This window comes from Glycine soja, chromosome 15 (assembly GCF_004193775.1).
Source record: "Glycine soja cultivar W05 chromosome 15, ASM419377v2, whole genome shotgun sequence".
Taxonomy (NCBI): domain Eukaryota; kingdom Viridiplantae; phylum Streptophyta; class Magnoliopsida; order Fabales; family Fabaceae; genus Glycine; species Glycine soja.
The window spans coordinates 47,480,308-47,552,396 of NC_041016.1; the positions used below are offsets into that span (position 1 = coordinate 47,480,308).

Below are 72,089 nucleotides of genomic sequence, written 5' to 3' on the forward strand. Positions count from 1 at the left end.
AAACAATGATGTGTGGCGCTTAGCATCAATGCAAGACAGTTGGGTTTAGCGCGACAACATTCAACACAAAAACCCAAAAAAATTAAGCGTATGCATGTGAGTCAAGAACGTGCTTCACACACAGTGACGACTTAGTGCATTCATCCCAAAAATCCCATAATTGCAAACTCGCACTAAGCCACCATGGGTGCTTCACGCGGTCGTCAAAATCCAGAAAAATGCTTTATGCCCATATGGTCAAAACTCGCTAAGCCATGAGCGTGAGCTTAGCAAGCCTAACAAGGCAAGTATGAATGCAATAGAAAGCGAAATCATATGGTGACAAACCAAAAAGAACAAAAAATTTAACTTAGCTAATATAATGACAATGCAAAATAAAGAAAGAGGCAAAAGAAATGCTCAATGTGGATAGAAAGTGTAAAAATAAACAGACACTCGTGCATAAAAAAATGGAATGCGCGGAAAGTGGAGAGGAAGGAAGAAAATGAGAAGAAGTTTATAGTATCGGGCAATTTTTCAACTTCCAGCAGTTACAATTTGTTAGACAAGTGGCCTCAATAACTTAAGAGGAGAGGTGAATTAAGTCTTAATTATTTTCGACTAACAAGTTTTAATCCCCTTTTTAAATGATATATGATAGATTTAGAATGCAGAAGAAGAAGAAGAAGCAATCAATTTAATAATGTTCTTTTAAATGCGCAAGACAAAATAAATTGCAATTAAATAAACAAGATAAGGGAAGAGAGAATTACAAACTCGATTTATACTGGTTCAACCACTTCCCGCACACACACACACGCACACACACACACACACACACACACACACACACACACACACACACACACACACACACACACACACACACACACACACACACACACACACACACACACACACACACACATTTTGCGCTTAGCAAGTCTGGCACGCTTAGTGCCTGAAGGACGAAAGTCCCTTGGTCTTCCTTCTCAAACAGTAGTACTGGCGCTTAGCGAGATGATTGGGCTTAGCTCATCTGTCTCATGGTCGCGCTTAGCGCCTGAAGCTTCTTCTTGAAAATCATCAAACTTTCATGAACAAAATCATCACCCCACAACCCGCAAAATCACAGAGAACAATATTTTTTTTGAAATAGAAAATTAAAAATCAACAAAAACAAAATAAAAATAAAACAAAAACAAAAATAAAGAGAAGCAAGATGAAAATAGAATAAATCTTGGGTTGTCTCTCAGTAAGCGCTTCTCTAATGTCACTAGCTTGACGTAGGGGCATCATGGGTCTTGAAGAAGGATGATAGTGGTCAGTCTCTCAATGTAGCCACCATTATAGATCTTCAGTCGTTGACCATTGACAATTCAGCTTCTCTTAGGGTCACTTGAGGCAGGATCCACCAACTCCATTGCTTCAGATAGCCTCACTTCTTTGATTATGAAGGGCCTATACCATTTAGACTTGAATTTACCTGGGAAGAGCCTCAACCTTGAATTGAATAGCAACACTTGTTATCTGGGCTGAAAGGTCTTCTGTATTCGCTTCCGATCATGGTACACCTTCATCTTCTACTTATATATTTTGGAAGACTCATAGGCATTGAGTCTCATCTCTTCTAGCTCCAGCAACTACAACTTCCACTTCTCACTGGACAAGGATACATCAAAATTAAGGAATTTAAGGGCCTAGTAGGCCCTATGCTCCAGCTTCACCGACAAGTGGCAAGCTTTTCCATAGACCATTTGAAAGGGTGACAATCTAGTGGAAGTATTGAAAGCAATCCTGTAGGCCCATAATGCATCATTCAACTTAGCGGCCCAATCTTTTCTTGAGGAAGCCACGGTCTTCTCTAAAATCCTCTTCAGCTCTCTCTTAGAAACCTCTGCTTGGCCATTTGTTTGAGGATGATTAGGTGAAGCCACCTTATGTCTGACATGATAATACCCCAGGACCTTCTGCAACTGTGCATTGCAGAAATGTGAACCTCCATCACTAATGAGTACTCTAGGAACCCCAAGACAGGAGAAAATATTCTTCTTGAGAAACTTAATGATAGTCTTGGCATCATTCTTCGAAGCAAACACAACTTCTACCCACTTAGGCACATAATCAACAACAACTAAGATGTACTGATTCCCATAAGAGGATGGTAGATAGCCCATAAAATCAATCCCCCGGCAGTTAAAGACTTCAACTTCCATGATATTATGCAATGACATCTTATTTCTCCAGGAAATGCCTCTTGTCATCTGGCATTAATCACAATGAAGCACATAATCATAGGCACCCTTGAAGATAGAAGGCCAAAAGAATCCAACCTGTAGGACCCTAGTAGTAGTCTTATCCCTACTGTAATGTCTGCCACAAGGAGAATTATGGCAATGCCATAGTATGCTTCTGGCTTCTTCCATGGTGACACATCTTCTCAGTAGATTATTCGCTCCAATCTTGAATAAGTAGGGATCATCCCAAACATAGAAACGAGCATCATGGAGGAACTTCTTCCGTTGATTCCAATTAAAGTCACTTGGAATGACACCTCTAGCCTTATAATTGGCCATATCGACGAACCACGACCTCTCATGCACATGTAGTACAGATTCATCGGGAAATTCATCACGGATTTCCTACTCCTCTTGAGTGACCTCTTCATCGACTTTAATCCCTTTTTGTCTTAAATCAGAAGGACTCATCTAATCAGCCTTGGCTTCAAATCAACCTTCGTGAGAAGGTACTTAATAGCTACATGATCAGTAAAGATGATGACTCTAGAGCCCAACAAATAGGATCTGAACTTCTCTAAAGCATAGACAATGGCGAGCATCTCTTTCTCAGTGGTGGCATAATTCATTTGTGCATCATTCAGAACCTTGTTGGCATAATAAATGGCATAGAATACCTTATCTCGCCGCTATCCAAGAATTTTCCCCATTGCATAGTCATTTGCGTCGCACATGAGCTCAAACTCTTTACTCTAGTCGGGTGTCACTATTATGGGAACAGACACTAGACTGGTCTTCAAGGTCTGGAAGGCAGTCAAGCACTCTTCACCTAGCTTAAGCACAACATCTTTATTCAGCAGGTTGCTCAAGGGTCTAGTAATCTTGGAGAAATCCTTTATGAATCTTCTATAGAATCTTGCATGTCCAAGGAAACTCTAGATGCCTTTCACATTTACTGGAGGAGGTAGCTTTTCAATGACATCAATCTTTGCTTTGTCCACCTCTATCCCTCGAGCTAAGATGTTATGGCCCAACAATATTCCTTCTTGGATCATGAAGTGACACTTCTCCCAATTCAACATCAGATTTGCTTTAACACAATGTCTCAGCACAAGCTCCAAATTAGTCAGGCAGCAGTAAAAAATAAGGACCAAAAATGGATAAGTCGTCCATGAATACTTCAATGCACTTTTCCACCATATCAGCAAAGATAACTAGCATGCACCTCTGAAAAGTGGTCGGTGCATTACATAGGTCAAACGACATTCTTCTATATGCAAAGATTCCAAAGGGGCATGTAAATGCAGTCTTCTCTTGATCTTTGGGGTCCACTGCTATTTGATTGTACCCTGAACAACCATCCAAGAAATAATAGAAGGCTTGGCCTGCTAACTACTCCAGCATATGATCCATATATGACAAAGGAAAGTGGTCCTTCCTTGTAGCATCATTGATCTTGTGGTAGTTTATGCACATCCTCCATCTAGTGATCGTACGAGTCGAAATCGGTCCACTTCCTGACATTTGTTTTCCACTCTTCCCCTTTGGTTTTTCTTGAACTAGTTTGGGGGAAAAATCAATTCGATTTAGGTTCGATTACAATTCGATTCAATCTGAACTAGTGTTTTTGAACACCCCTAATCACAACAATAGGAATTGCAAGAAAAAAAACAAAATGGTTAATATTTCAAGTAATATTCTTGTTTTCTTACTTTTGAATATGATTAGTAAATAACTATTATTATATTAGATTCTGTTATTTTTTGCTCTTGTTATTTAGCACTATTAATTGTTACAGATCATGTATTTTTTTCATTATCACAACTAATTAATATTGCATTTATGTTTATGTAGGTCTATATGATGCAGAAGTATTTTCTTAGTTCATGGAAGATATGCAGTTTTTGTCTGGAGGCTATTTTAAGTTTTGTTAGAAAATATTATATGTACTGGAATTTGTTTAGGTTAGTCGTGTTGATTCTATAATTGTGCAGAGGTTGTTTTGTTGTGGTAGCGAATTTTTACTACCTTTTCTATTTAGCAGTAAATTGTGAGCCATCAATTTCTTACGCATTTAGTATGAAAGATTTTAGCATGTTTGTTCGAAGGCTTACCTTGATGATTGACTTAAATGACTTAAATTTAATATAATGAGTGTTGCACTTCTCTTATACTAATATCAAATTTGAAATTTTAGGATAATTGATTCAGTGCAAGCTTTGTGCATATAGGTTCTTTGTCAACTATTGACAGTAGTATATTCAATGTAATTTTGGCTGGGTGTTGTTTCTTTATAACAATACCTTTTATATATATACTGGATTGATATGGTCACTTCTTATGGCCATATTGGGTTGATGGTATTGGATAATTTTTTTATCATGGAATGCATATTCTAATAGTAATGATTTACACTTCTTAGTTAGTGATCTAAACATATGGCATTGCTTATTTTGTTGGAAGGAAATGTGTTAGGGGTAGTGTTAACTCATTGGCAAGTGCACCAATTTGTCTCAAGTAATAAAGTACTCCGGAAGTCCTAGTGTTGAATCCATAGGGAGTTTGTTTGTACTTAGATTAATACAAACCCAATTTACAAGTAAGAGATAAAGAATTTAAAATAGAAGATAAAGAGAAGTAAAAGATAAGATAAAGATTTAAAGTAAAAGATGATAAAGATAGAAGATAAAGATGATGATAATACGTTTGAATGCTTAAAGGTAAATTCATAATTTAAAATATGTTGGGATCTAGCATGCCTAACTACCCTTGATGCAATGTTAATGTGTTTATCTATTTAATACTATTCCAGTTTTCACATACATCTACTATGATACTCAACCCTGATCCCTCACACTATCCCTTTAAGCAATGATTTGTCTATTCTCTCCTAAATCCCTTTGCAGAGATAAAATAATAAATTGCATGAAGTTTAAAAATGTATGCATAGGGTAAACAATATCACACTATCCCTAGCAATGATTTTTTTAGATGCCCTTTCCCAGTATTTTAGAAATTAAATACTTCCCAATGTCTAATCCTTAAACAAGTGCATGGATGATCAGACCATACAATAACAATAAAGCACAGGAAAAAGCAATAAAAATTGGTATTGCATTAAATAGATAGTAAGAAAAGATTACATTAGAATGACATTTGGCTACTAGGCTCCCAACAATGGGGGTTTAGCCTCTCATTGCCATGAGAAGCTTTACACTTTAGGGGCTGAGATGGATAGAAGAAGAAGAAGGATGGATAAAGAAAGAGATGGGGAAGATGGCTATAGAAGGAGGGTTTCCCCTATTAGAGAAGCTTAGATCTCTGAGTCTCAGTATGTTTTTCCCTTATGCATCCTACTCTTTTTATAAGCCTAAGGTAGCTTAAATTCCACGCAACCTCGCATTGAGCGTGCACTTATGGGCTTAGCAGGGCGTTCACGTGCTTAGCATGGGCTTTTGCGCTAAGCACGCTTTTGGACTTCTTTGTGGACCTTCTTCGCGCTAAGCTTGAGATTGACCGCTGAGTGAGGAGGTGCGCTAAGTCTGGTTTGTGCGCTAAGCGAGTTGTCATTTCTTCAACTTTTTCTTCAAGTTTTTGCATCAATTTTCCTCCAAAACACTTGTAATTTACTTCTTTTGAATCCTACCGGTAAAAAATTAAAATGATATTAAATTCCTCATTATTTCATTAAAAACAATAGTAAAATAAAAGAATTTTAATCATTCCTAGCCAAAATTAACTATCAATTAAACCCAAATTTCATAGTTATCAAGTAGAAGTCCAACTTCAAGTCTCAACATTGTTGCTACATGAACTATAGAAGCGTTATAAATGTATTGAAGTATTATTTTGTAAGCAATTTCATGCATGTACTTTCCATTTTACTTCCTTTTGTATTTTTGAGAATTATTATTTTCATTTGAATGCATACAGTTAAGAGGAGCACAAGTTCTTAATTGATCAAAGAAAGAAAAGGAAACCTTACCCGTTGTGATAGAAAATAATTGGTGAAATGAATTATTATCATTATTAAATGATTAAATCAAATGAAAAGAATAATGTTAATAATCATGGAAGTGAATGTTGTTGTTGATGATGATTTTAGATCGATATTTTTTTCATTTAGTTAATGATTTTTAATTTTTTTTAATAAAAAGATATTGACAATTTTTAGTTGTTACTATGTTAACTTAACTATTCTAAAATTTAAAACACTAACGGACAGTATGTTTCTAATGAAAAATAGATACAAAGGACCAAAATTATATATTTTAAAACATAAAAAGTTATAATAAAATTTTTAAAACATAATATATCAAAGCGAAATAATTATGAAACATAATGAATAAAAAATAATATTAAATTATTTTAAAATTTAAAAGTAAACAGAACATTAATGAAGTCATTAGAACACTAATGTTTATAATAAAAAAAATAAAAAAGATCAAAATCATACATTTTGAAAATATAAAAAATTATAATGAAACTTTTAAAACTTAATATACCAAAATAAAATAATTAATAGACCAAAAGGAGTCATCCTCCTAAACAAGCACATGATGATACTATAAAAGAAAAAAAAATTAAGCCTTGGAAACTTTGTCTAGCAAAGCATTATTTGGAACATTAATCTCTAGGAGAGTTCCTTGAACACCACGTAGCACTGAATGATACTCTTCACCACGACGAACAAATTTCTTGTGAAGAACTTTTACAAATTTGGTCTCATCAAGTCCTTTTGCATTTCAGCAGCATGAGCCTAAGCCTGAGCCAAATTGGAATAATTCAAGGCATATTGTGAGAAGGCTATTTCACCTTCTGTAAGCTTTCTCAAGAACCTTGCTGGATTACTTCCCAAAACCTACAATTAAAATCAATCCTTCAATTTAAATCGTCAATAAATAGTTAAATTTAAAGACTCAAATGATATCAATTTGTTAAATTTAAAGACCAAATAAAAAAAGTTAATTTTTTTTATAAGTGATAATCACGTAAATAATACGTGATCATTACGTAAACACAATAATTTATGGAAAAAATTAATAGTGAGACTAATTTGTTTCATTTTATGTAAATTTAGTGAAAAAAAATTTAATTTTTTGTCTAGAAACTTTTGTCGGTACTTCTGATCAGTAAAATAACATAACACAGCGGGTGGAAAGACCCAACACTATTTACTACAGCAAACGGACTAGCTTCGTTCTGGCTCAGATGGCGGCGCCGGGCTCAGATGGCGGCGGCGGAGGGACGGCGGAGGCTACGGTGGCCAAGCAGATCTCGCAGGTGGTGCAGTCCACCTCCAACCTCCTCCAACTTATGCAGCATTCTTCTCTTGCCCAGGTACCGCATCAACAGTGCCAATCTTATTGGAATTTCATAATTAAAAATAATAAAAAAGAACTTTGATTTGAATGATGAAAATTTGATGTTTTATGAGATGACCCTTTTAATGGGAAATAAGTCTTGATTGTTGGAGATGTTGTTTTTTGATGTTAGGGTTTTGATTTTGAATTTAATTAGAAAAGAGTCAAAGTGAAAATGTTGTTTAGATTGTTAGTGTCAAATAATTGAAAATTGTTAACTTTTGAATAAGAATTTAACTTGAATGCACTAGTAGTGTAAATGTCTATTATATTATACTGTCATCTATTCACAAATTGTCAATTATATGTTGCTATATATGATAAATTTGTTGATTTTTATAAGTTTAGAAGTCATACTTGGGATGATTTCTGATGGATTGACAATCTTTACACTAACAGGCGCATGAAAATTGAACTTTATGAGTCATCTGTGGAGTAATTTCTAAGTGATAGACAGTAAAAATTTGTGTACTCTTAATGAAAATCTTTAATTAGTTGACCGTGTATCAAAATGAAACTCTTTGTTTTTTTACCTTTATTGTATCATTTGCAGGCTCAATTGGTTAAGCTTCCTAAGAACCTTTTGACGAAGGTTCCTACCATCAAGAACACTGAGCAGGTACTACATCTATCTGATGCTGGGTTGTAAATGAGATGTCTCATCACTGTGAACCAAGTGTGTGATAATGGTTGTTTTCTGTTTTTGATGCACAGGTTTTGGAGCAGTTGCCTGGGGTGATATCATCTCTGGATGCACATATGGAGAATGGGTTACAAAAGTCTGAACCTTCTCTTGTCTAATTGAATATGCTGTAACTGTTATGTTGTCATCTATTTTTGAATCTAGGGTGGTTTTGAAGCATTATGAGCTGAAACCTTTAGCTAAAATGCTAATTATTCATTGGAGGGAACCCATTCTTTTTAGTATATTAAGATTTTGTGTGAAATTCAGTGAATGATGCGGCATTTGTTTTGATTATTATGGCTGATGCGGGTTATGAATTTGCAGTGTTCCACATCTAAAGACTGTGGTTCAGGTACTTTCAAATATGGAAAGTACCCAGCTTATCTCGCAATCCTGACCCCATCCTCTCCAGAAGGTATAAATATAATAGCTTTGTCACTGATGCAGTTGTGAATATCACTATATAATTGAAAGTGAAGTTTAACATTTGGAGTGTATGTTCTGATGGCAGAAAGCTAGGAACAGGAAGGCTTGATGACCAAGTCTTTCTTGTTTGTCTAATGCTATATAAGATGAACTCTGCTCTACCTGGGAAAAAAAGAAAGGAAGAACGAATATAATAAGAAATATTTGTGAGTGAACTTTGTGAACGACTTTGGTGCTATGTGTGATTCATCATTTTCTATCATTTTTTTTACAGGAACTTGAACCAGGAAGCCAATCTCAAGGGACCAGTTAAAGAAACTTGTGTTGCTTAGGAGTTTCACCCGCGATCAATTCATGCAGAGTTTTCGGAAGGTTTGGAACTGAGACCTGCTGTATTTCCTTCTTGCAGTCTTCCTGCAAATCAAATAACAAAATGCTGTTCCATCTTCTGATAAAGTGCATGGTTAATTGGTTATTCAACCGAGAAACATGTTATATTGGTGACACTATGCCCAAGTTTCAGATTGAGAATCTTGTCCTAAGAATTCAAGGTTAGGCTATTAGTTGATTGATGATGATTGACTTTCCGTATTCTGTAATGTATGTCCATTCATTTTCTGCTTGTGCATTTTTGTTTTTAATCTTGCCAAATGTTATGTTCAAAGTGATGTATCTTTTATTTAAATCACTTTAGTTTTACTAGCTATGGAATGTACCATTTTCAAAGCAGAGTAAAAACCACTACTCCTATGATGGCACTTCTACTCCCCCCATTCCCCATGATAGCACAAGCGTTACATCCCAATGTTTATATTCTTACTCTCATCACTAGTAAATTCAACTACCACCTATTTTTCTTTTGATAAAAGATAATTTAATGTAGAAAAGACTGAAGGAATACAAAGTTCAACTCCAAACTTTCACCTTACAGGTATATAGTTAAGACTGAGACAGAAAGGTTAAATATCATATGCAGGCAATTAAGCCAGCAAAATTATTCGATAATGCAACAAAGCTACTTTGAAGAGTACAGGGCATATGAAAGCTAATCAAAATTATTTGGGCTTTAAATTCAGTAATTTACATTTTGTCATTTTGGTTGATCTAGAGCCAGAAGTAGTCAATCTACCAAGATCTTTTTCTTGTTCGCTATATTCTGATGAATTATTTACATATTCTAATAAGTTTCTTTTCTGATTTGTATGGTACTGAGATCCCTGATTAAAGTACATGAAATTAGGATACAAAATTGCAAAATCAGAAATAATGTGGATTTCTGATAGCAGCATTTAAGTAGAAATTTGTTTGGCTTTTGAGACTCATCAGTCTTTATCCTTTTGCTGAAAATCGTGGTGGGATCACCTACCAAAACAATGAACTCATGTAGATGTAGTGACTAAAGCATAAACAATGAATAAAAACATGCATGTAGATGTAGTGACTAAAAAGTTGGAGTCAGTGTGTCGAACTTTTTTCACGCCTGTCTAACTTTCCATGGCTCTCGTTGTAAATGTGACAAAAAGGGTATTAACCGCATACTAGAATTAACAGTTTTTGGTTGATCTAGATTCCGTAGTCCAAAGAGCTGAAAAAGCTGGATTGATTATAAGAAGGATGGATACAGGCTTCACTTTAAGCATCGAGCAAATAACCCAAATTTTATTTTTGCCAGGATGAAGATAGGTTTGTTTGGGTTTTAAAGAAGGAGTTACTATTGCTCCCATGATAATTGCTCTTGGTCCATATTAAGGGACTACGACTTTTTTTATTCCAAAAACACTCTCTCCATGGAATCACGATTCCATGTACAACATGCACAATGAAATAGTGATTCTGTTACGCATCAGTATTCATCCACCTTCCTTTATTCACAATGAAATCGTGATTTCGTTGTATTCATATATAATGAAATCGTGATTTCATTGTGCATAATATTTTTTATCACAGCAAAATCGTAGTTCCATTGTGATTAAAAATTTATCCACAATGGTATCTTGATTTCGTTGCGGTGTTTTTTCAAAAAAGAAGAAAAAACACATTTGTGTGAAGCTTAAATGTGTTTTTTTATTGAACACTGCAACATTGTATTTATTGTTCATTTATTGATTGACACTGCTTTTTTTTCTGAGATGTATTGATTGAACACCACTTTTTTCAAGACATATTTATTGAACAATCATTTTTCTTGATACACATACCAACCATATTAAATATAAACGCAGTCTAAGCCGTTTATGTTTTTAGTGTCATCTCAACCGTTGAAATGGCATAGGTAACGAGAAAACAGTAGATCGTCTAATATAAATACTAGTAGGGGTTTGATGTAACTTAATTCTTTTGTTTGATATTCACCATATTGCTTAAAACATGAGTGTATTTGTTCTTGTGTATTACGATGGTGACATAATTTCATCATTTAAAGGGATATTATTTGAAAGTCCTAGTGATCCTCAAGTCATCACAATAAGTGATCACATGTCGCCTGATGCCTTAAGGAAAACAATTGTTGATGCCATTGGAGGTTGCACAATTTTACTTGATATTTTTTACTGTCAACCAATTTATGTTGGTGATGGTTGTGTTGAATACGAGTGTATGAAGCTTAAACGTGACAATTGTGAATGAATGTATACAAGTTTTGATGATGCCAAAAGTATAAGATTGCTTCAAGTCTAAAGTTACTTCAAGTTGAAATTCAAGATTAAGAAAACAAGATCAAGAAAGATAAGACTTAGTTTTATTTGTTAAAAGAATCTCACATTGATTAATAAGGTTTGGCCTCAAAGCTTGATTTTCAAATGTTTATATAAAGCTTTAAAAGATGTTTTATCAGTACAAAAATATATGTTTTTGCACGGGTAATCGATTACCATATATTGTAATCGATTACCAGAGACAGATTACATAAAAGCTTTTTCAAAAAGAAGTTTTCTTTTGAAATTTGAATTTTAAATGTTGTAGTCGATTACCACTTGTCTGTAATTAATTACCAATGACAAAACTTCAGAAGTTAAATTTGAAAAGTCATGACCCTTCAAAAAATTAACTGTGCAATCGATTACCAAAAAGTTGTAATCAATTAATAGTGAGAGAATTTTTGAAAAATATTCTGAAAAGTCACATCTCTTCAAAAGTTTTTGAAAAGTCATCAAGGGCCTATAAATATGTGATTTATCTACAAAAATATTCAGAGTTTTCCATTAGAACCTAAGTGACATATTCTCTTAAGAAAAAATCATTGGTCAAACACTTGCAAATCAATTGAATATTCTTCTAAGATCTTCAACTTGTATCATCATCTCTAAAAAGAGAGAAAATCTTCTATACTTTCTAAAAAACATTGTTGTAATCAAGAGACTGTTTTTCTCTTGACTTGTGAGAATCCTAAACACAAGGGAGAGGAATCCCAAGGTTGTTCGTAAGTTGTAAAGAGTTTTACAAAGTTAATGAAAAATCTCAAGTGAATTGCTTGAGGACTGGACGTAGGCACGAGAAGTGGCCGAACCAGGATAATACATGTTTGCATTTCTCTCTTCCCTATCTTGATTATTTTATCTTGCATACTTGAAGAATATTATTGAAATAGTTTGCATCTTCATCTTCATTTTCAATATTCTAAACATATAGATTTAAAAAGGGAATTAGAACTTGATTAATCGAGAAAATTTTTAAACTTAATTCAACCCCCCCCCCCCCCCTTCTTAAGTTATTGAGGCCACTTGTCCAACAAGTGGTATCAGAGCAAAATTCTTGTATAAAATTTAAAAAAACTTAAAGAATAGTTATGACCTCATCAAACTTTCTATTTCTTGAAGGAAACTCCATTATTATTGGCCTCCTATCTTTAATGGTTTGGGTTATCATTACTTTAAAACCCGTATGTAAATTTTCATAGAGCCTATAGATTTAAACATCTGGGAAGCCATTGAAATTGGTCTCTTCATCCCTACAATGGTAGTAGGAAATGCAACTATAGAAAAACCTAGGAAACAATGGGATGAAGAGGAAAGAAGAATGGTGCAATATAACTTAAAGGCCAAAAATATAATTATTTCCGCATTAGGCATGGATGAATGCTTTAGAGTCTCAAATTGTAAGAATGCAAAAGAAATGTGGGATACATTACAAGTAATCCATGAAGGCACAACTAATGTAAAGAGATCTAGAATAAACACCCTTACACATGAATATGAACTTTTCATAATGAATCAAAATGAAACGAAACAAGATATGCAAAAGAGATTTACAAAATATAGTTAATCATCTTGCATCATCAGGAAAGATATTTCTTAATGAGGATCTCATTAACAAAGTGTTGAGATGTTTAAGCAGGCAATGACAACCAAAGGTAATTGCAATTGTAGAATCAAGGGATCTCACCAACATGCCTCTTGCAACTCTTTTTGGGAAGCTTCAAGAACATGAAATGGAACTTATGAGACTAAACCATCATGAAGAAAATGAAAAGAAAAAGAAAGGAATTGCACTTAAAGCATCATTTTCTATTCAGGAAGAAAGTGACAAAGAGGATTTGAATGAAATAAAAGATGGTGATTTTAGTCTCTTCGTAAAAAGATTCAATAAGTTTCTAAGAAACAAAGGAAATTAAAGAAGAACAAACTTCAATCCAAAGAAGAAAAGAGAAGATTCCTCTTCTGTTCCAAAGTGCTATGAATGTAATCAACCTAGACATTTAAGAGTTGCTTGTCCTAGTTTCAAAAGAAGAATGGAAAAATTTGACAAGAAAACCTTCAAAGACAAGAAAGGAAAGAAAACTTACATCACTTGGGAAGATAACGATATGGATTCATCAGGAGATTCAGAAAATGAAGTCATGAATCTAAGTCTCATGCCCAAAAATTATGAAAGTAAAGAAGAGGTAACATCTTCTAACAATAACTTATTTATTTCATTTGATGAATTTCAAGATGCATTCAATGACTTGTATAAAGAATTAGTCAAACTTGTCAAACTAGTTTCATTTTCTAAGAAAACTATTTCAAATTTAGAAAAGGAAGTTTTGAAATTAAATGAAGAATTAGAAAATCTTAAAACTGAAGTCAAAACTTTAAAACTAATTGATACAAATCAATCTTCTACTATAAAATTGATACAAGATAGTAATGAAACATGTCACTCATGTAAATGTTGTAACAAATTTAAAGAAGAAATTAAAGATCTAAAAATTCTCTTGCCAAATTTACTCTTGGCAAAAATAATTTAGATATTATACTAGGAAAGCAAAGATGTGTGTTTGATGAGGTTGGATTAGGATATGGACCTAAAAAACAACAAAAAATGTATAAAAACTTCTTTGCATCTACTCAAAAGAATAGTTCTCCTTTCTTGACATGTTTTTACTGTGGTAAGAAAGGACATAGTACATCAACATGCTATTTTAGAAAAAATAGTAATAATATTAAAATGATATGGGTTCCAAAAGGATCTTTAATCAAAACTAACATTCAAGAACCCATGAAAATTTGGGTACCTAAATAAAAAACATGATTATATGAATGAAGGATTCTTTGAAGAGAAGTTGGTACATTGATAGCGGATGCTCTAAACACATGATGAGAGATGCATCAAAGTTTACTCATATTTCTCCCAAGAATAGTGGACATGTGACTTATGGAGACAACAACAAAGGTAGAATTCTTGGAGTTGGAAAAATAGGTACGAATTCATCTACCTCCATTGAAAATGTTTTACTTGTTGATGGTCTCAAGCATAGTTTACTAAGTGTTAGCCAATTATGTGATAAAGGTTTTCTAGTATCATTTGATTCTCACAATTGTTTTATTGAAAATAAGCATGACAAGAATATAAAAACATAGGATATAGAACTAATAATGTATACATGATAAATTTAGATAAAACATCAAATCATGTTCAATGCTTTTTATGCAAAGATGATGAATCATGGTTATGGCATAGGAGAATTGCTTATATAAATATGAAACATTTAAATAAATTAATTTCTAAAGATTTAGTAATTGGGTTACCAAAACTCAGATTTGAAAAAGATAGATTATCTTATGCATGTCAAAAAGGAAAACAAGTAAGGGTCTCTTTCAAATAAAAAAAATATTGTTTCTACCACTCATGCCTTACAACTTTTGCACATGGATCTTTTTGGTCCTTCTAAAATCATGAGTTTTGGTGGAAATTATTATGTCCTTGTTACAGTTGATGATTACTCAAGATTCACATGGACATTATTTCTTACTCACAAAGATATGTTTTTCATGCTTTTAAGAAACTTGCTAAAATCATTCAAAACAAGAAAAATCTTAACATTGCATCTATTAGGAGTGATCATGGAAGAGAATTTGAAAATAAAGATTTTGAATTATTTTGTGATGAGACTAACCCTATAAGGCCAAGGAAGGAAACACTTTATGATATTACAGATTCTTTAGAAGACATGCACATTCATGAAAAAGGGCACAAAGGCAAAGGAGATGGAAATGATGAAAACTCTCAAATTAGTGAAACTAAAACAAATATAGATCTTCCAAGAGAGTGGAGAACTTCAAGATATCATCCTCTTGATAATATTATCGGTGACATCTCAAAAGGGCTAACAACTCAACATTCTCTCAAAAAGGCAAGCAATAATATGGCTTTTGTTTCTTTAATTGAACCTAAAAACTTAAATGAATTCATAATTGATGAACATTGGATTATTGCTATGCAAGAAGAGTTGAATCAATTTGAAAGAAATCAAGTCCGGGAATTAATTGATAAACCTAATGATCGTCCCGTTATAGGAACTAAATGGGTATTTAGAAACAAATTGGATGAACATGGAATAGTTATTAGAAATAAAGTTAGATTAGTGGCTAAAGGATATAATCAAGAAGAAGGAATAGATTATGAAGAAACATATGCTCTAGTAGACAGATTAGAAGCCATTAGAATGTTATTAGCCTTTGCATCTATAATGGATTTTAAACTTTATCATATGGATGTTAAAAGTGAATTTTTAAATGGTTTTATTCAAGACGAAGTGTATGTTGATCAACCTCCTGGTTTTGAAAATTCATATATGCCCAATCATGTCTTTAAATTTAAAAAGACTCTACATGGTTTAAAACAAGCCCCTAGGGCTTGGTATGAACGTTTGAGCAATTTTTTTTTTAGAAAAGAGCTTCACAAGAGGAAAGGTTGATACCACACTTTTTATCAAAAGAAAAATGAACGATATTCTTTTAGTACAAATTTATGTTGGTGATATAATCTTTGGGTCTACTAATGATTCTATATGCAAAGAATTTTCTCAAGATATGCAAAGTGAATTTGAATTTTCCTTGATGAGAGAGTTGAATTTCTTCCTTGGACTACAAATAAAACAAACAAAGAATGGAATATTTATTAGTTAGTCAAAATATTGCAAAGAACTGCTAAACAAGTTTTGGATGAAAAATGCTAAACAAAGGGGCACTCCTATGAGCACTGCTTGCTATCTAGATAAAGATGAAATCGGTCAATCAATAGACATAAAGAAATAGAGATGTATGATCAGATCTCTCCTTTATTTATCAGCAAGTAGACCTGATATAATGTTTAGTGTTTGTATGTGTGCAAGATATCAAGCAAATCCCAAAGAATCTCACCTTAGTGTTGTTAAAAGAATAATGAGATATTTATTAGGCACTATAAATCTAGGGTTATGGTATCCTAAGGATTCCTCTTATAACTTAGTAGGATACCTTGATTCTGATTTTGCTGGATGCAAAACCGATTGAAAAAGCACTAGTGGCACTTGTCATTTTTTTGGTTCTGCTCTAGTATCATGGCATAGCAAAAGGCAAAATAGTGTTGTCTTATCAACTGCAGAGGCAGGATATATTTCTACTGGAAGTTGTTGTGCACAAATACTTTGGATGAGACAACAACTTTTTGATTATGGCTTAATGATTGATCATATTCCTATTCGTTGTGACAACATGAGTGCAATCAATTTATCCAAAAATCCTATTTTGCACTCTAGAACAAAACGTATAGAAATATGGCATCACTTTCTGAGAGATCATGTTCAAAAGGAAGATTGTGTATTAGAATTTGTTGACACAAAGAATTAGTTAGCTAATATCTTTACAAAACCTCTCCCCAAAGAAAATTTCTTTACTATTAGAAGAGAATTAAGACTCATAGACCGAAATAGCTTAGATTCCTAGCCACTTTGATTGTTTATAATGATTATTTTTTATGGTTATTTATCATGATTGTTTATGATGATTGTTTACTTTGATTGTTTATAATGATTGTTTTTAATGGTGTTTATCATGATTGTTTATGATAAATGTTTACCTTGATTGTTTATAATATTTGTGTATATTGGTTGCTTATAATAAATTGTTTGTCATGATTATTAGACCCTAAAAATCATATTTTAGGGTTTGGTAATCGATCACCAATCCCCGTAATCAATTACAATAGAACAAGATCACTGCAATCGATTATAATAGGTTGTAATCGATTACCAGAGACTGTGAGCAGTTACAGATTACACTTGTAATCGATTACAATAAGCTACAATCGATTACATCTCATCCCTGCCTTATAAATACAACTTTTTCTCTCTCTTATTTCAGAACCTTTTTCCTCTCTCTCTCATCGACGATGCTCTCCATTCCTAAAACTTCAAATTCTCATAACTTTCTCATTTCTTAACCAAGTCCTTTCAAACAAAGTGCAAACTTCATAAGAAGAGAAAATGACAGAATTATCTGTAGAAAACGCATAAAATGACAGAATTATCTAAGAAGAGAAAATGTTCAACTTCAACCACCACCGCTGCGGGCCAACGCTGTCACGACACTTCCGGTGACTCTCCCACACCACCTAATCCCTCCCTTTCCTCCCCACGCTCCTTAACTCTATTTTCCTCCGACGATCAACGTCAAAGGTACTATTCCTCTTTTTCAAATAGAGTCATTCTTGATCCTAAGTTTTTAGACTTTGAGTTCTTGAAGGAGAGACTTTTGATTGATACCAAGTCTTTCAAAACTCTGAATTGATTGATTTCATGACTCTCAAATTGCCATATTATCTCAAGTTAGTCCATGTCTCCTATAATAACCTGAAAATTTGTAATGGTGTCATCTTTTCTGAGGTGCATAAAATTCTTATTGTTATTGATCAATCTTTATTTTATTCTCTGACAAAATTAAGTAGTCAAGGTGTACATTTTGAGGACACCTTGGTTGATGAATGGAAACATATTTATTCTAGTCATGATGCCCGCAAAATGGTTTGCAAAGAAAATGTTGATATGACGGGCTGTTTGCATGCTGGCTCATTCACTTTCGACTGTCGTATCATGCACTATATTTTGTGTCGTGTCTTGCTTCCCTGTTCCAAAAATCTTGCTCAGGCTTATGAGGAGGATTTAATTTTGTTGTGGGCCTTTCAAACTGGTCGTCAAATTGACTGGGCTCATCTTGTCCGCTACCGTATGCATAAGGCATTACAGGCAAATGCACCTCTTCCTTATCCCCACCTTGCTACTCTTTTTCTCCAGCACTTTAACATTCCTTTAGATGATGAGTCTTTTGTTAAAGTTAAACAATCTTTTGCCATTGGAGCCGCTGTTGTTGCATCTTTTGGATATCGGAAGGATATGGATGGTCAATGGGTGCGGAAACAAGACCTTCCACCTACTGCTCCTAATGAACGCACACCCTCTCCACCACCACAAAGGGATCCCTCATCTTCCTTGCTAAATGATGTTCTTCATGAGCTTTGAGATTTTCGTGCCTTTGTTGGTGACCGATTTGATGCTATGGATTCACGTATCACATGCCTTGAGGATGATATGAGCTTTATTCATTGATGTTTTGATCCTCCGACTGATCCATAGAGTTTATCCAGTCCCATCTTTATAGCATTCTATGCCTTTATCTTTCTTAGTATTTCAGACTTTTTGCCTTTGGTTGTTTAGGCTTTGGTACTTTATATTGGTGATTAATTTTGTTTAGGATTTGTTATTTTCAACACTATGTTCTATTATGGTTCTTTCCTACGTGGATAATATTTTCTATGGTATCATTTTTGTTATATGTATGGCTTTTCTGCTCCTTCTTTGTTATAATGCTCCCTTGTTTTTTATGTTGCCAAAGGGGAAGAGATATCTCTAAGGAAAAGGGAATTTTTTACTTGAACATATATTCTGAAAATATATTTTCTACTAAACAATCATTGCAAAATTAAGGGGGAGTGAACGTGCTGCACATAGATATTTTTTCTTTACTCCTTTCACATGGTTGTCATCATCAAAAAAGGGAAGAATGTGAATGAATGTATATAGGTTTTGATGATGCCAAAAGAACAAGATTGCTTCAAGTCTAAATTTACTTCAAGTCTAAATTCAAGATCAAGAAAATAAGATAGAGAAAGATAAGGCTTAGTTTTATTTGTTAAAAGAATCTCACATTGGTTAATAAGGTTTGGCCTCAACGCTTGATTTTCAAATGTTTATATAAAGCTTTAAAAGATGTTTTATCAGTACAAAAATATATGTTTTTGCACTAGTAATTGATTACCATATATTGAAATCAATTACCAGAGAGAGATTACATAAAAGCTTTTTCAAAAAGAAGTTTTCTTTTGAAATTTGAATTTTAAATGTTGTAATCGATTACCACTTGTCTGTAATCGATTACCAATGACGAAACTTCAGAAGTTAACTTTGAAAAGTCATGACCCTTCAAAAAATTAACTATGTAATCGATTACCAAGAAGTTGTAATCGATTAACAGTGAGAGAATTTTTGAAAAATATTCTGAAAAGTCGCATCTCTTCAAAAAAATTTGAAAAGCCACCAATGGCCTATAAATATGTGACTTTTCTACGAAAATCTTCAGTTTTCCATCAGAACCTAAGTGACATATTCTCTTAAGAAAAAATCATTGGCCAAACAATTGCAAATCAATTGAGTATTCTTCTAAGATCTTCAACATGTATCATCATCTCTAAAAAGAGAGAAAATCTTTTGTACTTTCTAAAAAGCATTGTTGCAAATCAATTGAGAATCCTGAACACAAGGGAGAAGAATCCCAAGGTTGTTCAAAAGTTGTAAATAATTTTACAGAGTTAGTGGAAAATCTCAAGTGAGTTGCTTGATGACTGGACATAGGCACGAGAAGTGGCCGAATCAGGATAAAATGAGTTTGCATTTCTCTCTTCCCTATCTTGGTTATTTTATCTCGCATATTTTTATCTTGCATACTTGAAGAATATTGTTGAAATAGTTTGCATCTTCATCTTCATTTTCAATATTTTGAACATATAGATTTAAAAAGGGAATTAGAACTTAATTAATCGAGAAAATTTTTAAACTTAATTTACCCCTCTCTTAAGTTATTGAGGCCGCTTGTCCAACAACAATGATGTGGGAAAAATATTTTTCATCCTTTTGGAATTTAGTAGCAAAGGTCTGATTGAGTTGAATGCAAATTTTGGTCGATCTCTAGATGAAATCCTTACGCAAACCAATGAAACCAAGATTTGTTGATGAGATCATTACTCTGATGTGTGTTAAATCTGTGTAGTCATGTTTTTACTTTAACAAAATCGTACGTTGTTTTTTTTTTCTCAAAAAAATGTCTGTATTATTAGTGTTTATTTAGTTGTTTATCCAAATATTTGTTCTATGAATCAATTGAATAGTTTTTGTTACTACTAGGCGAATGTTGTTTAAACAGTCAGCGAACACAAAAAATAAGTAAATGAAACACATTGTCAACTAAAAAACAATGTCAAAACAACAAAAAGTTGTAATAATAATAATAATAATAATAATAATAATAATAATAATAATAATAATAAATAAATAAATAATCATTCACCTCTGTCACCTTTCCTGCCACCCTTGTCTCCATCCTTGGTAGCCTTCTTCCTTTGCCTTTCAAAATTGCCCCAGATTCGAAACCCTCCTGCAAAAATTATAGAGCTTGGTGTATGGTTTGATGATGACTCATGCCATCTGGCATAATTCCGAGGTCTAGCAAGCTTTGCATGGTGCCTGATGCCATCCATAATCGATCCTGTAAGAACAATTTCAACTAGTAACTATTTTTAAAGTGGCAATTTTGGGAAAAAAAAAATTAACAAAATCCATTTTGATTTACTTGGCGAAAGTAGTCTCTACCTGGTATATACTCTGCCAATGGCTACCTAGGTGGTAGTTGTACTAGGTGGATAGTCAAGGGTGCAAGCCCAAGGACCCCTGGGTAGCATAACATTGCCCACTAGAATTATATGTTGCAACTTCGTCCATGTTGTATCAAAAGCCTCATACGTGAGACGCTACGATGATGGCGGGGGTGCATTGAACATGATCAAACTGCCTTAGCATCCTCTCTGGAAGATAAGGCAACATGTACGTTTTGCACCTGATAAAGCCAGAGAAAAGGGCTTCCTGGGGGAAAGGCCTGACACCTATGTGGCGCCCATAAGGACACCAAACGACAACATCCATCTAGAGTTCATCTTACTTCTGCTTAATCAGATGAGCCTGCCTAGTGCCTCATGTTGACTTCTATCTACTGGCTACCGGGTCATCCAGAGCATCAGTCCTAGGCTCGAAATAGCCAATAGTGGGTAGACGTGCAAACACCTAAAAAATTAATTACAAATAATCACAATTAAAACAATTAAACAATGATCCATTTATATGGATGTGTCTTTGTTTATGGCTCTACTAGCGGGTGTCGTCAGTCGCATGCTGACACGATTAGCCTCAAATGCCTTCCTCCAGCATCATCCCCTTCATGTGAGGGGCTCGAGCCCTCATGAGAGAGATTGCATCTAGCCACATATGAAGCATATTTTATTTGAACCATATGAAATTAAAGGAAAAACATTTAAAGTGTTAATAAAAATAAAATTAATTATTAAAAATAATAACAAAATAAAAAAACTTTAATAACCAAAATGTTGTGGGTTTTGCCAAAACAATTAAAGGAATTTAATTGTGTGTTTTGTGAAAATACGTAACGAAATCAAGATTCTGTTGTGATTTTTGGCAAAACCGACCCACAAAGGAATCATGATTACATTGTGTACTCCAACCCCCCCCCCAAAAAAAAATAGTAATGGAATCACGATTCCATTGGCAACATAACCCGGAAAAAAAATTATCAAAAGGTTAGGGAAGGGGTGGGTTGCACAAAGAAGTGAGAAGTAGGTTGGGGAAGGCATAGAAAAAACTAAAGAAGGAAGAAGGATAAAGAGGAAGACAGGGAAGGGGGGGTTTGCCAAGAAAGGTTCATAAGGGTTGAGGGTAGGGGTTAGAAATTTCAAATGGGTACAGGATGGACCTTTTCTCTATAAGTAGGGGTGAAGAGTAATTTTAGTGGGAGACAATAGTAACACCCTATATAGAATTTTAGGTGTTAGTCTCACTTGACCCAATCCAATCATTGTATTGGGTCATTGGTAAAAGAATTACAAACAAAGAATGAAAATTTCAAGAAAAAAATCACAAAAAAGGAAGGGGGGAGGGATAATAAATTATAAAAATTTAAAGAAAATTGATATTTCATCTAAGATGCTTCTGGATGTGTTGCTTATCCTTAATATTTTCCTATTTTACTAAAAATCATATAAAAAAAACTTTTTAGATGCTCTAATAGAAAAGGATTCTTATTTTTGGTCAATGGTGTTAGAAAAGTCAAAGTTACTTCATCAAGCAAATCCACTAAATCTCATTAGGTGTTTTTATTTTTAATTTGCAAAGTAAAATGTTTTGTTTATTTTTATATATAAGCCAACATTTTTTTTAGGTTAAGTGGGCTAAAAATAAATAACAACTCAAATCCAAGCCAACATGTTTTTTCAGGTTAAGCCAAGTTAGTCGGATTGACTTAACTTGATGATCCTTATTTTCTACATCAAGATACTACTTCAAGTGCCCTGTCCATTTTTTTCAACTACTTTGACAGATCAAAATGCAATCTTATATAATGCCAAATAGAGTTATGTCTGGTCTTGAAATCTTACGATCTAAGAACCAAAGCATGAATTAATTTTCCATTATAAATCCATGGAGCACGTATCCTATATCCTGTTATCTGAAGACAAAATATGGAGTTACCTTGGCTTGGTATCACCAGAGTTTTACTTGATTGCAATAAAGGTTAATCTTGAACCCCAGTAGATATTTCTTTTATAAAGTAGGATTGTGACTTCTAAATCCATGCACCTGTTTTGTCCCAGAGAAAAGTAAGCATTCTTGCTATTTGGGAAAATGGTGCTTTTAATGAGAAATCAGGTAGGGCCAAAATCCTTTATGGATAAAGCCTCTCATAATCAATTCATTTCAGTAATGCAATTAACAGCAGAGTTACAAAGTTAACTCAGCTAAAGATTTCTGTAATTTTGTAGAAAATATTGATACTGCTACTTGAATCCCAGTATCCACTTTATTATAATCTTAACAAAGGAAACAACTTTTTGATGATAAACAAAATTTTGGAGTTCGTTTATAAAAACTGACACTTTATTATTTTATTTAACTTTTATTTTCCGTTTTATGCTTGAGATTATTGTAAATACAAAACCAATTAATGCAAATAACTTGTACTATTTTTGTAATTTTATTCAAAAATAATAATTCTTTGAATAATATTCTTTTTCGTTATAATGCCAAAATCTCAAGACGGCTCATTGATTTTTACGTTGATCTTTTCAGGCTTTCTGATTATTTTATTATTTCCTTCATTTTTAATTTTTAATTTTGTGTAACGTGATTTTCTTATTTTACTAATGGCAAAGTCTTTTTCATCTTAAATTAAGATAATGTTTCACAGAATTATTTGAAAAAATTAGTTGAAAGCTTGAAAATTAATTAGTAATTGAAATTTGAATAATTAACTTATTAAATTATAAATATTTGATAGGATTAACGGTTGAAATAGATGAAAAGTGTAAAATAATATAAAAATAATAAAATAATAATTTATTTAAAAAATAATAAGAAAATTGAATAAATATATTGAAAATAAAAATAGAAGAAAATATAAAAAATTAAAAGTTAGTAGCTTGCGTTTTAAAAAATCATTATTTTAAGAATAATTCCAAAAAATGATAAAATTATAAAGAAAATTATTTATCAAACAATTAAATAAGCTTTTTAATTAGTAAAAAAATAAGAAAATAATTGAAAATGCTTTGTGAAAACCAAGAATTTAATTATTAGATTTTTTTAAAAGTTAATTAAGAAAGTGGAAATGGAGTTTTCCCATTAGAAACATTTAAATTAGTTTTTTCTTAGTATGTAATATGATTTGAACAAGTTTCACATACACCCTGCTAAAGTTCAATTTCGAATGAAATTAAATGTTCTAAAATAACTTTTCACCTCTCATATTGACATATAAAGCTTATTTTCATATAGTCAAAATGCAATAATAACAATTGATTATTGAAACGATCTTTTTTCACAGTTAATTCAAACACACGCTAAGTAATTTTCTAACCAAAGATCGTGATGCTTTTCTCTCATATTTATTAGATGCACAAATTTAGAAAACTGAACAATTCTAACGAGCCAACTTATCCAACTACCACAAGTTTGCTTGCAACACTCGCTTTTATGACTTTGTTTTCCAACTATATGCCTTTTTTCCACATTGATGCTGATGTAAAAATGATGGACATAATTAGCAAGCTCTATATTAGCAATGCACCTTGTCTTTCTTGCAATAGTGTATGAAAAAATAGACCACATTGATGTCTCCTATATGTGGAGCCGAAAGTATTGTTCCCAAGATGTCTTTGAGTACCAAAATAGGCCTTGACAGTGTCAAAATAGTTTGTCACGGTCAAGGATGTTAAAATGAGTCAAATTCACTCAAATATACTAGAAAAGAGTTATTATGAAAGCTCTAAATATTCTTGCAATATCCTTTTACTAATTCTCCTACTTTCTTTACATAATAAGTGTTAAATACATTTTATAATTTTAAGTCATGAAAAATGTTTTTTTAATTTATTTTTTTTATAAAATAATAGGAAGATTTGTAAAATAATATGATGTTACTCTTCCATAACAACTCTTATTATATTTAGAGGAGTGCTAGCAACATGTTTTTTAACACATATTTTCTTATTAGTTAGTATAATTTATTGAAAATTACAACTTAAATAGGATATGGAATCCATAAAATTTTGTAATTTTAAATAAATTTAAATCAATAAAAAGAGTATATTCAAAATTGTATATTTAAGAGTGTATTTTTAACATTTCTCTTATACTTAAATACTCAAATTTTTTATATATGGTTTTTATCTTCTCCCCTACATTTTCTATTACTTCGTTTATTAATTATGTATCAATTTTTTCCTTTTTTTTCTCCATGTTCTTTTTCTTTCCACTCATGGTTACATTATAAAAATAATATTAAAAAATATTTTTCATCCATATAAATACAAAAATGTTTAGAATTCGTCTTTGTAAAATTTTCAATACATTTTTTATTTTCACAAAATTTAAAATGTGTTTTTTTTCCCTCAACGATGATTTGGATAAATTCAAACCTATAATGATCATTTTTTACATTAGTTATGCATATAATTGATAAAATCTTATTTTTTTAACATCTTGATGAAAAAAACAATACATGTAAGTTTTGATGTCTTGATCTTACTCAAACTAAAAAAAATACATTTCAATTTCAATTTTGTGAAAACAAAAAATATATTAAAAAATTTACAAAAATAAAATTTTAAACATTTTTATATTTACAAGATAAAAAAATATATTTCAGCCAGCCTCAAAATAAAGTAAAATAACGTGTATGCTTAGAATTTTCCAAAATCAAAGATGAGAATTGGGTCAATAATCCGAAAGTAGAAGATAAGAATTGGGTCAATAGTCTTTAAGGTCTCCGCCCGCTAAGACTAACCAATACATGATGATGACTACAAACAGGTTGGGCTGACTAGTAAGACTCCTTATCTAGTTTTCATATCCTCTATAACAACAATCAAATTTTCGTGCCCTAACACATTTCAATATAATATTTATGATTAAGTTTAATTATATATTTTAATTTTATTTAATGGATTAAAATTATTTCTGATTTTATAAAAATTTACAATAAAAGGTCACAAAATATTATACTTATTAAGAATTTATTTGATTTGAAAACTATTTTTAATCTTGTTTCTTGTTTCATTAAATAATTTTAAGAATATATCACCTTAGTTTTATTTTATTTCATGTTCTCAACTATTTGTGCAGTAATATTTTACTACTCTCTATGCAAAACTGTTTGAAAATGAAAATTACAGTAAAAATAAAATTATTTTTAAATTTGACAAAAATTTCTACTTTTTTTTAGTTTTTTCCAAATATTATTTACAATGAGCATTCATTTGTTTTAAGTGATAGTTAAATATAAATTTTTAATGTAAATTAATTTAAGTTTTTGATTATAAATAATTGAACTTTTTTTGGTGAATACATAAATAATTAAACAAAGTATATAAAATTATCATTTTATCCTCTATTTATATAATTACATAAAATAAGTACAGCATGGATTAGTTAAAATAATTCGTAATTAAGTACCGAAGAAGAAATAATTAATTCGTAGTCTGGATAAAATTGAGCCAACAATTTTTTAATAAACGCAAGAATGGCTAGCCTGCAATTAATTTGAATTTCTATTTTTCTGAAAAATTGATAATTTTTTTTTATCTTATGAATTATTTAAAAAATATTTTAGATATAAACTTAAAATAATCATTCTGAACATTACTTGTCGACACATTTCAATTAAATTCTTAGATCAATCTAAACATCCAACTTGTCACAAATTCAATATGAAAAAACGACAAAACATTCTCAATCCAGTTTAATGCAATTGTATTTTAATAACATAAATTCAAAATCATTACTTAAGCTCCCACGCATTTTTTAATTTTTATATTTATTAACTCCGTAATATATGTTTTTCTTTTCAGATAAATGAATAATTACATACAAGACCACGTCAAATTCATAGAAAATCATTATCACTACAAAATAGACAGTTAAAAAAGTGAATTGTTTAATCAGAATGCATGACTCAATGATTCTTAAACAAGTGCTTTAAGTTACCCCAAATAGCATATAATAAAGACTCATGGCCAGTCTTTGAAAATAAAATAGCTATTCAATTAAACTAAAAGATAGTATAAAATTTGGTGCAGACAAAAACTCGTTACCGTGATTTAGATCTGATTGATTTTTCTTAGTCAAAATTATCCAGCATAGAATTATAATAATTACATCCACTTGTCCCTAACTACAAATTTTAACAAAATTAAAATATTATATTTTTCATCATTATAAATATAATTTTTTTTATTTAGAATTTATCTTGTTAGAGTTTTCAGTACGTTTTTAAATATCATCTGTATACTCGAATTTATCTAATCTAATGCTTGGAAAAAAATAATATATCTAAATATTTAGAATGAATAGTTTATATATCTAGAATGATAAAAATTATATTTTAACATTTTAATAATAATGGAAAAATTATTGTTAATTAATTTTAAAATATTTTTTATTTTTATATTTCCAATTTCCAAGCCTCTTACCACTGACATTGTAATATTCGGAGCAAAGGACTGTCACGGCTCTGTCACATCACATGTCTCAGATCAAAAAAGTTAAAAGAATATTATAATAATTTTTCCTTAAGTGACAATTCAAAATTCGCCACTCTGACCAACAATTATGCTCTTATTAATGCATCACCCGTACACGTGGCATCCGCGACAAATCATTGGGAACATCATCTGAGTGGGTCCCACTCCGTGATCCTGCGGTGGAATATGTGGTGTCGTGATCAACGCTTGTCATGATGCCATGTGGAGGGTCCTGATGGAGGTTTGTGTGAAGCAGGAACAGGCTAGTGTCCCCCCAAAACGTTAAAGAAAAGGGTGCCAAGTTGTGAATGTGAAGTGAAGAAGAAGGTGTGTTGAGGAGGGAATCAAAGGAATCTTTTGAAGGGTGAAGAGAGTAAAGAGGTGAAGTGTTGGTGGGTTTTGCTCAGATTTCTTCTCTCTGTTGAGGGTATGTTCAAAGTTTTCAACTTGCATTGTGTTGCATTGTAGGTTGGTGTTGATTTCTTGTACATCTCAGATTGGGAAAAAAATGCATAATCTTTTGTGGGGTTTGGCTTATTTGTCTGAAAAACTTGAAATTTTTTAGTTTATTTTTTGCTGCTGATGTGTGGAACTAAGGAGTTTCTTCCTTCTTTTTTTTTCGTTTTATGGGGCTGAATGTCTATTTAGAAACCAAAAAATAGTTTTTTAAAAAAAATTAGGGGGGTTCAGTGGTTTCTTTTGGTGGAAGCATCTTTTTAGGTGGAGGGGTTTGTCCCGTTCTTTCTATACAACTGTGGAATGGGGTTGTTCACTTGTTTGGTTGTGTATTGCCTGAAATGGGTGTTTGTTGAATATAAAATTGGGGCAGTGGGCACACAAAGGTGAGGTTTTTTTTTTATATGCTCATTGCTTTGTTCTGTGCCATCATTGCATTTTTGACTGTTGACATCTTTCTGTGTGTTAGTGAAATGGTATTTAATAAGGGCATTTTGTTTTGTTTTTAGCTTTGTTTTGTTAAACTGGATGATGAACATGACAACTAGGTCGATGGCTGTTGAATTTCCTGTCAGACTTGAAAGCAATTGTCCTTTATTTCTTGAAATTTATTTTTTCCCCCCTTCTACCTGTAAATTTAAAGTTCAAGCAAACTATGCTGATACTATGTTAAAGATGTGCAAGTTTGGGAACTCTTTGTTGAGTCAGTTGTTTCTTTGCTGTAAAAGATTGAGCAAGCATGGATTACTTTACATCAGGTTATAGTGTTATACAAGGTAGGTGATTAGGTCACTCAAAGAAGGATAGGATAGCACTAACCACTTTTCCTTTTTGGAACTAAATGAACTAAATAATTAATCTAAAGTTTTTCTTTCGTTAGTGTATCTGAAAAAATAATGCAGGGTTGAGGCATTTGTTCCTTCATTATAATGGACAGGAATGTTGTATTATTAGCATCTAAGATAGAGTGCTTGGGTGATAATTTTGAATGTAGTTCATTTCATAAGTAAATCTCTAACTGTCTTATAAGAGTGCTGAATATTCATACATTAATTAAGTACTTTATTTGTTATTGGGAAATTTCAGATCATGAAATTGAAGTAGATATACTTGACAGGTTTGAATAGTAGGGAATGGGTTATGCTGCAGTTGAAGTTGCTGTTTTCCCAGATGCGGATTACTTAGACTTTTAGGGGATGTTATTCTGATTAGTGATTTTGGGAGGAAACTGGACATGAGTATGCTTGTGGGGATATGCTCGAACCGCGAGAATCTGATATACCCGTCCTGTTTCTGGTCTTGGTTGTGCTTCCCTTGGTGGCTTACATCTTACTTGGAAAATGGAGTGAAACCACTAAGAAGAGAGATAGGATAAATTTGCTTGCCCATTTGGCTGCTGAAGAAGCTCTGAGAGCTGAAGAAATGGCTGTGGCTGATGTAATTCCTCCAGTGTCTGCTTCAAAAAATGAACATCATGTGTGTGCTAGGTGCTCTGCTCCAGCCAGAACTCGCTGCTCCAGATGCAAAATTGTTAGATATTGGTAATTCTTTTAACTTACTTTAGCTTCAAATCTATTTTTCTTTCTCCCCTTTTGTGTACTTAAATTTGTTGTGTGGAAGCATGCTTTGAATACTCATCACAATATCTGCCTTGGGAATAAGGATACATGCCTGGTAATTAGATTGAAGTTTTACACCATTACCATGCCACCAAATAAAGAATACATTTCCTTAGGAGTTGTGCTCAATTAGTTCTCAAATAGGTAATGTCTACTCAGTTTTCTCTAATTGGTATGAAATAATAAACCCATGGCTATAAAAATTAGTTCTTGGCCAGTAAAATGTGGTAGTTTTTCGGTTGGCTTGTTGCATTGGCAATTTGCTAATTTTGTGCTTTTGTTAGAACAACTCTTATGTTGATTTCTCCATGACATTTTGTTTAAGAGTTTTCAAGACTTTAACCAATGGAAATGAAGTGGAACGACTAAATCTTGTTTTCCGAATTGGAAGAGAGAAGAGGGGAGACAGTGTATATTGTAACCTATATTAAACAACTCTTCTATCTGCTCTTTTATAAATTTTCTTCTATAACATGATTGTTGGGGAAAATATTATGTTTGACCTTAAGATTAATTCTCAAAATTTGAGCTGTAAGTGGTTTGCAGCTCTGGAAATTGTCAAATAATCCATTGGAGGCTAAATCACAAGCAAGAATGCCAGCAACTGGAACCTCCTAAATCAAGCTCATTTCCTCTGGCTGTTTCAGTTGAGGAACTTGGTCGTGGGAGTTACTTTTATGAAAATTTGAACAGCCAGTACTTAGGTCCCTCTTTGAAGCAGACTTTAAGGGAGAGTGCACCTTTGGACAATTTGGTTCACCCTCTGACGGGCACTGCTGCTCCTGCTACAGCTGATTTTTCCATATTTAATAATTTTCAACCTTCTGCTTTTGAAAGAACTTCCCATAAATCCAACAGAGAAACATTGAGAAGAGATAATGGGTCTATTTATGAATCTTCTATTGAATCTTCTGATTGTAAAGCTACCAGTTCTCTCTCAAGTGTGGTACCAAAGGAGGCGTTTATGAGACAGAAGGTTTACTTGTTTTACTTTGATATCCAGTTGACATACATTTCATAAATTAATCAATACTAAATGTCTGATCATGTTGCTTAACTGTTGCTGCAGTCAAGAAATAGCAATGATTCTGTGTTGGAGGAAGAAATTTCAAATGTCAATTCCGGTGGCTTTGAAGTTTATATTAACAGATTTGATGCATCAAAAAACACAACCCATGAGGATGACAACCATCAAAGTCAATATGGAAATGTATCAGTAACAAGACACAAATATGGACGCCCAAGTGTGTCAAGTGCTTCAAACAATGATAACACTGTAGATGAATTTGAAACAGAGATCACTGCTAGAGGTGTAAATGTAGTCAAAGGGGGAAATTATCATTCTGATGAAGCAGCAAAATACAAACGCCCTTCTGAAACAACAATCAAAGGAAGCATGAAAGCTAAAAAGATATTACATACTCCCAAGACCAAATCTTCTAAATCACCAAAGTCAACATCAAAGACATCAGCTGACTTTTGTTGCTCAGAAATAGAAAAGAAAGGGAAAACTGCAGATGAACTAAGTTAGTATTAAAGATGTTTTTTTCCCCGCATTTGTTGTCTTAATATCACTTTTCATATAGTTTTAGTTTAGTGTTAATTCTATGTTAAGTTAAAGTTATTCCACCTTTCTTGTTAGTTTTTTTTTTTTTTTTTAAATGCAAATCTATGTTAATCATGCAGAAGTTGCTGGAAATAGTGATACTATCCCTTTACATGGTAATGGTAGCAATGGGGTTGCAAGCACTGGAATTATGAAAATGATGGGCTTGAGGAAATCGACAAAACCTACTCCTCTTGCCTCCACAGAAGGCATTGATGTAAAGTGCAAGAAGGTGACAAAGATAAAGGTCAGATTTGTGTAGATGCCTACAAATTTCAATTCCCTCTTCCCTCCTACTTGAAACAGTTTTCTATAGCCGCTAGTTAGAAACTGATTCCTTTACTAACTAATTGGTGTCTTGATCGTGTCTCAGATGTTGTTTCCTTATGATGAATTTGTAAAGATTTTTCAGAGTGATGTCTTTGGCATATACCCCAGGGGCCTGTTAAATTGTGGGAACAGGTAATACTACCATTAAAACACTACGATTGTGATAAGAAAGAAATGTTGAATATATAGATTTAATCATTTAATAATAGATATTAACTTTTGTCATTTGTCAAGTGGTGCTGTACCTTATTCAACAACTAGATTATTATTATTATTGTTATGTCAGCAAAAGTTTTGGGGAGGGAAGGTTTCCCCCTTTCAAGGTTACTTATGTGAACTTTCTCAATTTACCTTTTGTTTTCAAACTTCTCATCTAACTTGAATATGTAAAAATGAGCCCTGATTCACTTGAAGATAAACTTTTGCAAAAATCTATTTATGGTTCCTTTCTTGGTATATTCTGAATCATTAATTTTTTTTAATCTCTTTATTATTGCAGTTGCTATGCCAATGCTGTCTTGCAGTGCTTAACTTCTACAAAGCCTCTAGTCATCTATTTGCTTTATAGATCGCACTCAAAAGCTTGTATTTACATTCTCTCTCTATCTTTTCACTAAGATGGGTGTCAAGACTCAATTTGCTTTCAAGACATTTTTTATTAAATATTGTCTTATTCTTCATTGAGTGTCAGGTTGTGCTAAAGATTGGTGTCTCATGTGTGAGTTAGAGCAACACATAATGATTTTAAGAGAAAATGGGGCTCCTCTATCTCCTAGTCGGATACTTTGGCATATGCGGAGCATTAACTGCCATATGGGTGAAGGAAGTCAGGAAGATGCCCATGAATTTTTAAGGTCTCCTGAGATTATTTTGCCTATGTTTTTTGAATTATTAATTAATACAGAAACTTTGTTTCCTCTCTTACATAGACACACAAATTTCCTTTATATTTAGCTTGTTGTTTCTATACTGAAATTTACTTGTGTTTGTTTAAAACCTATGCTTAGTCATTGTTAAATTAAATATGTTGTTTATATAGGCTTCTAATTGCATCAATGCAATCTATATGCTTGGAGGGACTTGGTGGTGAGAAAAAAGTTGATCCTAGAATACAAGAAACAACTTTCATACAACATACTTTTGGTGGCCGTCTTCAATCCAAGGTGTGGATTCTTTGTTTTATTCCTTTTCTCGTGTTTTTCTTTGTTGCCTCTGGCTCAGACAACAGTGACCTTAATTTTACATTTGTTTGATGGCTTAGTGGAATTTAATGTCTACAGGTTAAGTGTTTGAATTGTAATCATGAATCAGAAAGGTATGAGAACATTATGGACCTGACCTTGGAGATATTGGGTTGGGTTGAGTCACTGGAAGATGCGCTGACTCAGTTTACTTCCCCTGAAGATTTGGATGGAGAGAATATGTACAGATGTGGAAGGTCTGATGATCTAACATGTTTCTATTCTGTTACCATTATGTGGTTTAGTTGGTTAATTTAGTTGATCAGGAAAAAGAAACAATGAAGAGCATTGTAGTTTTTTCACTTCCAACTTAAGAGAGACTCACCTTTATACATTTTGAACTAGGTGCACATCATATGTTCGAGCTAGAAAGCAACTGAGCATACATGAGGCTCCTAACATCTTGACTATAGTTCTGAAGAGATTTCAGGTATCTCATAGCTCTTGTAAGGTTTTTCTCTATTGCTGCTCCTCATTTGCTTGGGAAGCTTGACTTTATTGTTTGTCTTGCACACTTGCTAGTCTTATTGTGCTACTTTTGGCTTGGTTGGTGTTACAGTTATTGGCTTTCTAGATTAAGGTTGCTTTGTAAGACATAAATTGACTTATAAAACTTTACTTGGTTGTAGATGTGATGTGGAGCTTTGCCATTTAATGATAAAGATCTAAAATTACATTCCAATATTCTATGGCAATATCCTCTAAAGCAAAATATTACTAATATATACTCTCTCTTTTTTTTCTGTACAAGTTAATTCTGTGGAATTGGCTGTTTTTTGTTTGTGTGAATGAGTGGGTCTGACCAATTTCTAGAGACCCTTTTGACAACAAGTTTTAAAGGGTACGGAAGAAGAAAGGAGGTTAAGGATCTGTGGAACTGTGCAGTGTTTGCTATTCTTTGGTGCGTATTAATTGGAGAGGAATACTTGGATTTTTCAAGGTGTTTCGGCTTCTTTAGGAGTATTGTGATGCTTAGCTCATGGTCTTTTTAAAGTGATGCCTTTTCATATTTGTATAGAGTCTAGCATTATCTATGCTATGTATGGATATAGTCTCAAAATTTTGGTTATTTTAAGTATTCTGTTTATTTTATTTTTTGTACAAAGTCTTGATATAATTTTTCTAAAAAAACAAATACTCCCTCCTTCCCTAATTATAAGACCCTTTCAACTAATTCACTCCCCTTAAGAAAAGTAGTTAATTTAGTTCATCACATTAAATTTGTCAATTATTTGTATTATCATTCCAAAATTACCCTTTTCTTATCTCTCCACTTAATTGCTTCTCATTAATGTTTGGAGAGAGAATAATTAAGGCTATGCAGGGAAAAAAATAATTAATGCATCTAGAAATTAGAAAAGGGTCTTATAAAAAGGGGACAAACAAATTTTTTCAAAGGGTCTTATAATTAGGGACGGGGGAGTAATAAATAGTAAATAAATTTGCAAGTCATTGTTGAGTTCCTTGAAACTATCAGTCTTAAATTGTCTCATATTTTTACTTGTTCATTCATAACTACTGTATTTTGGATCTTATACTTTTGGGTGCCTAATAATGATTCAAATTACTTCATTTTCTATATATATTGAATCTATCTTGTTTCTGGTTCTGTACCTTCAGGAAGGAAGATATGGGAAAATTAACAAGTGCATAACTTTTCCTGAAATGCTGGATATGATTCCTTTCATGACCGGGACGGGTGATATTCCACCACTTTACATGCTTTATGCTGTTGTTGTGCACCTGGACACACTAAATGCATCTTTCTCTGGACACTATGTTTCATATGTGAAAGATCTGCAAGGCAATTGGTTCAGAATAGATGATGCTGAGGTAAGGATATTGCCTTGTTTGCAATATCTGCATATAATTGGCAATTTAATGTGTGGTAATAAGTAATTGTCATACATTAACTGTCTCAAAAGCCTAAGTTACTGTGTCAAAGTGCATAGATGTTTTTTTTTATATCTAACAGTAACCATTTTCTTTTGTTGCTAAACATTTTATATTCATGTCAAGTGTGTTTATGAATATTAAAGAATTTGGAGAGGAACTCTCACGATTATACGGAATTAAGAAGTAATTAAAGTATTCAAGGAGTTGGAATAACTTGTTACCTTGGGTTTCTGCCATGCTGCCCATGCTCTGTGCTAGTAATACTTGGTCTTCAAGTTTGTGTCTGAGTACCAAGTTTGTGTCTGTGTGCCAGAGATTCGTAACTTTTCAATTTCGAATTTCAAATCATGTTAGATATAAATATTTATAGCTGCTTAAGTTTCTCTTTTACAATAAGTTGATTGCATTTTTATGGATATGGACTACAAAGAGATGATGGGTTTAAATCATCATTGAGTTTCTGCAAAGTGAACTGAGATACTTGATTATGTTTCCCTATGGAAATTGTATTTAGATAATGCAGTGTGTATCATCTGTAGATGAGAAGTTGCTGTAGCATAATTGTTAGGAATCCAGAGTAGAACATAGAGAAAAGAAAAGAAGGATTTTATTTATGGAAAGAAATTGAACAGAACAAAAGGGTTCCCCTTCAAAATGGGTTTCTCTTTTCTGACAGATCTAATTTTCTGAATGGTTCTTCATACTGTTACCCCTATTTATCGAATTTATCCCTCTAAATCACTGATTACTCTAACTGCTGCGATTATTTCTATTTAACAGGTACAGCCAGTGCTAATTAATCAGGTCATGTCAGAAGGAGCATATATCCTATTCTACATGAGGTAGAGATTTAGTTGCTGTCACAGTTGTTGACAATTTGTTTCCTTTATCTGGGTATATTGGCAATTAATATACGTGGTTCTGTAGTTTTATTTCTATCTATTTATAAATGTCAAATCACCCTCTTTGTTAATACAAAAAATTCAAAATGTCTTTCCAAACGAAAGATGAAAATGCTGTGGTGAAATCATGTGAAATGTTGATATTTTATCTTATTGCTTCCATCAACTTTAGGTAACTATCGAAAAAAGTTGATCCGGAATTATAATAAAGGACTCAGTAAATTCGATTGATCATATTCTTGCATTCTGTTGCTGCATATGATAGGTGGGGATGTGCTTTTTATGTGACCTGTTTTAAGTTCCTATAAGAATACATATTTTAACTGATTCTTCATGGATCTTTTATCTGATCCTATTTCTTGGATTTGATAAATTGTAATCTTGGTCCATTCTTTATGGATGTCGGTGCATTTTTCTTTTATTGCATGCTATATTTATGCTTTCTTCTGGCTTTAAAACTGTTGAATTGTTGGTAGGTCCTGTCCCCGTCCTCCGGTAGAACATACTATGAATGCCATGCAGCAATCTGTTTATGATTCTTCAAAGCACAATCCAATGGAAATGCAGAAACCTAATAAACCAGGACATAGTAGGCATGGCAGTCGTCAGTTTTTTGTCCCAGAGCCATCACCTAATACTAGGCCAGAAATCACCACTCACATTATTGACACCACCAATGGCTTCCTTAGAAAAAGCACCAATAGGAATGCCCTGCCGGTGACCCAAACTTATGCCGAAAACGTCAGGCGTGAGTTTTCAGATGCCACATCAAGTGACTGGTCCCTTTTCACTAGCTCAGATGAGGCTTCTTTCACAACTGAGAGCACCAGGGACTCCTTCAGCACTGTAGACTATGGTGATTCATGCAACATGGATCCAATTTCATCTATCTTCAACTACCCCCCAGAAAAGTCCTACTTGAAGTTTTCACATAGTAGGCCAGTTACCAGGGTCTTCCCTGAAAAGGGTCATGTTAAACAAGTACAGAGGATTGATCATTCCAAAAGGGTCAGCCATTCTTCTTCAAATGAACATCCACCAAATGGGAATTGTGGCATGTATGTATATTATGGGAGTAATCCTGTGTGTGGTACTACCCGGACTTCTAGTCAGTGTGAATTTTAGTCTTTGGGGAATCCTAACTTGTTGAACTGATTATTAGATGCAGTAGGTGCTGTGCCTCAAAGTTTTCAATACTTAGTTGATTGAGGCATATAGTTCTTTTAAGCACAGATGTATTTTTTTTTTGTTATTGATAATTGTAAAGATGACGGCATCGATCCTTTAGTTATCTATTAATCCATCAGTCTTTTCCTAGTGGTATCACTGTTCCATTTCATTGAGATTTGAGACTATTTTTAAACTTGCGTTAATTAATACTAGGGTCCATGCTCACTAGGCATGTTGATGTCCTATTTATATAATGCATTAGTATAATATTAAAAACATATCGGTAACACTTGCGTTATTATTTAACTCAAAACTCATTCTTAATAGCTTTTCACTTAACGAGAAATTCTTGTACAGTATCTACTTTACACGAGTGTAAATTACACTAAACTATAATTGATGTATCATCATTTAAATAATCATAGAAGTTTGTATCATACAGTTACTGTGTATTTAAATCGATAATGTGGCTGTTGTTGATTGGTGTACATTATGGAACTTGTGAAAACGAGACTTGCACATGTCTATATTATAGTGCTGGTTTTTATGTTGACCAAGGCAAAGAAATTTTTCCCTTTAACGAATGGCATCATGAACAATAAGCTTGGTGCCTTGATATTCTTTTGACATAAATTTTCAGGCAACATCATGAGGATTTTACACTCAATTTTGATTGAGTTTTGACGAATCTGTCTGGCAATTATAGGTAATAACTACAACAACAAACGAGTCAGGGGAATACCAACCATTAAACAAACCAACTTTAAAGCACATGATAGTGATCACACTACTCAGCTCATGTTTGGATTTAAGTTTGAAAAATAATTTTATGAATTTTAATATGCAATGACAAAAAATCCAATGCACGAAATGAATGAAAAAATTGATAATTCCATAGTAAAAGTACTTTTAGACTCTCTGGACTTTGTGCAAACACCATTTCAAACAGGGTGCATAATATTGTATTTGGATTGCTGTTTGAAATTTCAAACCCATAGTTTAGGGGAAAAAACAAGGTACGACCTTCTGCTCAATCCGTGATTTTTAATTATTCAAATGGAAATCTAAACACACTAAAGCTAGCAAGCTTTCATAAAAAAAAAAAAAAAAGTTCGCAAGCTAGCGATCCAAAATACTATTTAAGCTGAAAGCATTGCTTAAGCTGAATGTTAAACACTTTATTTTATCAATTTCAGATGCTCTAATACTTCAAACCATGATCTGCTCAGTTTTCTTGCAGAAAGTTTACAAGCTATGTAAAGTGATGTAAATAGTTTTCTCATAAATTTCAAATTGCATGCCTTTCACTTTCCATTTCAAACAAGAACAATATCTCATTCACCCTATTCTGATATTCAAAAGGGTCATTGTATTGTGCCACAGTGTAAACAGAAGCATGACCAGCTTTCTGGTTTTTGTCAATGGCACCAGACCATTTTGTGCCTTCAATACTAGCTCGCAACACAGCGGCTTCCACCGCAACATTTGAATCGTTTACGTGTCCACCAAACTGCCTTGCTGCCACATACATATTGTTCCATCTTTGGACATGGAGACCCTTTGCAGGAGGAGGGTTTGCTTGGTTCAATTTTGGCACAAAGAAGCTGACAACAAATGAGGATTTACAAAAGGGTCCATCACTAGGTGAAACTTCTGTGATCACAGGCGCTGTCATCTCAATTTTTTGCTTGTAGTTGTTCTTGCCTTGGATATAATCAAATAGACTGCATGTCCAAACAACCAAAGGGGGTACTCAAGCTCAGTTAAATCTTTGGATAGAATAACCCAACACCAGAAGCACTTGTTGAAAACTTTTTGCTATGTAGATGATCAACTAAGTAACTTAGTTTACTGAATAAAAATAAACCATCCATAGTTAAATGTTTTTCTTACAAAATAATTATGTGACAAGTTTTATTTGAGAATGAAATATGGCTTAGGCTAAACTTTTCCAAACATACATATATAATTCAAGGCAAATGCTAACAAGTGCCCTTAGGACATTGGTTAGGTTAAGGAACTAAAAGGAGAGATTTTTATTAGGATGTGCAAAATTACTCTACTCATGAATTTTTTTACGCCCTCCTATGATCTCTGCTATAAATATTTTCTCTTTTTAACTCCTAAACCCGTACTCTAAGGACACTGGTTAACAAATGCATTTATTATAAGATACAGGGCAAGACATGAGCTTTTATAAGGAGAAAACTTAAATACATTTCTTAAGATATTTTTTATGCTATTTTTAATTACAATCGGAGTCGCATCTCAACAATCTGACATAATAAACATTTGCATAAAATGTAAACATAGATGAAACTCTAATTTTGATTAAAGTATTACAAAAACAAATTTGTCTTTTTATAACTGGTGAATGTCTATTGCCACTCCTATTCAAATAATTTTAATTTAAATACCCTTCTTTTTCTGTGATACTCCATCTAATAATTTAAGGAAAAATTATGAAATTCAATTAAATAATAGTGGTAATAGACATGCTGAGGTGACAAGACATACTAATGATAATGATGACGATGAACAAAAAAGAGACCCAGTACCTGAGAGTGTTACTGACTTACTGTTACACTATTACTGAACTTGAAAAGAAAATAACTCAGAAATTCATGTAAAAAATTGCTAAAATGAAAGAAACTTATTACCTCCTGAAGCCAGTTCTTGTAGCTTCAACCAGAGAAATGTCTTGAATGGGAGAAGTTGACATCCACACAGTTGAATTATTATTATAGCGTCGGATTTCATAGCCATCACCCACTTCAATCACATCATGGGTGGGGCACTCAATGCGCTTGCATGTTGGAGGAATTGTTCTTCTCCCACCATTTTGGTGGCTATGTGATGACTTTACACCCAAGAGTGAAACTGAGAGAAGGAGACTCCAGAGGAATGAGAACTTGAGTGTGATCATAGTACTAGCAGCAGCCATGGCTAGAGTAGCTGAATGTTTGTTGAAGATGCAACGTGTTGAAATTATTGTTACTGTTTCGTCATGTGGCTAGAAAACAACAACGTTTGATGTTCACACATTTACTATGTTTCTTCTGGTACCTTCTTTTGTATATTCTTTTGGTTTATTTTTTTGAAAAATATTTGCATGAAATCATCTAATACTAAAAGAAAGGTGTGTTTAAAGAATGTGATGATAATTTTTCTCTTGTTTATAGGACCTTTCTTGTGACATTTCGAAGAACAAAAAGTATTTGCATGAATTGATTTTCTTTTTTGTTCGTGCTTTCTTTTATATTTGAATTGATAAAATTACATGTGGGTCAATATTAGAAGGGTGTTGCTATTCGGACCATACCGATACTGATGGGTAATCTATAAGTCTCATACAAACGGTCGAATCCGTACCTGATCGAAATGATTTTTTTTTTATTTTTTATTCAAAAATATGTTCTATAAATTAATTTTAAAATAATGGTTCATGTAGGAATCAAACATATATCTTTCATATTAATAGGTCAATTATATTATATAATAATTAATATCGTTATATGTAACACTATATTTTTTAATGAATATTTAATACACATGTAAATTTAGATAATAAATTTTATGATAATTAATTTTGATCTAATAATTAATTTGTTTACATATATAAATTGTAAATAAAAATCATAGGTTTATTAATATAAATCTACTAATATATTTTTTGACCTTATTATAATTAATTTTGATCTAATAATGTATTTTTTTACATATATAAATTTTAAATAAAAATCATAGGTTTCATAAAAATTCATATATATAAACATATTAATTATTAGATCAAAATTAATTGTCACAAAATTTATTATCTAAATTTACGTGCGCATTAAATATACATTTGAAATTTTAGTATTATATATAACGATGCTAATTATTTTATAATATAAATGACCTATTAGCTCAATTGGTTAAAGCGTCGTGTTAATAACACAAAAGTCACAAGAATCCTTATGGATTGGCTAATTCATAAGCCTTATACGGATTGACCAATCCGTATGAAATATATAGATTGCATGATCCGTATCCGTTTTTTGAAAGAGTAAAATGAAAATGGTGCAAGTTAGGTTGGGCGTACGAGCAATTTTCATGGTGCGCGTAGCAACACCCATATTAGAATTGCAAAGACCCAAGGTGTCAAAGTTTATCAGGAGTTACTATTCTCACCTAGGGTTTTGCTATTTTCACCATTCAAGTGTGTTTTAAAATTTTATTTCCCCAAAATGCCCTTTCAACATAAATACATTTTAGTTGTACAAATGTACAATAGAAATATATTTCTATTGCAATACAGGAAGTGCGTTCAAAGTTCAAAACAAAAATACATTTTCACTACAAAATATATGATAGAAACATATTTCTACTTTGACTGTTGTACGTAGTCTCCTATACTACAACAAAAATACATTTATATTGTATATTTTGTATGCTCATTGTGATGCCCAAAATTGTGAGAGGGCTCATGACACGATGAAAAGGAGGGGGAATATGAGGGTGCACTTACAATTCTTGATGGAGATTTATCTCTGCTTTAATTTTTATCCTAGACCCAAAAAGTTTGTTCTTGTTTTGTATTTCTTTTTGGTACAAACTTTTTTTTTTTAATCTAGTATTGAAAAGGACAAATTATTTTCTCTTTTTGTTCCTTCACTTAACCAGACCATCTATCCCCTCTATGTCAACTTTTTCTTTTTTGTTTATGGTCTAAAACATAGAAATATCAAAATAAGTATGTTTCTCTTTCGAAAGACAGAACTAAAGGTAATAAGAAGAGAAAAGGATGGGTTTCGGTTCACTTCTATTTTCTTGTACTACAGAAATGTGATTTTGTGTAGGAGGATAAGTGTAGGGAAGGAAAGAGGGATATTGATGCCTCCTAAAAAAGAGTTAGGGGTGCAAATAACAAATTAGGGTGTGGAATAAAAATCTCCAAGTTTATGCTGTTTATGAAATGAAACTTATTCGGCCATTAATATTCTTACTCTTGTTTTCTCTATTCCCATACCTTTTTATTTTGAAAAAAATACCTTTTATAAAAACACGTTTTTGCAAAAAATATTTTTTTGTATTATTTTTTGGTATATGAAACAGAAACTAGTTTCTACTGTGAATTCATACTCGCGAAAATGTATTTTCGTTAATGGTATTTTTGTAAAAATAAAATAAAAATTCTTACCTTCATTCCTTATTAATATCTCTAATCTAAAATATAAGGAAAAAAAATCTATAATGGAATAAAATATAAATAATTTTAACTTACCCTCTCCTATTTAATGATACTATTTCTAAAATATCTTTCATTTAGTTAAAGTTTTATTTTAAATAACATTCTCTTTTTTGTCCTATGCAATTAAATTTAAAGGATACTTTAGAAAATGAATATTTTTTATTGAACCTATAATATAAAATTTAAATGATGTTAACTAATTTTTATGAACGCGGATCAGTTTTTTCTTCTTGTTATATTTCAGTTTAGATGGAGTATAAGGTTCAAATTAAAAGTTGACTTAATCCTTTTTATAAAGTCCGGTCTAAGATGTCTCTTGTATCAATTATTTTTCAAAAAATATTTTTCATTAAAGTCAATTATAGAATAACGTAGAAGTGAGAAAAACACAATCCATTAATGTTTGTTAGTTTTGTTCAGAGATCATTTTTGAAAAAAATATTTAGGTCAAATTGAATGTTCTTTACTAAATTAATCAAATTCTTTAATTTTGATAATTTAGTTAATTGAAACTTATAATAAAGACTAGATGTAGTAAAAAAGTTAGAGTATGAGAATAGAAAAAAAGGGTGTGAAAATAACAATGGCCAACTTATTCCTACAAAAGGGGCTTTAAGGAATTTAGTAGGCTTGGTATTGGTTGGTTCCATCAGTATGCTAATGAAAGGGTGCATGAATTTTATAGCAAAAGTACATTTATTCATTCATTGTAGAGAATAACTACCTGGTTGGATATGTATTACGTAGTACAAGATCACTTTCAGTCTCAGATAGGCTAGGACAGATCAGGGAATCTAATAGAAATTTTCAAGTTTCAAGTTTGATAATATTTGAAGATTTGATCAGGTGTTATGTTACCATCTGTTGGTGCTAACTGTTACATGACATCTATGTAATTTTTCATAGCTTTTCATGAAGGGGAATCAAAGAGTCGGTTCAGTGTTGCTTTCCCATTTTTCAGGTCTAGCAAGGAATAATGTGAAGTAGCTAAAGATGAGACATGTCATGTCTTTTGTACTCAATGTGATAAAGAAAAAAAAAAGCTAGTCAAAGCTTATGTGCTCAAGTACTCTACAAATCTCAATTCAGAAAGATATTGTAAGGTTGAGAATATCTACACTGGTGAGTGGTGAGGTGAGGATTGAATGAATACCAGCAAAAGGGGTTCATGTTAATTAGTGCAAGCACAGGAAAAGCAAGGTGGTTTTTTTGGATAATGTTAAACATGATTCAATAGTGAGGGTAGTTATTCTTAAATAAAATTATTCTCTTCAACCTTCATGTTCATTATTCTCGGTTAGTTAGATGAGATTATCCTAATCATTGGGCTTGTAAAATACTTCTTGACTGAAAATAGAGATTCTGTTGATGGTAGCAATTTGAGCTTTGCTGTCTGGTCTAGAATAGATACTTATACCTATATCCCTTGATTCAAAATGTTTAATTGTGTCGATGTTCTTCGGGGCGAAGAAACGGTGCTGAAATTCCCAATATCTTTTGGTATAATTTAAATATATACATTATATTGTAGATTTACAATAAAAAAATTAAATTATGATATAAAGTTATTTCTAAAACTATTGAAATGTGATTTTAAGATAAAAATAAAAGAGAGACTAAATTAAAAGGCATAAGCAATTAAGTAGATCATATATATATATAGAAAATATTATAAACTCTTATGAAATATATGATTTTATGATAAGAAAATCCAAGTGAAGGTATGTGTCTCTCATCGACTATGTATTTAGTATTATAGAAGAAGAAAGTAAATTTAAAAAGATAAAACTATAAAACTAGTATCAATTTATTATCTTTTAGTTATAACTTTTTACATTCATCTAAAAAAATATTATTTATGGGACAATACCTATTTTAAAAATCTTGTGGGAGAAATTACCCCATAGTCCCTAACCTAGATCTGGGCATATGATGATGATGATAGTTTGAGATGATTGAGAATTTTTTTGGTTAGTTGTGAGAATAGAGTGTAAAATATGCATCTAAATGAGAGAATATTGATAATGTCTAATTAAGAGAGTGAGTAGAATGGGAGTATCACTCTCCAATGTGTACTTAAATTTATAATGTAAGGGTAGATTTAAAATTTTATTTATAAGTACATTTGTTTTTATTTTTATTATTTTAAGTGTGTTAGATTTTGGTATATAGAAAATTGGTGTGACCTTGAGGTATTTTACAAGTTTTGGTCATTTAAGTCAAGTATGAAATAAATTCTTAATTCGAGACTTAATTTCATTTAATTTTTTTTCTCCTTTCAAAGATGTGTTATACAAAAATTAAACTCAAATTCTCTCCTAGCAAATGATGCTAAGGTTATGTTAGACAAACATTTAAGCTAGTTTGTAACTTTTTTTATTAGCTATTTTTTTCTATTTGATAAATAAGTTTTTTTAGTACTTTCTTAAAGTTTTTAAAACTCTAGCTTTTAACTTTTAATTTTTTATTTCATTTTTATCCTTAATATTTATCAGATTTATTTTTTTAATATTTTCTATATAAGTAAGATTTTTTCATATTTTTTTTTTCGCTTCTTCCAATTCCAATTGCAACGTATTTTTACTATTTTTTTTTACTTTTTTTACATAAGAGTTTTTATTTTTACCTTTTTATTTTTTTTTATTCTTTTGGATATTTTCATATTGTGTTATTTATTTTAATCATTGTATTATTTACAATATTTATTTAGATATTTCAGCTTATACTTAAGATATTGATATTGCTATATGATAGGATTATTTTATTTTATCGATAAAAAGTATATATTTTGGTATTTGTAATTTTAGTTTTTAATTAATTTTATCAATAAAAGTATAATTTATATTAAAATATCACATCAGCATGTTCATTTTTATTAATTTATATTTTTTAGTTATTTCAACAAATAATATTATCAAATATTTATAATTTAATAAATTAATTTTTCAACTTTTAACTAACATATGTAAGCTTTCATTTAGCTAATAACTTTTTAATTTTGAACTAGATATTCGACTTCCCGCTAATTTTTAAATTAGTGAAACATAACCCAACCCAAGTAACTAAAACACATTCATTGGAGGTTAGATTTTGATATATGGTCAAGCAAATGAAAACTAAGATTATTTTTATAATATAAGGTCAGAACGGTCTTTCCACTCTTAACATGTTAGCTGTGCACTTTTCTCCATAATTAGAACTCTCAATTATTGAGAAGGAAGGAGGAGAAGATCTTTTTGCTGGACATGTAGAGGTACCTACATTTCTACGTAGCATTCTCAATCTCCATTCTTAGAAAAATCTATTCAAGACGTACATTTGCAGTTTATTATAGTTTTCTTTAGGAATATTATAGGTTTTTTTATTTTTTATTTTATTTTTGTGAGTTCTAAAATTCCAGTATAGAGAAACAATTATTTGGCAGTGTTCGAAAAGTGCAGCATAGATGCAATTAATATTACAATTGATATGAAAATAATTTATATTAAATTTGAAACCCTTGAAAATAATTTTAGAAAATACCTAAATTTTATTGAGAGATTGGAGAGTTTTTCTTAAATGCTGATGTGAGATAGAATTGGATCTAATGTGCTTGTGGGACATTTATAGTCGATAAGTTTTGGCACGTTGGAGATCCTGACATCTTGATTTTTCAAAGTGACGAAAATGAAATTAGATAATTAAATATATTTTTTGTGGTTTGAATTAATGAGATTTTTCTTGTTCCTTTTTAAAAACTCTGCGTGAAGCATGGCCAAGGGCCTATGGTACTACATATTTTTCAGCTAGTAGTGTCCACTATTAATGGTATTTTAGCTTGTTTGTGCTGCTGCCATGAAAGTAAAAGTTTTTATTATTATTATGTACTACTAGATCTTTGGATTTTGTTGATATTCATGATTTGTTAAGAATCCTAACTAGATTTGGTTGTTTTTGTACCTTCCATTGGAACCCTATTTTGGGTCTACAATGGTGTTGAGCGTGAAACAAATGCAAAAGGAGATCAATCTTAGAAGTTTTGGCAGTGTCGTGCCGACATGCGTAACTCCCGCGTGAACCAAATGCACAGTCAGTCTGACCTAAATTTGATTTCACAAGTCTCTTTTCTTTTTGGCACCAATTGTCAATTTACATTTAGAGTGGGTATGGATAAGGAAATTTCAAATTTTGATAAATTTTAAATTCTAAGAATTTTAAATATTTTAATTAAAATTATTTTATTTTCAAAAATTTATGTTTGGATAAAAAAATTTAAAATTGTGAGGGTGAAAAAAAATAAAGATAAAGAAAAGAGAAAATATGGTTGGTGTACTTTCAAAGAGAAGAACACTTATGTGGCATAGGAAGTCACAGGAAAACGGAGACACGACGATGTATCCCACCACACCCAATCACAAGTATTCAGTCAACGGTGCAAAGCATGACTCAAGTCCTCTAGCGCGAGATGGATAATGACGGCTGCTCCTCTTACTAGCAAATGTAGTTCTATGTGTCTCTCTGCCCACACTCATCAATGCTCTCCAGTCACGAGTTCGAGAACTAGATTTTAGAATAAAAGAGAGAATGGAGATTATAAAGGAAATACGTTAACATCTTATAATGAAATTAAAATTTCACACTTTTAGTTATTTAAAATTATATTTTAAAATTCCAAAAATTTATATTCTTCATAAAAAAACATTCAAACAATAAATTTTAGATTACAAAAATTTAAATTCTCAGATAAATTATTTTTTTAATCAAAATTATCCATCCAAACATACTCTTTTGGACTAAAATTTACAAACTTTAATCAAAATTTAAGTTTACAAAAGTAACTTAAATCTTATTTTAACAAAATTGAGTTCTTAGACGAAACTTTTTTTTTTTTTTACGAACGTACCTCTCAGAATAATTAAACATATCACCAAAACTGAGTTTGAAGCCCCCAAACGAAAAACTAAACATAGTCATATTTGACAAAATTCAGTCGTTCATAAGTTTTATACGAAAATCAATTCATATTAAATAGCATTTTGCATAGTTTCCCTACAGGATTAATATTGAAGCAAATTGATTTGAAATTAATTTGATACTTAATTTGGTAATTTATTCATTAAACTTGATTCATCAATCAAATTAGATGGACTTGAGAAAATTGATTTAATTAAATAAATGAATTGAACTTTGAGATACATCCTATTTGGTTCATGTTACACGTTGCTTCAAGTTAAGAAAATAATTTTCATTTCAATTATCTTCATGTTTGTAATTATTGTTACTTTAAAGACCTATAACTAATTATAAAAAATTATGTGCTTAATTTTGTAAGAAGATCAATTTAGTACATCCCCTTATTTGATTTTAATGTGAAACATGAATTAAACTCATCTTTTTAATTTTTTTTCCTTTTAGCTAGTTTTGTAGAATACAAAAATATTTTATCAAACATAAATTTAACACATAATAGTATACTAATAAATCTATGACAAATGCAGTGTAGGTTTATAATAAATTCTTAATTTCTGATGTTTAATATTGTGAAAAAAATAACTCATGTATAATATTATTGTGTTTTGCTTTTTAAAAAACTATTACTTATACAACTGATTCGCTTACCATCTTCTTAACATATACTAAAACGAAGTTAACTTCTGTACAAATATGAATGATTAATTTGCTTAATTAATTAAATATATTGTTCAACTAAACTATTAAAATTTGTATAATATACAATAAGATTTAGATGCAAGCATATATAAAAACAGTATTTCTGTATTTGAGTCAATTCTTTTGAAAGCCGATAGTATACTTATAGATTGATTGCCAACTTTCAAAGCTTATTCACAATCAGACTTTTCTATAAATATATATATATTTTTAAACAAACCTGATCACACGAGTTGGCATCTAATAGTTTACAATATATTACACACCTATCTTGATTATGCATATGATTGTATATTAATTGATTGATTTTCTGGAAATCTCTTCCACTCCAAATCGAAATTCAGCTCTCAATATGTAAAACTCTAGCTCATGGTCGGTAGTGGAGAATGGACTTAACTTGGATATATAAACATCTTGATGTTAAGCCTACTAAGACCTTCTATTACAAGTTACTAATGGTTTTGACCTATATATACTACAGTATAATAGGCACAAAATAATTATTTGATCATCCTAGGAATATCCCTTCTCCACATAGAGAGACTATTATTAACCTTCTCTTTTCGTTAAAAAAAAAATCCAAATTATTAATTAGTAGCATCCCAAAATATGAAAAAAAAATGTTCTAACTTCTAACAACATAATCATCCATTGACTTAATGAAATTATAGTCTTTATACTCTGGCACATTCTTCTTCTTAATGTTGAAATTAAATTTAAAATTAGCTTGTTGATGATAACGATGACTGTTAATGATTGACTGAATTTATATCATGAATGAACATATTCATGATTTGATATAGTTAATGTTGTCATTAGAAACAGAGGAGCACTTGACACAGTTATTTTATCATTAGCTATAATGGCTAGATTAAAAAATTTATGGTCATGAGTCAAAACTCAAAAGTACTTTTCAGTTTTATAGCACATAATGTGGTGTGGGACTAATTTATCTTGGACACCTTATCCTTATACATTAATCTGCTGTAGATAATGCTGATTGCCAATATCCCCATGGACGAATTAGGCAGAGCCATACCTAATCAAAATTTGATTAATCAACACAAAACCATGATGCTATAAGCTTATAAATTATACACATCTTATGCTAACAAGAGGCCTACCATTCAACTTGTGAGGCAGGAATGCATACATTATCCAGATTTCAATTTTAACATGACCTGATCCTTTTCATGGATGACTAACCAACCCACTAGTGCACCTTTTTTTGTTTATCATTTCCACAACCCAATTATATGATCATGAGAATTTTCTTTTAAAAAAAAAAAATCTCTAGGAGATAGTAATACTAATCATAAACTTCTTAGTTTGGCATGCCATTAGTTTGTTTGATGAGGATCAGAGAAACTGTCAAGTCATGTCAAAAATGAGATATTGGCATGACTATTGATGTTGAGGAGCCACTTTATGTTAAGGGTCATGCTGAAACCACAAGTCTAATTATTATGATGAATACTCATGTATCTATATATATAGTAGCGTCTTCATCCAAGTTTGTAATAATAATGATGGATCCGTTTAGAGCATTACAGGTTCCTAATTAATTAATATTAATCATCTTTCAATAATGCTTGCTGTTGTGACTGTGTGATTGAGACCCTATCCGCTAATAGCTACGTTTTGACAATTGGAAATCATAATTAAGCATGCCAATGAAATCTTTAAATATATATATGCTGCATTTTTCTGATAGATCTTGTCTATGATACCTGCAGGACCGGCAGTGTCATAATTCACGAGCCCTGATCTATACAATAGCCTCTTAAAATACAAAAGCCTCACATGCGTTGTTTAGCCTACACAAGTTGACACCTTCCTTGTCAATATTATGGGAGTGAAAATAAGAAAATTTAAATTAGAATGGGTTGAAAATATCATCATACAAGCAATTGCATTAGGTCTTTTGTGCTATAATTATACCTTAGAAAAATTTGTAAATTCAAGATACAATCTCAAATTCTCAATTTTATTATTAAGAATTCAAGAAGTTAGTTGAGTGAAATAAGACATTAATTTTCGCATTAAAAGATTTCATGTTTGAACCTCCACTCATTTTTTAGGTGAGATAAATATAGATTCTTCATTAAATGTTCTTTGAATATAGAAGTTTTTCTTGTCTTGGACTTGAATGATATTCTTCTCCCTTAAAATTTTCTGCACAAAAAAAAAATCATGATAAAGATAAAACTTAAGGATGAGAACGAATTCAGATTAACATTCTTTTCATCAGCCCAATTTTTCAAAAGTAAATTTTGAAAATTTGACCTTTTATTTGCAATTTGCTTCCCTCCGTACAAATATTCCTACCAACCTTGCACACATGAATATTGAAAAGAAAAGAAAAAATTTCATGGTATTGATGCCTACAAGTGGTTTAAATAAATAATGGATGAAAATGAGACAAAGGGTACTCCTTTTCATCATCATCAATATCCACAAGAAAAAGTTACAATTAATTAAATGCGAATATATGTATAAAGTAAACAAATATAATGTTGTATATTTACGCCTAAAATTTATTGAGTTACATTTATGATATGCTTCAGATAAATTAAGGATTAATAGACTTTTACTAGTTGAAAAATTTATACTAATTAAAAAATATGAAGATAAAGAAATTATAAAAGCAATATTTTTATTTTAAAAGTACGTACGTAGTCACGCTCATGGTCACTGAAAACCAATTTGTTTTTCCTTTTCAAAAATTTAGGTACAAGGTACAATTCCAAATATAGGTTTTTATATGGACACTGTTGATCACTCAAAACATCGCATGCATATGGGGCCATGGAAAGACATGAGTGGAGGGCATGGACACCGAAAATGATGACAAAGATTGAAGGAAATAAAGAAGGAAGTCACGAAGAAGAAGAATAATATGCTTCTATAGCACTGTTGCTATTTCAAGCAGCAGACTGAGTTGACGTTCAAAATTTATTAATTAGAGACATTTTACGTTGTCTTATAAGTGCGTGTTCAAATATTATTTGACACACACACATATATATATATATGGTATTTTTTAAAATTATTTTATTTTGATTCTTATAATTTAAATATACATGTTTCTGTTAAAAAAATTATCTCAAAAGTTTAAACTACTCCAAAGCTTAAATTATTTTTCAAAGACATATATATAATTTTACCTTGCATTTTTAATAGCTTTTACTAACAACTTAATGAGATGAAATTCATTTTTTATTTATTAAAATTAAGAATAGGAATAGCAAGGATAAAATTATGAATCACTTAATCATACAAATTTTCTTATGTATGGATAAACAAATTGTCCTAAAAAATTAAAAATAAAAGTGTAAGAATATTTTTATTTTTCACACCTCTTTTTGCATTTTTTTTTCATTTTCTTTCTATTTTTATCTTTTCTTTCTTTTTGTTCCATAATTTATAATATTTTGATTTTTATCTTCCTAATTTTCTCTATCTTTTACGTATTTTACAATCTTTAACAGAATATAAGATACAGCTTAATTTTCATGTACTGTTCATACAAATTTTTTCCACATTTTCAACTTATTAAAACTCATTGTATGTATGGCTTTAAAATTAATTCAATAAAAATAATAAATTTAACATATATAACAATTTATAATTAGTTTGAATATTCGATATGCATCTCTATATATATTAAATATTGAAAGAGATGATTTTATCCTCTATAATTATGTTATTTGGTTCCATCAAGATTATTCTATGTAAAAAATACATATAATTTGCATTAAAAGTAGAAGAATGAGAAAATAGGACATGCATTCACAAACAATCTAAGAAGTTTTTTTAATAGTCATTCAATCGCAAATATATATGTTTAGAAAAGTTTTTTTTAAAAGAATTTCAACTATTTTCCTAAAATATAAACCTATTTAGTAATTATTATAAAATGTAATTCATAGGATTGTGCATTCTAGTGTAAAATTTTTATTATATTTATATGTGGAAAAATAATTTATTTAATAAATAATTTATAATATTTAATTTTTTCCGTAAATAAAATTATTTTTAACTAACAAAAATCACACACCATAAATAAAATTATTCTCTAAATTAATAAATTAAGAATACAGGTGATATATAACTCAGAAACAAAAATTATTATAAAAAGATACTACAACTGAATAACTACAAAAATTATTACATTATTCGTTCATCAGCTATACACTATTCTCTCGTACTGAAATTCTGAAAAGTATCTAAATGGTTTCATGTAATATTATTTTTTGAACACGTGTTAAAGCATGATTCAAGATATTTATGATGCATTAATTATGCCTAAAGAAGTAAACTGACCCAATTAATGGTGTGATGGAACGAATCATTGGCACAGTAGTTTTGAACAGTGAGACACGTGGGAGATTTTGTGCGTGTGACACTGGTGGAAGACTCAAACGTGGCGTACGTGTCATTTGAAGAGTGGTAGTGCACACGTGTTCGTAAAAGCCATGGTTCGGTCACGAGAGAGACACGGAAAAACAATGGCTGACTGGTCGGGTGTGGTGAGTGAGTGAGTCTGAGTGACGGCACGCCGCCATGGATGCCACTAATTGATGTGATGCCATGACAAAAACAATGGAAAAAAATGAAAAAATGTTGTGTTTTTAGATATTACTTGTTTATTTATAATCTTGATCCATTTTACATGAAAAGAATTTAATTTAAGTTTAATTATATACATTTTATCATTTGGGTATTTTTATTTTGTAAGTTTTATTATCTCCTAAATTTTTCTTTTGAGTTTTATCATTTAAATTTTTTCTTTTTTTTTTGCATTTTATCGAGTGATGTATCACTAAAATAATTAAAGAAAAACGAAAATAACATTATTTTTTTTATCAGTTTTTGTGGAACGATGTCATTTTCTTTTTATCAATATAATGATAAAATAGGTAAAAATTAAAATTTTAGTAGTAAAATTTGCTAAAAGAAATAAAAATGGGTGTGATCAATGCGTGAAAGTTACAAATTTGAATGATAATATTTGTAGAAAAAAATAATTAAGTGAAAAAATTTGTAAAATGATGATACTTAGGTGGTAATTGGTAAAATATACAATTCAATTTTAATTTATAAGAAATGAATTAACAATGCTGAATTATATATCATGCAAAAATTGATTGAAATTATGAACTAAAGTGATATTCAACAGATAAGTTTAGAGATAGACTACAATGAGACTTGATTTTGCTTTCAGATACTAATGTGATGCTACTTTACATTGTAGAAGAATAAGATGGTATTTTACCCTAACTTGTAAGGATTTAAGATCAATAATGAAACTCATTTATTAAAAAATTTAAAATAGTTGGATTGAATATAAGGGTTGTTTAAATTGTAAAAATAAACAAATAACGTGTAATAATGGAATTTAATATATATATATATATAAGAGAAATATTAGGTTGAACATGCTTAATTAGGTCTAAAACTCAATCCATGACATGCGATACGTTGAATATGTTATGCAATTTACAAGATTATTGTGAGAATTGTGCATGGAATATATACTTTATTCTTATAATGTTTTATTGCAATTTGAATCAAGCTTTTAATCATTAACAAATCTCCATTGTTGACTACATCAGACGTCATCCACTAGTGTTGAAGCAAAAGCAAAAGGGGTATATATTCTATCGTCTATGAAGCATTCTAATTGATAAATAACCTTAAAGTTGAAAAAAAAAAAACATATATAGTATATAGACTATATATTGTAACCCCCCATTTTGTATTGACAAATGCCCCCGTAATCCTTTAGCATATTATGAAGCAACAATTCTCTCAAAATGTCCAAGCCTATTATCAGCCAATCTTGAAGCATAGGTTAAATTTTTATACTCGAACCACGTAAACTCTTTGTATAAGCTTTCTTTTCCTTTCATAAGTGAAGATAATGGTACTATTTTCTCACTCAATGGTGGACCTCCAAAGTAAATCATTGAGAGTCTAGACTTAAATCCATTTGTCAAAACTCTGTGTTTCACACTTCGAAACCTTCCATTGGTCATAACCTATGTTGATGCATCGAAAAAACAAAGTCAAAATGAAAAGGCATGCAATGAAAATATTAGAGTACTAATAAATAACAATGATATATATATAGCCTCTTTTGAATAAAACATTATTCTATAGTGACATAACGTGGAAAACAAAACTTTTTGCTCTTGCTTTTCAATTTTCATTTTGAATCTTTTTTCATGATAAAAGGAGGGAGATGAATGACCCAGTGGAAATGTAACAATTAACAAGTCAACTAAAATTTTTGCACAAACACATTTTCAAAAGGGTACTTAAAAAGAAGAGTTTGTATTTATTCTTTACTTTCTTTTTTTACTTATCCAAAGAAATAAGAAAGTCATAAAGGAAATGATTTTTTTTCATTTAACTTTTCAGTATGAACCAATTGTATGCTTTGTGTTGTACCTGAAGAGAATCACCAACATTTATGAAGAAAGATTTGTGATCAGGTGGGACTGAAATCCAGTTTCCATCTCTAAGAAAAATCTGAAGGCCTGAAGTATTGTTGGACCTAAGTAGAGAAATGATTTGTGGGTCCGTGTGTTCTCCAAACTCTATCATGTTTTGACCATTCACAAGTTCAGGGCAAGCAGGGTAGTGATTCACCCTAAAAACAGAGTCACTCTCTTTATCCATAAGAAGCTTGCTAAACACATTTTTTTGTTGAATCTTCAATCCTTCTGCCATCAGCTCAAGAATCTCACATGCCATTTTCCTCACAGAAGACATGTAACTGTTCAACAAACACCTGCAAAATAGCAACAAGGAGGAAAAAAAATAATCATTTTTTCTTATCATAACTTTGTTAATTTATTTATATGATGTATAAGTTAGTTTAGATTGGTTCAGTTTTTGTTCTATTTTGAAATGGTACCTAAATTTCTCAGCGTTTTTGCCATAAACAGAGAAGTTGTGTTCTTGATTGGTGTTGAGAAGAAGGTACTCAACCCAACCAACATCCCCATTGTGTCCAATTTTCTTGCTACCATACCCATATGGTTTGGGAGGGCCTACTTTTTCCTTCTCATTGAGTGGCATAGAGAAGAACTTGAAGGCTTCAGATTCCAACTGGGATATAGTTTCCATGGGAACACCATGGTTGATGACTTTGAAGAATCCAAATTCCTCACAAGCCTTCACTATGAGGGTCTTTGCATCTGGTTTGGAGAGGTCCACTATGGGAATTGTTGAGGAGAATGCCGTTGGCATGTAGTTCTTGATGTAGGAGTATTGTTCTGTTGTTGCCTTGGACAGCAACACCATTTTTCTTGCTGCTTTCTGTTTTGGGGAGTTAAGAAGTGGAGTGAATGGAAGGAAGAGGGTACGTGAGAGAGGAATAGAGAGGTTTAAAGGGCTTTTGGAGAGTCAATGAATAAGTATAAGAGAAAAAACTTAATGAGGCTCTGAGCAAGGATGCTTGTGATAATAGCGGTTGAGTTCTTGGGTATTTATAGCCAAAAATTGGTGGGGGCATTGAAAAAGAAAGAGTGAAGAAAGCAAGATGATTCAATGTCTAATAGGAGATCTATGTGTGGGCCCTATATCAGGCACAGTTACTCTTTGACATTTGCTTCATCGTTCTACTAAAAAAATTGAAGGCTTTACAGAAAATGATAACATACAGTAGGATGAGCTCCTGTTGGTTTAAGTGTTAAAACAAAGCATGGGATGTGAAACATTACTGGAAGGGGGAAGAACATAAGGAGAATGAATATTCTTTATTAATTATTAATGTATCAAAGTAGATAGCATATGATATCAAGAATTGTGAAGGATATGCTAATTGGTATGGGCATACATTTCATTTATACACTGGTGTAGGTATATGCAGGGGAAACTAGCCACATAGTGAATATGGCACATTTATTTAGAATGAGTGTCTCTGAAACATGCAGGGAAATTATTCCTGTCATCATCTGGTTCTGTCTATTTTCTGCTTTTCTGTAGGAGTTATGTTAATTTCCTTTGGACTTTTTGGTTTTCTGGTTTGGTTGCCTTGTATTTTTGGGTTTGGATATATTTTTTTTCATCGATTGGGGGAATCAAGGATAGGTATCAAAGTATAGAATGATTCACACATTTTATTCTATCAACTTAAATAGACTCATTCAGTTGTTCGGTTACTCTTTGTACCCTATTAAAATATATCTTTTCTTTAGCTCATTAATAAAAAGTAGGTTTCTGCCGAAGGAAACTAAAATAAATATGGCACTCACGAGGGATACTCTGAAAAAAATTATTTGAGGGTCCGAAGTATGTGTATTTAACATTATGAAAAACTTGGCCTATACTTAGATCAGAACTTGTGAGTTGCATTGATACCACGATATTATGTTCATGGAGCTAACTGACACCAAACATAAGAAAGTGTGTTTGACACACCACAAACAAATTCTGAGTTGTCATCTTACTTTTTTGTACTATATTGGTCCATTTGCATTTTAAGGTAAGAGTAAGAATTAGTAAAGAGAATCATTTTGCACAAAGTTAGTCCTACATGATTTGTCTTACTACTTATTTAGAGAGAGAGAAAACTACTAATTTTTTTTCTTTTTGTAAACATAAAATCGTCATCAATAAGATAGGTACATGTATACTTCATGTTTTAAATGCTTGTCTTCTGTCCATTAAAAACATACATATAACATTTTAAAATAATTCGTAACTTAAAATACTTGTATTATCATTGTGTATACTTTTAAATTGATTGTTTTAAACCTTCACTATTTAGGTTAAAAGTTTCTCTTAATCCTGAATCTCAATTGCTTATAATATAAATGAACTACTTTAAAATGTGCATTAGTAAACTAAATTAAAATATATTCTTTTTTAATGTAATTTTATCTCTTAATATACTCTTTCCTAAACAAGTTACATGTTATTCTTAAAATTTTGCATAATTATGCGCCCATAGTTTTATATAGTTCTTTCACATGATTATGATGTCATTTTTGAAATTATGCGCCGATAGAATGTTCTATATTCACAGAGAAGAAGAAACATCTTTTAACACTTCTAGATCTGTCTATTTTAAAGGTGTCACACCTATATAAAATGACAATAATTTGAAAAAAAATTATGATGCTATATATAGAAGTATATATACTTTGTATTATTACTATTTTAAATATTTTTACTTGACATGCACTTCTTTCTTAGTTTTCTTTTACAAACTTCTTTTTTAGTTTTTATACAAAGGATAATATATTAATATACTCTCCTTTTTCTTATATTTTATATAATGCGATCGATGATTGTAATCACGTCAATGAGTAATCAATACGTGTCAGATGTGGCTCTTTTGCAACTAGGAAATAAAAATTAGCGTTGGTTTGCTTACATGATCATTTCTGCCAATTAAGGGGGAGTTTTAAAAGAGTTTACATGGACTTAATTTACATAAAAATATCGAAATGATTTATGGGTTTTTATAATTTTTAATTTATTATATTAAACTCCTTTAAAAAAAAGGTTTATATTAATCTTAAATTTAGTATTTATTTCATATGTTACATATAATATTAGATTAAGCGCTTTACAACTAGATCAAAAGTTATAACTATTAATAAGGATAAAATTTTATTTTTTTAAAAGGATTCTCAAAGTCACGCGTAGCTCAAAGATTGAGTTCATTGGTGGTATGTTAAGCCCATCAAAATCATGGGAGATACCGGATGTTAAGGAAGATTTTGTGTGGAAATATATATAAATAGACTTAAATAATCTTTTAATTTCTATAAAATAGGTATTTTAATTTTAATTTAATTCTTTTATTTTTTATTTTAGTTCTTTAAATATTTAATTTTTTTAAATATCTACTGTCAATCGAATTGGTAGTTCATTGACTTAATATGTTATCAAGTAGTTTGATAGGATAGTCATGTGTAATTTTTTTTATAAATTATTTTTAAATGTTATTTTTGTTCTTATATATATAAGAAAAAAATATATAAGGGAGTGTATTAGATTAGAATTTTAAAAAAATCTTGTGAATTTTAAAAGATTTTGTGAAAATGTAATGATTTTTAAGATTTTTTTGTTATGATTTAGACTTTGTGGTTCAAATTTTAATGGATTTATAAAATATGAATTCATAAGATTTACAAAGAGTGGATTTACAAGATTTGAAAAATCCTTAATCAAAATTAAAGACTCTATAAAAAAAATTGATAATCTCTAAATTCTTCTTACACTCATCAAAATCCAACGAACCTTTGATATTCTTAATTTTTTTCATGAAAAATAAATAAGTGAATTATATGACCCTTTTTGCATCCTACTTGATTCAACTTTTGAACACAGTAAATCTTAATTAATTGAAAATTGAAACTAATAAATTAGCTTTACATTATTGTAAGTTTTTTTTTCCACAATAAATGATTGTTTTCTTAAAGAAAATTAAAGCAAAATATAATACTAGTTATCAAAACAAAAATCAGTACCCACAAAGTAATGAGGGAAGACACGCTCCAAGTGCACCATGAGGAATAAAAGGTTCCCAGTTGAGTCTCGACTTTGCACAATAACCATTTCCATGAACCTGTTTTAATAGATGAGATGAGTTCCAGATAACTCGATCAATCATTATTAAAAATGATATTGTTTCTCATCAATCAAATCTTTTAACGCGTTGTATGCCAGAAAATATATCTAAGTTTACAAATCTTTCTAGTGTTGAAGCAAATCCTCATTTGAGTATATAGCTAAGAATGATTGTATTTCTATTAGTAATAAAAAGTTGAATAAGTTACAAAAAGTATCATAAAAAACCCCAGATACAAAAAGATAGAGCCCCATGAGCCAAAATGTCAACATGCCCGTAATACATAACAAATGATTGTGTTTGTATTTTAATGATGAAAAGTTGTTACTTATAGGCAAAAGAAAGGAGAAGCAGCTTGAGCCTGTACATGACAAGGATAACATGTGGTTATTGAATATTATCAAGGTATTAAAGGTTATAAAGTGTTGTACATGAATGTCTATATTGCCAGTACACCCCTAGTTCATATAAAAGTAGTTAAGTTAGCTAACTTTAACTAATAATATCATAAATTTAAATTTTATTACAAAACTACTCATTGAATTAAAAGATTTAAGTGGTGGTTACATTTAATGACATTACTCATTAACTAATCTAATATGATAAATTTAAATTTTATTTCAAAATTAGCCATTGAATTAAAAGATTTAAGTGATGATTGCATTTAATGACATTACTCATTAACTAATCTAATATCATAAATTTAAATTTTATTTCAAAACTATCCATTGAATTAAAAAATTAAAAAATAATAAGGATTCATAAACGCAATTGATAAAAAAAAAAATACATGTGATTATCGTTGATCATAACAGGCCAATGGGTAATCATCATTATATATTATTATGTTATCATTTAATGTTACTTGAACGTAGAAACTAAACCAATTTTTAAAAAAAATGTTTAAATGATTAAAATAAAAAACTTTAAAAAGCTAAAAAAAAAACACCTACTTTACAGGGAAAAAAAATTATTTATACCATATAAATTTAATTGGAGATCTTGTATGAAGATTCTTCATAAGTTGTTTTTTTTAATGAAAATTTGGATTATTACTTTTATTTTTTTTTCTGCAAAGAAAATGGCTGCGTGGTGGTTATATGTAATGATAATTGTCTCGATTTGATCTTTGACTAACCAATATCGATGGTCGTGGCAACCACCACATAAAGGAGCCAAGTGAGCACTTCTTGTGCTTCCACTTAGTCAATTAATAAACTTTTTGGCTTATAAAAAAAATAACTACATAAAAGAATTCATTAATTTATCACTTTGGTGTTAATTAGACTCGTTTTCACCAGTATACTTCTTGTGTAGTAAATATTAAACTATTAATATAAATATAAAAAGTCTATGTTAGCATTAGTAAATAATTTTTAGTCTAGAAAATTATATATATATATATATATATATATATATATCATTTTTTATTATAACCGATCTATTATTAGTGTAAATTTACAATGCTGCTAACAATTTTATTATTATTACTTTTAATTTTCACCATTGAATATTCATTACAAAATTGGATTTATTAGTGCTTTATTATTTGATTATCCTTCATTATTATGGAATTTTAAAATTAATTTTCTAGTGTTATTATTGTAAGCTTATACCATAACAAAATAGATTATAATTTCAAATATTGTACATGAAGACAACTTAAAAAAGACAATTCACCTTTTAATGCCTTTCTCTCACGACATTAGTCGTCCTGTTTTTTTTTTAGACATCACAATTATACCGGAGACAATCATGTTTAAATTAAATAAGATTATTATAGATAAAAAAATTCTCTCTAAATATTTAATATAATTACATAACTAAAACTTAAACTTGAGATCATAAATTAAACTAAAATAATTATATGCCAATTGATCCATGAACTCAATTGTTTAAAAAAAAAATCAGTATCAGCGAATGATTGTAAATATTTCTTGCAAATATATTCATGTAAAGAAAAACTAAATTATGATAAAAAAATATATAGAAATTTTATGTACAATCTAAATTAATCAGTTTCCACATCATTAATCTATATTATTTTGCAGTATTTGTATTGATATTTCATTTAATAAATTTTGTTTTGATACACAGTTTTGTTGGTGTTGTTTAAGAATCAATGCCAAGGATATATAGTTTATATTTTTTTTTTCTTAATCCATCAAGATATCTTTTAAAGGCATAATCATAAAAATTCACATTGGCAAAGCAAATCATACTTTGTGAACTTGAGGTGAGAACATTTATGTTACAAGGAGAGCATATGTCAAGGATAATTTATAAACTCTTTTTTCTTTCCTTAACCTATTTAGATGCTTTTAATGGCACAATTATGATGGGTCACATAGGAGTCAAAATAGACTATAAATATAAGTCTAACAAGAGAGTGAATTAGAGGTTGAAATAAATTTAATTACTAAATGATATGATAATACATTATTAAATGAAAGTATTATCTTTTTAAAATGTTCACAGTTCATACATAAAGAAGTGAATTTTGTCTTTAAAATTGAACTGGAACATATGTATACCCTTAAAAGGATAGAGACTTTTATTTTTTGACGTCTAAGGGATCGAGTCTTAATGATGCAAAAAGAGATAGCGTTTTAATTACTTTTTTTTTTTAAATAATCTAGTAAATCTTCACGTTGTTATAATTATTTAAGATGAAATACTTTTTTTTGGAAGATAAAGAAGAAATACTTAAAAAGAACGCAATGGAATATATTTACACTTTTTAGTTTTCATGGTTATGTATTTATAAGAACATTGATTTATATTTCACCATCAATACTTTCATATGTAACTACACTGATAATTATTAACTTTGTATAGAAAATGAATTTTATTGATTTAACTGTTAAATTTTAATTATATATTATCTTGATTTCATTTTTGAAAAAAAAATTTGAACAAAAATAATAAAGTAATCTAACTATTCACATTTTAATGTATTTTAAAAATATTTATCATATCAATTTTTTTTTATATGAATGAGATATTAAATAGTTTTTAGATGAATAAAAACTTTGGTAGATTTTGTTTAGAGTAAATTTTGAAATAAAATTATCCAATTAAAAATGATTAAATAGTGTACGATAATATAATTAATTTTATCTCCATATAAAATATTTTTATATTTATTTAATAATAAGTTATTATATACAATAAGATTATTAACTTTTAGAATATTACTTAACATAAGGTGATAGTTATAGCTGATTTTTAATTGGTTAACATAAAATATAATTAAATCTTTAAGTTAATAATGTATGAAAATTAAATTTAAAAACTAATGTATTTTAATACATTTTTTAAATATTAAATATATGTGTGGATCTAACATTTCCGAATATCCCTATCGATCACTATTTTATTATTGAGACGTAAAGAAGAAATAAAATGAAAAAAAGGTTTAGAATTGGAAGGATATTCGGTTGAGAGAAAGAACGAAAGTCAATCGTGTGCATAAAGATTGATGTGCAAAGTGAGGTTTACGTGAAGAAATTTGCCGACATGCGTGCCTAAATGATAGAAGCTCATGTTGAAATGAAAGATATTTTTTTTTAATTTTATACTAAAGTAAGTGATAAATTGCATTTTTAAGAACTGTTTTTTGAATTTTGTGAACGACAATGCCTCATACTGTCAATTGCCATTTCGAGTATTCACCCAATATTTTATTATCATTACTTTTTACTATTTTTTTCTTCATATTATCGTCATATAATTGAGTCAACAAAGAAGAAAAAAAGTACTTGGTACTTGAGTAATGTTTGATAAGCCCAAGCTCCCATAAAAGTTCTTACTATTAAACTTGGTCCTTAATGAGCAAAAATGATTCAAACATCTCCATTGGAGCGGATCTTTAAAAAAATAATGTAAAACGTGACAAATTGTGAATGGTACATGAATTAACACGTATCTCCTTATAACACGTATCTCCTTACCGTGTATCTCATGACAATGAACTTGATTTTTGACATAGTGAGTGAGGTAACTTTTATATTTAGAAAGAAAACCGGTGAACAAAATTCTCACCAGCATTTGAGCTTGGAAATATCTCAAAAACATTATAAAAAATTAAAAAGTACTGAAAACACTGTTGAGATTATAGCACATGGCTATGATCAGAACATCTTGTGGGTTCATGTGTTTGGGACCATCCTTTGATCTTGAGTGGAATTCCAAAACCGTGAGCATTGGTAGCACTAGGCTCAAAACAAACCGCGTAAGAAGAGGGAGAGAGAAATAGAGAGAGAGAGAGAGAGAGAGAGAGAGAGAGAGAGAGAGAGAGAGAGAGAGAGAGAGAGAGAGAGAGAGAGAATGAGGTGATTCCACAAAATAACTGATTACATGCTAGCTAGGTCTATGAATATTTTAGCAAATTAAATATGGGACAACTCGTACACATTGCAAACTTGTTCATCGGGACCATAGAAAATTCCTTTCCCTTCCTCAGAATAGGATTTGTGAAAGAGAAACTTAGAAGGTCGTTGAATAAGGGTCAGCATCAAAGTTGAAACCAATAATGCAACCAACCAGCTAGTGGATGAGTTCTTACGTGCCCAAATAATTATTGAGATGGCGTACCATGCACCCGAAAAGATTCTCATTTTCTATTATCATCTACATCATCCACTTTTCTCAATTCCCATAATCATATTCATATTTCTATTCTCATAAATTAGCTAGCGAGAACAGAAAGAATGATTAATTGCAAAAAACCTTCATATAGATATATATCCTACCCTCTATGACAAGCCAGGACCATTAAGTACTATAAATATGATAATATGATTGCATAATTAAATCCAGCTTAGTGATGTCGCATTACACAATCTTCATTATGATTCCATTTATATAAGAAAGCTATAGATCTATTAGTTTGTGGGCACCATCCCCTATTGCTAAATTAATTTGACATCCACAATATGTGACTCCCAATGCAAACACAAATACAATGTATTCACAAAAGTGATAGGGATTGGAGATCAGCAATGGAGTTAGCTGTGGGTTTTGGAATATAAATTTACTAGATACAGAAGCATGGAATAATTCGATCTCCACTAAAGCATGTGAGTAAAGTCATGTATGATACTTACCTAGGCAAAAAGAAGAAAAGGCCATGAATCTTATCTTACACGTACGTATGAGTGTGTGTTAACGATGAAATAGACCGATACTATATATTTATAATTAACTTATCTCTCAAGATTTGCTATTAATTATAATTTTCTACTTGAAAGGTACCTAATACTATTTTTTTTATTTTTTTATTTTGAGTGTTTGACAATGTCTCGTCCGATTAGTCAACAGGAGGAATCGTACGTCTATTCTTTTGACTAAGACTTGTTTTAGTTTAAAAAGGAATTTCAATTAGTATAATCTAAAAACAATATCATAAAGTTATGAATTATGGTTAGTTTTAAAATCTCAAGTAACACAACATTCAGGTTGGAAAAAAACGATGAAAAGATTGTTTATGTGAATTTATTACGTTGCTGAAAATAAATCATCTGTGTGATTAGGTTTGGTGTGTGATTGTGAAGGTGGCATTGTTTAGCTAACTTGGCATACATATGACACAATAACTACTACTACTCATTCCCTTCCCGCGCAATAATGGAGAACGAGTGTGACCGACATCCCAATCTACCAATCATAGGGTGCCACGTGGATTCACCTGCAGGCTAAGGCTCTGACATTTTCATATATATTTGAATGCTTAGATTTCTATACTTTTCGGTTTTAAGTACTCTTACCTACTTTGCATGTGAAACTATTGAATATCCAACCATATGAGTACTTACGATTTATTTTTTTTTTAGCTCAGGAACTCAATTTTATTTACTGGAAGTTAGGATTTTCATGATAATCTAATTCAATTGATCGGACATAATCTTAAAAAGTAAATTGTGAATCTAACTCAATTTTACAAATTTAAAATAAGAATTATCTACACTTTTATTTATTAATTTAGTCTCATTATTAGTTGATGTAAGATTTTTAACACATCTCCTTCACTTTAAAGACGAGATATCTCAAACATAAAGTTTGTAAGATTGAATATCAATGGATAATCCGATAACATCTCAATAGCGAATGGTCCAATAAATTTAACAAATCTCACTAAGATAAACTTTGTTATCATTTTAGAGGGTAAGTTATGGTTCTAACTTGTAAGGTGAAAATTGTCCCTACTTATATACACTATTTTAGTCTCATTACTAATTAATGTAAGATCTCCAACACAACAAGGGTGTATAAGTTATTGTAAACCACTTATATATATTTTTATTATTATGGATAAAAAATATACATGATTCATAACTATAATTAATTTCATTTTATCGTACCTGATACATGTGTTTTAATATAAAACGGTTAAAATTAATTTAAACATGTGTTTTAATTATGTAGTTTTTTTCTAGGTTGCTGAATGTTTAAATCTCTTTATTTCCTATCAACTAATATATATTAGTTAGATGTCTAATATGATATCTTTGAATATTAAAATTATAAAAAAATTAATTAAATTAGTAAAATAGACTATCTTCAACAAGAAAATCCAATTACATATTTGATAGGGAATTTTGATGGCGTTAGCTCTTGTAGGATCGAACAACATTAATAACAGGATCTCGAATTAGTTATTGGGCTTTCATTGGTAGGTTATTTGTTAGTATCACATTAAATTTACGTCGAGGCATATCACTTGCCCATGCCTTGAAATGAGACAACTTCTACCTCCTAAACTTTTAGTCACAAAAAAACAGAGGTCTTCTTTCAACCATCACAAAGATGTATGCAGATTTTTTTCTTCTCGTCAACAAGCAAAGTTCGACCAGCTTAACAAACAAGAACATTATTATTCGATTATTAATAGATTTTATTAAAATTTTAGAAAATCCTTATAAAATACAAATAACCATCCGAAATTACTTCATATTATCAATAAGAGTTATAGAAATATCGGGACTCATGATGACTGATCAAACAAATCCAACGAAATCTAAATTCATATGTGATTTCTAATCTATGTATTCTTTTTAGGATCTGTTACGAAATGTTGTAGAGATAACAAATAGCCGAAAAATAATGTAACCAATAATTTCATGGTTCTTCTACAACAGGAACCTTTTTATTCTTCAATAGGACCTTCGAAAATTCTTCCGGTGAAAAGAAAAGAGAAATTATGTGTGACGACTCGATATATTGGAATCTATAATCTTCTTATAACGTGTTAACCTAATAGAATTCTCATTATCTCATAATAGACTAAGCTCATTTAAGTCTATATCATTTTTGTCTAAAGATTCACTTAAGTTGATCACATAAAATAAAATCTACTAATAATAAATAATTAATATAATTATCTTATAATATCAACCCATGTTAATAATTGGAATAGAAAATTCAACCAGCATATTTCTGTTTTTGCACGGATTAAACTGAATTTATAATTCAATATCAATGTTAGAACTTGTCTCTTATTTTCAAACTTCGCTTTCAGTCCATTAATTATAGGTTCTAAGATATAGATGGAGTAATTACCAATAATGCATAGCTGCAATGTAGTGCTCCCTTAATTGTTTTAAAATTCCACAATTGGTCTCTTAATTTTTATTTCATTCATAATTTTTCTATACCGATAATATCCAAGGGAGTGATCACATGTCTATCAATGAATATTTCGAATTAAGAAATCACGTACGTATTATGAAGCGCATGTTTGCATACGTGTCGGGAATCCATTTCCCATTTATGCGTCAAATGCTATAAAAGATGTAAACATTTCTCTTTGTACCTTTTTTGGATCTGCGCAAAATTATAACACAGTCGAAAAAAAACCCACCTTTAATGACAATAACATTCAAATTAGCAAAAGATAAAATTAAGAAGTTGGAATAGAGGGTAGGGATAGGAAGATAATATACCTTTTTTTTCCTTGTGATATTTACATATCTTTCCATTAATCTTGAAAAAGAAAAGATAAGAGTCGTATGAAGAAGAGAAATTACCCCAGGCAAAAAGATAAGAGATGTTCAAATGTTGGAGATCTCTCAAGATTCTAATTAAGGAAGTTCCTTAACTAGGTTAACTTGTGTGAAAGTCTTAATTATTGGGTCGAATTAGACCTAAGTTGGGTCAGACCATCTATCTATTCTAAGATTAATAATAGTAATCATTGACTATATTATTTTTGTTGTGTTATTAATTCATATTCTTAACCCCACCCTATTTTAGCTTGTTGGACGTAACGAAAGTGAAGATGATCATTCTCTCACATGTAGCATATAATTAATTTGATTTCAGGGAGTGGCTAGCTACATGGTGTCTGTGCAAGACCTTCTTCTACAATCATCGCGAGATGTCAGTGTTGTCACTTTCCACTTTGCTCATTATGGCTTCTAGTATTGAAGTTTTATGGAGCCCTTTGAGGTTTCAGATTCTTGTGGCATTAAAACTTTATCCTATTTCTACGGTCATGGTGTTATTTTATTTTGCTTTTATACATTAATATCAATCATATATGGACTTGGCTGTTTTGTGGATGACTTTTCAATCATCGTGAATTGAACTATTATTGAAATCATGATATTATTATTATTATTATTATTATTTGTTATTATTATTATTATTATTATTATTATTTGAAACCTGTGATAGATGTCCTAATATTTTTAATAACAATAATAATAATAATAAGAAACAATTATTAAAATAGTACGTACGTAATGATCAGTCAAATTGATTTGTTTAAATAAGAAATTGATTTGTTTAATGAACAAGTGAAATGAAAATGTCAATTAGTACTTTCACAAAGATAAAAAGAAGAAGATCAAGAAGAAGAATATTGGAAAAAAATCAGTTAATTTAATTATAAAGGATAATATTAAAGACTTATAACTTGGTGCGTTTGTAATCACTATTTTCGTGACTGTTTTCATCCAAATTGACAACCGCCCGTAACATTTTAGTATATGAAAAATATGCAAATCCCATCTCATAATTCCAATTTTTTAATATGTCCGTCCCTCTCAATATCAACCTCAAGCTTCTTTCATGGCTGGTGAGTGCCCCCACCATTGGATTAATTTAACCCAATATACATTGCTGACTGTCTTTGTCAATTATGACCAAAATTTCTCCATTTCTCAGAATTTTATATATTTGTCAATAATATCTATTCCTACACGAAACAAATGAAAAAAAATATGAAATTCCAATTACAGTAATTATTAGTGCTAATTAATTACGTTTAAGTATGACTTTGCTTTAAAGAGTTAGATAATTTAGAAACGTAGAGTGTAAAAATTTAATGATGTTGACTATAAACTAAAATATACTATATACTCTTAAAAGGTAAGTGTTTACAAGTTTGATATATTCAGATTAAAAGCTAAATAATTAGTATTAGAAATAGATTGGCAGAAAGAATCAAGAAAAAAAGATTTACGATTAAACTAAAATATGACTTATGTACAAAAGAGAAAAATATGAGTAACTTCTTAACATAACCTTAATTTCTAATTCCTTGTCCGTAACACAATTGTAGAATTAACTTTAAAATGCTAAAAGTTTCCCAAGGGTGGGAACCAATATTTTCCCCCCTTCACTATGAAAGTGATGCTAAACAAACAGGCTGTACCGTGGAGTAATATATGTCATTATAAAGAAAAGAATACAAGATATTTAGAAAGAAAGGTAAGTTCGGGTAAAGTTTGACAAAATTAGTCAAGTTAGAAAAAAATAAACTCATATTTGATGGATAACATGTTATGTAAGTATCTTTATAAGTGTTTATTAAATTTTAAGATTAATTTTAATTTAAACCCTAATAAATTGTTGAAATCTAACTTATTTAAACTTTAGGTCTAAAAAAATTAGGATAACATTTGAATTAAATGTATATATAATAAAAAAAAATGGTCCCCTCCTATGGCAAAATACGGAAGAGAGACAGATGGAGAATGTCTTGTAGATCTTGGAAAAACAAGTCAAGGCAAAATAGGATTGCATAAAAAAATATGAATAATGATGATGAAAAAATAGCAAATTGAATTGGCATGGTCCCTCACTCATCCCTAGGAGGACCCCCAACAAAGAAAGATCTTTCATATATTTAGCTTTCATTATATTTAGCTACGTCCGTCAACTGCGGGTTCTGCTACCTCTGTTCTTCTTTTCCTATTCAATCATGCCTCAATCCTTTTCACTTTTACATGCTGTTAATATACCTTTCACTTTCTTAATTTCTAAATTCAACGCAATGATGCTTATTTATTAGAACAATTATTAGAAAATTGTTACAAAACTATAAACTTGTCAAACTTTTTTTTATATTTAGAATGGCGTGATAGATAAGTTAGCGATTTAGAATAATTCGTTCTATTTAGTATTTATTTTCCATCTCGTAATCACTGTCATTTTAAGATTTTGGTTATCTTCTTCTAATAGACATTGTTCATTTTATTATTCTTGTTTTTCTTCATCGTGAAAGTCATTTTATATTTTATAAAAAGAGTTCATTTTTTTTTCTTTTATGTTTTTAATAAAGAGTTCCATGTAATAATTCCTTCTTCTAAGACAATACGTTTTAATTAATGAAAAAATATAATTCCTTAAAACTAAAAAAAAGTTAAACAACTCATATAAGCACTTTCATTCAAAATGCTTTAAACTAGTTAGTCGGTTGGGAAGAACTAAAAACATTAACTGAAACTAACAATTTAATCTCTACTAAATCACTTTTCATTTCAATTTTCATTTTTCTATCTCATACCCTTCTTTAAAGGTGGCAAATCACACTATTTGGTTTGGTTCAAGCTAGCTTGGTTTAGGTTTTAGACTCTATTAGGTTCAATAAAAAAATATTGTTTATTATTTGGACAATAACGTTATTAATTAACTTTGAAATAAACTCATATTTCATAATTGACACAATTGGATCAACCTAAACTTAATCATGGAAAAGTTCAAATTAGTTGAGTTAAAACAAAGTCTAAAATTAATTCGGTCTTAAAAAGTTAGAACTATTAAGTCAAAAAATATTTACGTATGTAGACAAATAAAAATCCTTATTCTGTATTTGGATGGAGTAATTTAGCAGGAGAATTCATTTTTTTTAGAAATTTAAAATGATTCATGATAAAATAGCTTGTTCGGATAGAGTATTTAAAAAGAGATTTAATTTCTGATATTTTTATGAATCATTTTGATTGACTAAAATAGTGAGATTTCAAATTCTCTAAAAAAATATAGAATTTGAAATTCTTTTTTCGGAGATGCTCACTCTAACTCACGTTCTTACTCGCGACTCTTTTTCGCTCAACACTCACAACTACGGGTGACCAAAGTTTTTACGGCTGATATCAACATAAGTTGTTTTTTACTGACGTTGGCCGAGGTCTTTTCGCTCAGAATTTTTTTGTATGATGTCAACCAAAGCTATTTTTTGCCGATATCGGCTAAGATTTTTTTAGATGATATTGGTTAAGGTTATTTTCTCACTGACGTTACTCATGGAAAATTTTTGCTAATGTCGGCCAAGGATTTTTTTTGCCGTTGTCATCTAGGTTTTTTCAGTTGATGTTGACCAATGATTTTTTTTGGCCAACGTTGGCTAGATTTTTTCTACTGACATCGGTCATGACTAACTTTTGAGTAAACATCTGTTAGGGTTTTTCAGCTGACGTCAGCTAGATTTTTTCAGCCAACATCAACCAAAGCTATTTTTAGTCAATATCAGTTAAGGTTATTTTTTAGCCAATGTTAGCTAGGGTGTTTTGGCTTATGTCAACTAGATTTTCTTAACCGACGTCAGTTAGGATTTTTTTGCTGATATCGACTAGGGTTTTTTGGCTAACATCAGCCAGAGCTATTTCTTAACCACATTAACTAGGTTTTTTGGTTGATGTTGGCTAGGGTTTTTTCTGCTAACACCAGCTAGATATTTTTGACCAACATCGGACATGACTATTTTTAGTCGACATCGACTAGGTTCTTACAGTCGACATCCACTAGAGTTTTTTCGGTTGGCAACGGTCATAACTATTTTTTAGCTAACATCAACCAAGACTATTTTATATCAGATGTTGGGTAGGGTTTTTTGTTAGACATTGGTCAGGGCTATTTTTTTAGCCAACTTTGACTAGGGATTTTTCTGCCAATGTTGACCAATGATGTTTTTCGCCCGACATCGGATAAGTTCTATTGGTCGACATCGACCAAGCTATTTTTTTAGTCGATATTGGGTAGATTTTTTTTCCAATGCCTGCTAGGATTTTTGAGGTTGACGTTGGCTAAAAATAGCCTTGGTCGGTCAATGTCGTTCGAAAAGACCCTAGTCGGTGTTGGTCAAAAAAACCTTAGTCGACATTGGTAAAAAATTCTAGCCAACATCGGCTAAAAAAATAGACTCAACCAATGTTAGCCAAAAAATAGCTCTATCTGACATCAACTGACAAATATTTCCAACATACTTTGACAAAAAAAATCCTATTTGATGTCGATCGAAAAATAGCTTTGGTTGATGTCGGTTGAAAAACATCACTGGTTGTGGTCAGACAAAACAACCCTAGTTAAAATTATCAATATTTTATATTTATAAAGTATTAAAAATTGAAAATATTTTTTAATTAATATTTCAAAATTAGATTGTGTTTTTCTATAAAGTTTAATATTAAATTTTCATCTATTTAAAATATAAAATTGAAATTTTGCATATGGAGGAAATTGAATTGCCCTGTCCAAACAAAGAATTTAAAATGAAAGAAATTTGAATTGATTTATTCAAACAAAACATTTGAAAAATGAGAAATTGAAATCAGAGCAATTCAAATTATAGACATTTCAAATTCCTTGAAATTTTAAAATTCTTAATCCAAACACAAGGTTAATTATTTTGATTAGATGCAAATAAATATAAAGGTTTAAAGTTGTGTCTTATGAGATATATAATCATGCTTCATACATCTACGTCTGCGTTACCAAATGATAAAAGAGTTATGACATGATCTTATAAAAGAGTCATCCTATTGCATTTAGCTCATTGTCGCAACATGTTTTATATCCACTTATTGAAATAAGTCATTTATTCAAAGATTTGTGTTCTACAACTTTAATAGAGGATGACCTGAGTAGAATGGAACAAAATATTCCATTCATTTTGTACAAGTTGGAGAGAATATTTCCCCCTAATTTTTTCGATTCAATGGAACATCTACCTATTCGTCTGGCATATGAAGCTAGACTTGGTGGATCAGTCCAATATAGATGGATGTATCCATTTGAAAGGTAATAAAATGATCATTGAATTTTATTTAAAATTCATTTGTTTAATGGTCATCAATCATGACTTGGTTTTGATTAAAATTTGTAGATTCATGGGCGATTCTAAACAAGCAGTGAAAAATAAGGCCAGGGTTGTGTTGGACAAGTGGTCTCAATAACTTAAGAGGGGGGTGAATTAAGTTTTATAATATTCCCGATTAATCAAGTTCTAATTCCCTTTTAAAATCTATATGTTCAGAATATAGAAGATAAAGATGAAGATGCAAACTATTTCAACAATATTCTTCAAGTATGAAAGAAAAAAATATGCGAGATAAAAATAACCAAGATAGGGAAGAGAGAAATGCAAACTCGTTTTATCCTGATTCGACCACTTCCCGTGTCTACGTTCAATCCTCAAGCAACCTACTGACAAACAGTCTCTTGATCACAACAATTATTTTCATAAAGTACATAAGTTTTTCTCTCTTTTAGAGAAGATGATACAAGTTGAAGATCTTAGAAGAATAATAAATTGATTTGCAAGTGTTTGGCCAATGATTTTTTTATGAGAGAATAAGACAATAAGGTTTTGAAAAACTCTAAAGATTTTCGTAGAGAAGTCACATATTTATAGGTTGGGGGCTGTTCAAAATCGTTTTGAAGAGATGTGACCGTTCAGAGCAATTTTAAAATTTCCTCACTAGTAATCGATTACAACTTCTTGGTAATTGATTACACAATTATATATTGAGGGGTCATGACTTTTCA

At 30.7% G+C, this 72,089-nt stretch overlaps 4 protein-coding genes across 7 annotated transcripts; 2 read left to right on the forward strand and 2 right to left on the reverse strand.

The window, feature by feature from the left end:
• The first annotated feature begins 7,339 nt into the window (after nucleotides 1–7,339).
• LOC114386951 (tobamovirus multiplication protein 2B-like) lies at nucleotides 7,340–9,456 on the forward strand. The gene is made up of 5 exons (XM_028347029.1): nucleotides 7,340–7,556; nucleotides 8,133–8,198; nucleotides 8,294–8,358; nucleotides 8,589–8,679; nucleotides 8,965–9,456. Exons 1-4 carry the CDS (start codon nucleotides 7,428–7,430, stop codon nucleotides 8,659–8,661), a joined length of 333 nt encoding a protein of 110 aa, XP_028202830.1. The 5' UTR covers nucleotides 7,340–7,427; the 3' UTR covers nucleotides 8,662–8,679; nucleotides 8,965–9,456.
• An 18,177-nt stretch (nucleotides 9,457–27,633) lies between these two features.
• Nucleotides 27,634–36,714, forward strand: LOC114386356 (ubiquitin carboxyl-terminal hydrolase 15-like). 4 transcript variants are annotated; one of them, XM_028346354.1, is made up of 14 exons: nucleotides 27,634–27,768; nucleotides 28,915–29,338; nucleotides 29,963–30,392; nucleotides 30,486–30,942; nucleotides 31,103–31,269; nucleotides 31,396–31,484; nucleotides 31,852–31,937; nucleotides 32,044–32,206; nucleotides 32,392–32,515; nucleotides 32,633–32,790; nucleotides 32,939–33,023; nucleotides 34,214–34,426; nucleotides 35,270–35,331; nucleotides 35,868–36,714. In XM_028346354.1, the coding sequence occupies exons 2-14, from the start codon at nucleotides 29,052–29,054 to the stop codon at nucleotides 36,514–36,516; spliced, it is 2,970 nt and encodes a 989-aa protein (XP_028202155.1). In that variant the 5' UTR covers nucleotides 27,634–27,768; nucleotides 28,915–29,051; the 3' UTR covers nucleotides 36,517–36,714. The 4 variants fall into 4 exon arrangements, with proteins under 4 accessions (XP_028202155.1, XP_028202157.1, XP_028202154.1 ...); XM_028346356.1 differs by having other exon boundaries at nucleotides 27,638–27,768; nucleotides 28,884–29,338; nucleotides 31,106–31,269; XM_028346353.1 differs by having other exon boundaries at nucleotides 27,639–27,768; nucleotides 28,884–29,338.
• Nucleotides 36,715–37,699: 985 nt separating this feature from the next.
• Nucleotides 37,700–39,608, reverse strand: LOC114387008 (heme-binding protein 2-like). Its single transcript, XM_028347104.1, has 2 exons — nucleotides 39,222–39,608; nucleotides 37,700–38,285 (listed from the first exon to the last, which is right to left on the reverse strand). The coding sequence occupies exons 1-2, from the start codon at nucleotides 39,503–39,505 to the stop codon at nucleotides 37,850–37,852; spliced, it is 720 nt and encodes a 239-aa protein (XP_028202905.1). The 5' UTR covers nucleotides 39,506–39,608; the 3' UTR covers nucleotides 37,700–37,849.
• A 13,357-nt stretch (nucleotides 39,609–52,965) lies between these two features.
• LOC114385651 (gibberellin 2-beta-dioxygenase 1-like) lies at nucleotides 52,966–54,933 on the reverse strand. Its single transcript, XM_028345653.1, has 3 exons — nucleotides 54,369–54,933; nucleotides 53,900–54,242; nucleotides 52,966–53,487 (listed from the first exon to the last, which is right to left on the reverse strand). The coding sequence occupies exons 1-3, from the start codon at nucleotides 54,755–54,757 to the stop codon at nucleotides 53,239–53,241; spliced, it is 981 nt and encodes a 326-aa protein (XP_028201454.1). The 5' UTR covers nucleotides 54,758–54,933; the 3' UTR covers nucleotides 52,966–53,238.
• Between the last annotated feature and the right edge of the window lie 17,156 nt (nucleotides 54,934–72,089).

Excerpts from the sequence above, each read along its gene's own strand:
- LOC114386951 (XM_028347029.1), top strand. The coding sequence starts at position 7,428 with ATGGCGGCGCCGGGCTCAGATGGCGGCGGCGGAGGGACGGCGGAGGCT. Across the intron at positions 7,557-8,132 it reads AGCATTCTTCTCTTGCCCAG|GCTCAATTGGTTAAGCTTCC; the intron begins GTACCGCATCAA and ends TATCATTTGCAG. Across the intron at positions 8,199-8,293 it reads CCATCAAGAACACTGAGCAG|GTTTTGGAGCAGTTGCCTGG; the intron begins GTACTACATCTA and ends TTTGATGCACAG.
- LOC114386356 (XM_028346354.1), top strand. The coding sequence starts at position 29,052 with ATGCTCGAACCGCGAGAATCTGATATACCCGTCCTGTTTCTGGTCTTG. Across the intron at positions 30,393-30,485 it reads AGGCGTTTATGAGACAGAAG|TCAAGAAATAGCAATGATTC; the intron begins GTTTACTTGTTT and ends CTGTTGCTGCAG. Across the intron at positions 31,485-31,851 it reads CTGTTAAATTGTGGGAACAG|TTGCTATGCCAATGCTGTCT; the intron begins GTAATACTACCA and ends TTATTATTGCAG.
- LOC114387008 (XM_028347104.1), bottom strand. The coding sequence starts at position 39,505 with ATGGCTGCTGCTAGTACTATGATCACACTCAAGTTCTCATTCCTCTGG. Across the intron at positions 38,286-39,221 it reads ACAAGAACTGGCTTCAGGAG|TCTATTTGATTATATCCAAG; the intron begins GTAATAAGTTTC and ends TTGGACATGCAG.
- LOC114385651 (XM_028345653.1), bottom strand. The coding sequence starts at position 54,757 with ATGGTGTTGCTGTCCAAGGCAACAACAGAACAATACTCCTACATCAAG. Across the intron at positions 54,243-54,368 it reads AAAAACGCTGAGAAATTTAG|GTGTTTGTTGAACAGTTACA; the intron begins GTACCATTTCAA and ends GCTATTTTGCAG. Across the intron at positions 53,488-53,899 it reads ATGTTGGTGATTCTCTTCAG|GTTATGACCAATGGAAGGTT; the intron begins GTACAACACAAA and ends GCATCAACATAG.